At 37.3% G+C, this 72,089-nt stretch overlaps 2 protein-coding genes and 1 pseudogene across 3 annotated transcripts in view; 1 reads left to right on the forward strand and 2 right to left on the reverse strand.

Annotated features, from left to right (window-relative positions):
* Positions 1-4,791: 4,791 nt before the first annotated feature.
* On the reverse strand, positions 4,792-5,457 carry LOC149823394 (uncharacterized). Its single transcript, XM_090019950.1, has one exon. The coding sequence runs from the start codon at positions 5,455-5,457 to the stop codon at positions 4,792-4,794; it is 666 nt and encodes a 221-aa protein (XP_089876076.1).
* A 19,277-nt stretch (positions 5,458-24,734) lies between these two features.
* LOC149823395 (protein SUPPRESSOR OF K(+) TRANSPORT GROWTH DEFECT 1-like) lies at positions 24,735-37,321 on the reverse strand (annotated as a pseudogene).
* A 13,468-nt stretch (positions 37,322-50,789) lies between these two features.
* Positions 50,790-72,089, forward strand: part of LOC149823396 (Cation efflux family protein) — a 21,820-nt gene continuing 520 nt past the window's right edge. The window contains exons 1-8 of one of the 2 annotated variants that reach the window (XR_016434755.1): positions 50,790-51,330; positions 63,901-64,009; positions 64,762-64,801; positions 66,286-66,362; positions 66,486-66,574; positions 70,604-70,673; positions 70,767-70,800; positions 70,901-71,051. Coding sequence is in view for 1 of the 2 variants with exons in the window: in XM_090018807.1 (XP_089874933.1) it covers positions 50,859-51,330; positions 63,901-64,009; positions 64,762-64,801; positions 66,286-66,362; positions 66,486-66,574; positions 70,604-70,673; positions 70,762-70,800; positions 70,901-71,051 (1,047 nt within the window). In the remaining variant the exon portion in view is untranslated. Of the gene's footprint in view, positions 51,331-63,900; positions 64,010-64,761; positions 64,802-66,285; positions 66,363-66,485; positions 66,575-70,603; positions 70,674-70,761; positions 70,801-70,900; positions 71,052-72,089 lie in introns of both variants that reach the window. The other variant, XM_090018807.1, reaches the window with a different exon arrangement.

Consider the following 72,089-nt stretch of genomic DNA (forward strand, 5'->3'; position numbering starts at 1 on the left):
ACTAATGCATAAGCAATGAAAACCCCTTTCTAGCTATCCTCATGCAGTATTGTCTTTGCTATACAACTCACATCACCTCTCTCTTATCCTCCCAAACAGAGCCTAAAAGCAGGTGGAAAGGGTCCTAGGAGGTTCAAGAGAAACTACAAGGTAACCATTCACTGCAAAATGAAAACTTATACAAATAGAAGCACCAATGAGATTGACCTGTGCTCTGGTGTAAAATGAACGCATAATATAAGCATATGTAAGAGGAAGTTCTAAAACTATAAAGAGGTTTGATGTTTTAACCCCCTCAGTCCAGCAATAACTTGGAAACATTACCAAATCACTGTGAATGCAACTGTGAGAAAAACAAGATGAATAAACAAAGTGGAAATAGAATGTTAAAATCATAGAAGCATGATAAAGGATATTATGACATCAACTTATATTACGTATCACAAAACATTAATGCAGGAACAATACAGGACTGGAAGAAGCAAAAATTAGAAGATAAATAACGTTTGATTGGCTAATCCTTAAAAAAGAACAAGAAATAAACAAAGTTTTCATCATTGGACCAACGGGACTCTGCTTGTCTGGCAGGAGCAGTTAGTGCACGTCACGTTGTGTTGGGACGTTGCAAGTTCGAAAATCAATGGTATATGGGTCTGCCTAAACCCAACTTTTGCTGTTGAAAAAAAGTTTTAACATTGGGCAATAAATGAGAAATTTGTGAAAATGCAATCCTTACCATGTAATAGTTCACCTACATATCTTCATTGACGCTTTTTTTCTAGATTCACCTGCACACCCAAGCGAATGCGACACTTGGATACAGATTCCTTTTTGTGTCATGGGAAGTCGACTCCACTGATGTCCATTTCTATCCAAAAGTAGATTCGTATGTGACATAGCGCGACACCCAAGTTTTTTCAAAGTGCCGCAACACCGCATCTGCACTCCCATCCACACCTGCACCTATGTGACATAGCTTAGAGCTAACCATCAAGACTTTAGGCTCAGTGCATGAAAAGATAATCTAAGAAGGTAGGGTAATGGATACATTCAGCACATCAGAGCTTTCAACAAGGTAGATGAACTTGCACGTTGAGATATTTGCAACATTAAAAACTTATGATTCATCAGATGAGCCTTAAAACAGAAAAAAAGCTGATATAATAATGTGATTTGTGAAAAAAAACCTGATGCAATGGAGGGGGCCTTGGCCACTAGGCAGGTGGTTAGAATTCCATTCCCATGAGTGCAGGGGCGTAGCTAGGATTCATGTGTGTGTGTGTGTGTGTGGGGGGGGGGGGGGGGGGGGGGGCAAACAGGGGTGTAGCAAAAAAAAAATTGGTGTGATAGTCTGGGGTTCGGGGGTAGCACCCCCGTTTTTTTTTTTTGAGATAAAATGAAAAATGGCTACAATTATTAATAAAAATCTATTTCATATGGACAAATCAAACTATTTGCTGCAGTCAGGGCTGGGCTACAAAAATGGATAAAAATCTATTTCATATGGAATCGGGGCTGGGCTAGGATTGGGCTTTTAAAAAAAAATATTAGTTTTTTAACTGGGCCGGGATGCAGGACTGGGCTACAGCCCAGTTCTGCCCACCCCACCCCATCTCCGCCTATGAATGAGTGTTAGTCCCATGCATTAAGGCAAGAAATAAGCCTTTGCTCAGCCAAAGCTTGGTGACTCCTTGTGGGCAAGGAGTGTGCCACCGTAAGTACAACATACTTAGCTAGCACAACTAGGTTTCTGATGTTGAGGGTGGTTTCCTCGTCCTTCATGAAAAAAAAGAGATCCTGAGCCCTTCTATTTTCTTATCTACAAAATAGGTGAAAAACCCATGTCTCCACCTCCATTTTTCTCCATTTGGTAAAGCAGGCAAGTGATGGGGGGCGTGGGGTTGACAGGGTGGTGATATATCATATCTCTGATCAGGTCTTAAAGACAGGTAGTGTGTGTGGGCATAAACGTGCATAACGGTTTCTTAAGAAAATCACCTCCTTTTCATTTTACTCATTTTTTTGAAAGGCACCTATTCATTTTACTCGTGCACTATTGTCTTCTTCAGTCTTTCTAATCTCCAACATAAATATCAGATGGAGTGAGGATACAACTGAGCACATAAGCTTGTATGCATTGAACATGAGAAGTGCAATAGTTTTTCTTGAAAATAACCATAAGATTAAGGGCACATTTGGAAGAGAGAAAAACTCATAGAAAAAGAAAGTTTTGCTTTTGCCTATGAGAGTTTTTTATATGAGAAGTACTCCAAAAGAAAGTTTTTTGCTTGTTTGTGTAACATGAGAAATACAGAGTGAGAAAATGTAAAAAAATGAGAGAGAGGAAGAGGAGGGTGGTGGTGATTGTGAGATGTGGTGAGGTGTGGTGGGAAGTGTAAACATTTCTCTACCACTCCCTATGGAAGAATGTTTCCTATCAAAAAGTGTACTTTTTAGAAAAACTCTCTCAGCAAAAGTGTCTCTCGTTTGAAAGGGTCGGAAAATCTGTACGGGTGTTCCATTTTGCATCACTTTTCTTACATCTTTCTCTCTTCCAAACATGCCCTAAGACAACACTGCCTTATATCCAGATCGACACAGAAAAGAGTGGATAGAAACCAACATATCCCTGATGATTGAATGCATCAAACGAAGAAGCTGAACTCTAGAAGAGAGAAAGTTGAGTGGAAACATCGAAGGGAGCTTCAATAGCATGAAAGAGTAAAGATACAACACATATAGGGGTTGATTCCCCCCTTTCCAACTTCTTATCTGAAATAGGACAGAAAAAATCTTACTTTGACCTTTACAACTATATTATAATAAAGGACAAGAATACTGCTAAATAATAAAATGTACAAGACGGCATTATACAACTAAAATGATACACTCGCATTACACTTCTCAACAATCCCCCTCAAACTTGAGATGATGCAAGAAAAATCTTTCTAAGTTTGAAAATGAATGATCTAAAATGTGAAGAAAGAAGACTTTTGGTGAAATATGTTCTTTGGAGCCTACAAGCTCATGTTAAATAATTTTATCTTCATATGTTCTCCTTGTACAATGACAATCTATCTCAATATGCTTAGTCATCTCATGAAATTCTGGTTATTTTGTAATATAGATAATACTCATGTTGTCATAGTACAAGGAGGTTTTTCTACATACTAAAATCCTTAGCTTTCCTAGTAGTCATTTTGTTCAAATAATCTCAATTGTAACTTGAGCCATAGCTTTATACACTGCCTCAACTATGGACAATATTGTTTTTTTGTAGCTTTTTACTTTTTTTTTTAAATCAAATAGCTCTCAAGAAAAACACAAAATTCCGTAGTGGAGAGTCTATTTCGAATAGACCCTCCAAAGTTAGTATCACAAAATGCTCTAAGCTTTATAGAGGATGATCATGAAAAAAACATGCACAAACTGCACTGAATGTGTTGTGGACTACATTGTTTAGGTGTGATCTCCATAGTTTATCTAGGGGAGAAATATGTCACATGGACATAGACAGGTTGTTAAAAGTTGCATGGATAGATTTTGATGTGTAGAGAGTTCACCAATTAACTTCAAAATCAATGGACTATATTGCACCAAAATTTCATGATAAAAATAAAAAAAAACAAGCTTTACATCAAAACAATTAGATTGAAAACATGTTTCCTCGCAGAAAATATCACGTGAATACAAGGGTTGAGTAAGTAAATCCTACCTGCAACTATGAATTTATCATAAGTAGCACTATCAAGCAAACAATCGATATGACCATCAGCCCAAAAGAAAGATAATTTCAATTGGCATAATGACTTCCTCTAGGAATCTTTTCTTGTGACAAGAACTATTTATACCTGTCTTGTTTTGGTCTGCTCTTATTTAAGCTTCAACAGATCGTTATGACTTAAGCCCATTCATATAATTGTCATTGATTAAAAAGGAACAAGCATTTTTGAACAATTCAAGATTTCATAGTAGAACTACTACTGCGAGCTGCTTCTCCCAAAAAAAGAAGGAAAAAGAAATCAATGCCTACTAACACGATTGAATATTGATCAGAACACTGAATTGAACAATTGCAGTAAATTCAAAATGGTGAAAATGAACCATCCATCCACAAAAAATACAGCCATGTGGAAGCAAATAATCATTCACACACTTTACTCCGATTTGAGCAATCACAATATATCCAAAATGGTAAAAATGAGCCATCCATCCACCACAAACTACATCTATTTAGAAGAAAATAACCATTTACATATCCACACGGTTTCAGTGACAAGCAGAACCAGAGTAGAAACTAAATCTTTGATACACCATAAGAAAAATGAAACAGCAGCAATCATGTTTACTCCTCAAAGTGCTCAATTATACCCACAAAGAAAAGCAAACGTCAAAACATGAAAAAAACCAGAGAACCCTCAGTTTATAAATTATATTTCAAATGTAAAGGAATTGAGATTGGCAATCATGCATCAACATCCAAAAGCTAAAAATACTCATCATAGATAAATTGGGCTAAAACAACCATAACGTTTATTCAACTCCAAATTCTTCAATGGGGGCACATATAAATTTGACCATACATCGCGACAAAAGTATAGAAAAAGCGAAGTATAAACAAAAAAACAATAACAAAACTCCCCAACTCTGCATTTGAATGAATCTGCAACACCACCAATCCGAAGCCAAAACTCTCAAACCCAGAAGATGGGTACCCCAAAATTCGACTCAATCAGCATGTATGGTCCCAAAAAAACCTTCTCCCCAACTACCCACATACCCAAAACCCCTTTACCTTCGCCAGCCGTTGGCATTCATGTTCCTCCTCACGATCCTACCATTGAAAGATTCGCCATTTTCGATCAATTCGCGAAGACCCGAGCTCCCGAACGTGCCATCCTTCTCCTCAAAAGCATCATCCATAGAAGCATCAAACTTGGCAGCAGGGGACATTCTCTCGAAGTAGTTCCCGTAGGTATACTCCGGCGAGTACCCGTTTTCGTCGTCGTAGAGGAGGATGTGGCCGTGCCACTCCCAGACGCGGTACTCATGGCGGGGCTCCTCATGGAAGCCGATGCAGAGATGGGTGTCCCTGATGCACACGGCTTGGCCGGAATTGGGCTTTAGGGAGTCGGCATTACCTGTGCGGATGATGCGGAGGAGCTCCCTCTCCAGTTTGGCCTCCTCTCTGGCCAGTTTGGACCGGTAATCTGCGTGCTCTTCCTCCCCATGATCAACATCTTCAGCATCGTCGTTCTCTTTGTCTTGGTCGGGAGGGGAAAGGAAGAGGTCCTCGAGAGGTTGAGAGAGGAAGGAGTTGGTGTTGAGGTAGGAAGGGTAGCGCTGGAGCCTCTCCATGAGGCTCGTCATCAGCTGGCTGTCCAAGGAGGTGGTGGTGGTGGTGGTGGTGTTGGAGGGTTGACTCTTTGAAGAGGTAGTGGTGTCTTGGGGACTCATCACTGCCTCTTTTTTGTTGTTCACAGGTATTATGAGAGGGAGGGGACGATTCGTTATTTAGGGCTGTGGTTTGGCATAATTTTTTTTTCCTTCCGCTCTTTGTCAATGCCACACGACCTGAAACTGCCATTTTTTAATAAATATAAAAAATACTTAAAAATTATTTTAATAACTTTAACACTTGTTACACATAATATTTTTAGTTATTTTTGCCGGATCTAGAAGAGTTAGTATCGGCCGATTCACATGAATCGTTGGCCAAAGGATGTGGCCGGTACCGATACTGACAACATTGCGGCAAGGTCGAAGCTGGGTGTACGTACTCTTGAATTATTTAAAAAAGCATATAAAATTTACAGTTTTAATAATTTATTATTATTATTATTATTATTTTATAACAGATTATTCTTTTAGTAAAAAAATGAATTTTGAATCATGTGATTGTAACACGTAAATATGTTTTTGGAGTGTTTCAACTTTCAAATATTTATGGTCATAGTTTATCAAAACTTATTACCTCAAAAAATCATGTATTTGCATTGAATAAGCACCATTCAAAACATGACTAGGGAAGGCAGTGGGCCGTGGATGGAGGATATGAAACAGGGGGTTGGAGGCCAGGATGGAGGTTGAAATCAAAACCCGTGCGAGAAAGAAGGTGATGATGAACTTATGTTTCCCCCCACCCCTCCCTGTTCCATCCTCGATTCTCAAGGAAAATGGGGTCCCGCCTCGCCCTCTTCGAACCGGGGATGGAGGACATGAAACTGGAATGGAGGTTAAAATCAAAACCCGTGTGGGGATGAACTTACGCTTCCCCCACCGCCCCCTCCCCCATCCCCGATCCTCGTTAGTAAACCTTCCTCACCTTCTTTAGGGATGACAGTGGATCGAGGGAAAATGGAGCCCCGTCATGCCTCGTCCCATTTGGAGTGAAGATGGAGGACAAAAAAACAGGGATGGAAGTGAGGATGAAGGTTAAAATCAAAACCCATGCAGGGATGGAGGGCAGAATTTTCAGAGGGGGCATGGGTGGAGACCTTGTTCCCTGCGCCCACCACAGTCCACTGCCATCCCTAAACATGACAGGTATAAATCTTTTTGAACACATCTATATGATTATATGATTAGACATGTGACTTTTAGCTCAATAGTTTTGTATCTTCGTCAACATCAGAATGTTTACCCTTTTAGTATGCAGTTTAGATTGACTAGGTACAATTTACTGCAAGTGTGATTTTTAACTCAATAGTTTTATACTTTCAATAAAAACAAAATATTTTCTCTTGAAAAGGTAAATAATCACTACTAATAAAGGTAGTTATTGAGTAGAAATTACTTTTTTATTTCTCTTGATTATATTGTAAACCAGACCTACAAACAAATGGTTTGTTGAATAGAAAATTAGTTTTGAATCATGTCATTGTGATGTAGACCAAAATTGTAAATAACCAACTTTGTTAGAACCTTTTTACCCTTTGCATGCGTGAAACTCATAAAGTTCACATGATATATCGCTCCGCTCATTGGGTATTGCAAACTCCTACTTAAAAGCATATTTTTTTTTTGCAGATCTCAAGAAGCATACAAAAAAATTATGTTATTTATGTGGTATTCTATGTTAATCTTAAAATCATAAATACCTTAATAAAATTACATATTTTATTATAAAGTCATAAAAAAATGTAAACTTTTTTTTTCTTTAACCCTCACTTAAATGTATGTTCGCATATATTTTTTTGTGATTTTCATAAAACATGCAAAAACAAGTTTTGTGAATCTCCTTATGATCGTAAATTCACAACTACCTTAGTAAAATAAGGTATATCTGGTACCTATAAAAAGTGATTTTCATGAAAAAAAATAGTTATTTTGTGTTGCAAACATAAGTAATCTCAGGATGTTACATGTTTGTGTCTCTTCGCACAATTAGATATGCAGATTTTTGTACGAGCATAGTATAAAAACAACAATCGGGTTTCACAGAAATTAAGGTTTTTGTGGTCCCAATCAGTGAAAATTTATGACCATTTTTCAAGGGCCAAGCATTGGCGAAAAATCATCGACAATCCTCCATGGTTGTCTGGACGGCTCCAGGTTGCTTGGATCTGATGAGTTGTGGAGCCTGATTCACTGTTTTTGCCCCTGCGGGAAGGGGGGTCCGGGGGCTCCCCCCGGCACGGGTCCCCGATTTTCTTGGGACCCGATTTTCAGTGGATCCAACCCGATTTGGTTAGGGTTAGGGTTGTCGCCCTTGTTTATATTCTCGCTTTTCTTTCCCGAACTTGTAACTGTCTGTTAAGAGTAATAAAATTTCTCTCTGGGCGGCCGTGGTTTTTTACTCTCTCTCGGATTTGAGAGGTTTTTCCACGTAAATCTGTGTTCTTCTTGTGTTTTGTTTGATCATTCTTGTTCTTTGTTTCCTTTTGATTGTCTCTTGCTCGTGGTTTCTCCTAACAGGATCCACATGGCAACCACATAACCTCAGCAGTGCGTTTAAAGAAAAACATAGCATCCTGGGTTTTACATACAGGTTCTAAGTGAACATCTTTCACCTGAAAAGGGAGCAGAAGGAATATCTAGTATAATAAGATAATGGAGGAAATGAGAAATAAGCAAATCCAATCCTAGCAACAATGAAGAAGTGTAAAAACCCAGTCAGGTTCCCCAAGGGGGTTTGGCATAGTAGGGTGGGGCCTTGGCTGCTAGAAGGGCAGTCAGGTTCGATTCTCATGCGCCCCCTTTGTATTGAGATACAAATCCAAGTCCACAATCTAACATAAGGAGAGGCGTATTAAGGATGACAAAAGCCAACTACAGAGATAAAGCAAGTTGTTATCCATTAAGCAGAAAGGCAAGATGTTGCTGTTAAAACGGAAAGTTAAAATGAAGATAATAATAAAAGCAGCAAATCAAGAAAGTTCTCATCCAATATCTCGCTCAACGAGAAAGAAACTAATGCCATCATTTTAGCTGCTGCAAAACTGAAAAATCTCTAACGTCTTGCACTATTTTGTATATATATCCTTCATGGACCTGCTTTGAAAAATGAGAGAAAAACCATTGTGCTTTTTGTTAGTGGAGGTAGGTGAAAACCGAACCACGTTAACTTATTTGTGTTCTTTTCTTCCTTTTCTTTATGGTATAGAGCATCCCACGGTGCATATCTGTTTTTTCTTTATGGCTGCATCAAACAATCTTTTGGTATCTTCCTCATCTTATCTATACCGTCTACTCTTAACAGCACAACTTCATATTATTGAAAGCCAAGATCTTGAGGAATTTCTCAATAGAGGAACTATCATGCCTGAGCCATATTGTAATGGTTCAGTGGACAATGACGTTAATTCGAAGGTGCATAATCCTGCACATCTTGCTTGAAAAAGATCAGATCAACTGTTAAAGGGGTGAATAACAAGAACAATTTCAAAAAGTGTACTTGGATTAGTCGTTGGGCCGGAGACATCTGCAGAAGTTTGGACGGATCTTGTCAATGCCTTTGCGCAAGACTCTCAGGAATGGGAGTTTTATCTCAGGCAGCAAATGACAATCAAGAAAGGTACCGATTCTTTAACTGACTACATTAGTAAGTTTAAGTCAGTGTGTGCCTTGCTGCCATCAGGAAGCCTGTCAAAGAAAAAGCAAAAGTCTTCTGGCTACTTCATGGCCTAAGTCAAGGTTATGAATCTTTTGTTACTTCCATGTCAAAGCCTCCGGTGTCAAGTTATGATAAGATAATTTCATTGCTTCAAAGTCATGAAGCACAGAATAATCTCAACAATTGTTTCTCTTATAACCAGCTGCAAATGGCATTTTATGGTCAGCAATTTCAAGGCAAAAAGGGGGAAATTAGTGTCTTGATAACAAAGTAACAACAATGCTTTCAAAAGGAATTGGCCAAACAAACAAGACCAATATCGAGTCAGTGCATCCGGAAGAAATCAGAATCAAGATAAAAATAAATTTAAGGGTGTCGTTTGCCAGATCTATAACAAGAGGAATCACGACGCTGTCAATTGCTTCAACCACTTTAATCATTCTTTTCAGTTTGACGATATTCCTCAAGCATTAGCTGCCATCAAAATTTCTGGTAGTCAGGACTGAATGGTTTTCTGATATCGAGACTGCGGCTACAACCCACAAGACTAGCAATGCATGTAAGCTCTCTAATATAAAAGAATATTCTGGTAATGATTGCCTTATGGTAGGCAATGAAGATAGGCTAAACATTTCCCATATTGGAAACACCAAGATTAATTCAGAACACTCTTCACTCTTGAAAAAGTATTTTATGTGTTACATTCATTAAGAAGGATTTGATATCTGTAAGTCAACTAACCAACGATCTGCCCTATAATTTTCATTTTTCTGCTTCTGGTTGTGTTATAAAGGACAGGATGATGGGCAGAGTTGTAGCGAAAGGGAGTAAGAGAGGAGGCTTCTACAGACACACAGATTAGTAATATTCGTCATTTGAAAACAAATAATCTCATTGATGTCGTTGATTCAAGCAATAAAGATTTTTTTTGCACTAGTTGTCAATTGGGAAAAGCATGCAAGTTACCTTTCATGGATTCTAAAATTAGTAGTACTGAGCCTTTTATGAAAGTTCAGGCAGACTTATGGAGACCCGCTCCTATTATTTCAAGAGAAAAGTATAGATTTTGTGTTGTTTTTGTTGACGACTATACTCAATTCTCTTGGTTTTATCCTTTGAGAAAGAAATCTGATTTCTTTGAGGTTTTCAAGCATTTTCAAACTTTAGTTCATTGTTAGTTTGAGAAGAAAATAAAAATCTTTCAATCTGATGGAAGAGGGGAATATATTCACAATAATTTCATTAAATATCTTGATGATCTGGGAATTCGTCATCAAACCTCTTGTCCTAAAACTCCTGAACAAAATGAAGTCACTGAAAAGAAGCATAGAGTTGTGACTGAACTCGGGCTTAACATGATGTTCCCTGCAAATATTCCAATTTTTTTTTGGGTCGAAGTCTTTTCTTCAGCCATTTTCTTAATCAATTGCTTGCCATCATCATCTTTGGACAAAGCCTCTCCATATTTCAAAATTTTTGGCAGACATCCCGATTACGACAGTCTTTGTGTTTTTGAAAGTCGTTGCTTCCTTACCATTGAGGATACAACAAAGAAAAATTGTATATTCCTAGGATACAGTAATTCCTTCTGGGCGTATCTATTATTCAAGACACGTCGTGTTTGATGAAGGCAACTTCCCATATGTTCAACCAGCAGATTTATACAATGCTGATAATGTTGAGAGCGAGCCTACTACTTTTCAAGATTGGAAAGACATTGACTCTCTTAACCAAAGTTGTGGAGTTTTTACATGTGAAGATGATCAACACAAGGAGCATAACAACCAAGAGTTTTTAGATGATCAACCACATACCATTATCTCTAATATTCAGACCAGTTCCCAGCCTGATGAATCTGCTGATCAACGTTCTTCGGATAACCATCCAGATCTCAGTTCCACTGATGTTCAGATCAATGATGAACCCACAGTTCTGAAAAGAACTCGTTATTGGGTCTTGGACCCAAGTCGGGTCTGCGCAGAACCAGACCCGACTTCTGTACCGGATCAGATTAAGATCCAAACATAGAATATGTTGTAATTCTATTTTGTATTAGAGGGTATTTTTGTACCCTAAAATTTTGTATTAGTTAAATACTCATAACCTAATACAATGAAACACGCTGAACCTTTTGACGTGTTCTTTTCTGCAGCCTCTTCTTCCTATATCGTGTTTCTTCCTTCTTGCATAGGTGAACATGGAGATCATCATTTTTAACATGGTATCCGAGTAGTGTTAAAGCTGGGCCTGGGATTGTTTTCTAGAAGGAATGTCCAAGGAGATGATCTGAGTTTTTTTTTTCAAGTCAAGAAAATATCTGCGTCTTCAACCCCGATTTCTGCGTCCTCCTCTTTTCTTTTCTCTTTTCAGTTCTAGTAAGGACGTCAATATCTCCTCCTTCTCTTCCCTTCTTCAGATTTGATTCTCTTATCTCTAAAAGCTCAGAATCAGTTAATTGTTTAAAAAAAAAAGGGATGTCGCCTATCTAAACTCTTTTTCTTAACCAAAATGGGGATTCTCGTTTTTGGGTTTCTCGACGTGAAGAGACGTCGATCAATTCTCTGCAATCGATCTGAATATAATACTCGCTCAAACTAATGTTTGTGATATTTCAGTTTGCATAATCTTTTATCTCAAAATATGAATTCATATTCCTGTTTCACGCCTTCTTTTTTATTTAATCTGGATTCATTTTATGTTGATATTCAGTCTTCTACTGTCGATCTGAATATTCTACTCTCTGAAATTAATATTTGTGTTGTTTCGGTCTGCAATATCTTCTATTTCGAAGTATTCAGATTCCTTTTTCACATTTCCTCTTAATCTGGAACTAATTCTATGTTGATATTCAGTTTTGATCAGTTTTCTTTCTGATCGAACCCGAATATTATATATCTGCCATATTATCCAAAAAAAAAAGGACAGAACATTTGAGTGACTGATTTCTTTGTGAGTTAAAGTTTGGTCCAGAAAATTTCTTTCTTCCTTACATTTCACAATCCTTCATCTTTCCCACAGTCACGCATTTCCTCTAATTTTCTTAGCCAATTGGTTTCTGAAAAGCTGAATAATTCAAACTTCTTGACCTCAAAAAGGCAAATTGTTCCTTTTATAAGGAGTCAGAATCTCTTTGGTCATCTGGATGGATCAATCCCACCCCTTCAGAGTTCACTTCGCAGGAAAAGAAGAACGATAAAGGGGCGCAATCTATTATTTTTCTCAAAAATCCAGATTATGTTGCTTGGGTGAAAAGAGATCAAGCATTAGTAGCATACATCATCTCAACACTCTTGCAAAAAGTTTTTGTAGCCATTTTCGATGATTGTTCAGCCAAAGAGCTATGGGACAAGCTAGTTCAGACATATTCGCAGATCTCTGAAGCGAGAATTTCAAATGATGAAGAAAGATTCGATGTCTATTATGGAGTACTTGAATAAAATGAAAGGCATCACAGATCAGTTGGATATTCTGGGATGTCTCGTCCGTGATAAAGACAAGGTACAACAAACCTTGAGTGGATTGGGGCCAGACTATCATATTTTGGTAACATCCTTGTTGTGTCTACCAGAGCTTCTAAAATTTGAAGATCTTTGTGCGAAGCTACTGCAATATGAAATGACCCTACAAGGATTTTCTGAGGACACCCATGTGCATTCAAAAACTCAAGATGTGTCGGCCACGAGGCTGACTTATGGTTGAGGTAGATGAGGAAATTCTTTTTGAGGAAGGGAAGGACAAGGGAGAAATGTTTTTGGGGGTCGTGGACTACTTTCAATGCCTAATATATAGAGGGACAAAGGACCATTCCTACTTGCTTCCTATGCAATAAAAAAGGGCATATTAAAGCAAATTGTTGGTTCAACCCTCAAAATAAGGAAAACCCCCCACAAACAGAGGCTAAGAGGGATGGAGAAGTAAAGAAGTTGTTGTTGGCAGCCTTGACAGGCTTGAATATGAAACAAAATGATAAAGGCATTTGGTACGTCGACTCCGAAGCAGCGACCCACGTCTCGAGTGATGTGGGTAAGCTCTTGAATCTTACTCCTTATGTTGGTAAGAATAGCATAGTCATAGGAGATAGTTTTCATCACTCCATCTCACATATTGGAAATGCCATTATACCCATGTCCAAGTCTCCTCTTAATCTTTCAAATGTTATTCATGCTCCTAATATTCAGAAAAACATTGTTTCTGTCTCAAAACTTGTTGATGATGTTAATGACTCAGTTGAATTTACTCCCTCTTTTGTTTATGTCAAGGATCTTCGCACGAGGGAGACATTTTCTGAGGGAAAGAGACGAGGCAACATGTACATCTTTCAAGTTTGAGATGGCTTGTTTATGGAAAAAATACATTGTTTTAAAACTTGAAGAAATCGGATTTCAAAAAAAAATGTAAATTAAAATATACAAAATATATTTCTTACTATATAACTAGCTGATACGAGTTGAACCAAGCTGAGCTGAGTATCTATTGTTTATATTCAGCCTACCGAGCCTATTTTATGAGTTTGAACGAGCTCTTTACAAGTCGAGCTACGAGCGACTCAGTTTGTTTCCCAGACCTACTTGTTGCTCAACTCACTGAGCCAATTTTACAAGTTCAAATGAGATGTTATATGAGCTAAACCAAGATGGGAGTCGATCAGCCAGGAGATCCATTAGAGCAACAATTTTTTATCAATGTCAAAGGTCTGGACCCTAAAGATGCTTTAGCTCGCATGACAGGGCATAAGTCTTGACCACTGATTGAGGAAAATGAAAATGAATATGTGAACCTGATCGAGATCTACCAACAGTATGGGGTATTCGCAGAAGTTAATGTAAAAGTATCTCCAACAAGATACTAAGATCAAGACCTTAATATTCTTGATAATAAACCCGGCACAAATGCACAATAAGAACACTTGTGCAAAAAAGCACAACTCACAAAAACTCACAAATGCACAAAGGCATAAAAATAATGGAATCACTTTATTGAGCACTTGGGCTTTGACTCAAAGCCATGAAGAAATACAAAGGGAAGAACCCCTATTTATAACAACACAAAGGGGGCCTTGGAGGGGCTCCACTCATAGACGTTGGAGCCCCTCCAACGGTCACAAATGTGACCGTTGGAGGGGGGTCCAACGTCTATGTTAGTGGGCCCCCCAAGGTACCTTTTGGTACTTTACATAAAAGAAATAAAAAAACAAAAAGAAAGAAAATAAAAATAAATTTACAATCACATTCATAAAGTGAATGTGCGTAAAAGAGAGGAAAAGACTAAACTACCCCTACGGCTAACACAAATAGAAATATATATTTTATATATATAATAAGTAGATACATATAAATATATATTAATATATGTATATGTATTACCTTATATATATAATATATATTACATTATATGATTATGTACATAATTTAACAGTCAGCTCATTATCCAGAACAACTTGAGAAAGAATTCAGTATGCGATGGTCGTATGCACTGAAGGGCTCGCTTTCTTCTCAAATATACATATGTGTATGGCAAGCAGTTGAAGCTACTTGGCCCATTTTCCTGTACCTACTACTATCTAGAGTGATGCGTCAGACAATTTTCTCAAAGACAGAAGCACGTAGAAGCTCGGCTACTATCAGGAGTTATGCCAGAGTTCGACCTTGCATCAACGCAGTGGTCCGGAACATACCATTCTGCCAGATATGGCTGGGATTCTTTCGTATAATTAGTTCAAATGAATTGGATTTTATTTGAATCCAAACATAGATCTGACATATAATAAATTGATGAGAACTTGATCGCAATTCGGAAACAATCTAAACATATCGGTATATGATCTGAATACATATGCAGATTGTCAGATTTGGTTTGGACGTCTGATGAAACCAATATATTTGCAACCCCAACAGAGACATGAGCTCCAGATCCATAACATGATGCAGTCCACTTACGTTTCAGAATAACAATTTTTTGGGCCCAATTTATGCATTAGAGAGACGTCTTAAGCCCAAGAAGGCTCCCCTAATTTGATAGAAGCTACTTGTTATCGTCACCAAGCTGAAGGGACGTCACAAGTTCAAAACCCAAGGATGCATGTTTCTTGCGGCAAAGTTGAACCCGGCTGCACTCTTTGGTGTGCCCCAAAAAGGAAAGAAAAAAGGACATGTATGACAGTATGAGTCGTTCCCATCTAGCCTGTATTGGATCCTGTATGGTCAGGGTTTCGTAACAAAGGAATGGGTTGGATTAACTAACAGGCTCAGACCCATGAGGTCCAGATATCATACAGAGCTGGTTATGGTTTATGAAATTTCATGCCAAACCTAGTCCGGCCTTAGTTCCGATTAAGATTCACCAATTTTCAATGTAAAAAACATAAAAAAACATCATTTACTAGGTATATTGGACCAGGTCTGATTTACATAACCCTTATCCGACCCAGAGATTGGTTTTTCTTAATGAAGATCAAGTTGAACCAGGTACCAGCACCTCTTAGTCAGATCGGAGACCAATTTTGAGGGAAGTCTGACCTATTGACACCCCCAAGCTCCCATTAAGATTCCTATTTTTTTGATGTAAAAATATAAAGAATATTATTTTACCAGGCATGGACAAGGTCTGGTTTGTGTGATCTTTTTCCGAAGTAGATCTGGTCGGACCCATTTCTGAACCCGGTGCCAGCACTTTCTAGTCAGATTTGGACCCACCCAATTCTGGTGGAGGTCCGACCATTGGCACCCCTAAGATTACTGGGCATTTGCATGCAGGGAAGAGGCACCTTTTCTTTAAGTGTGAATCAATCTGAGATGACAATGATCCAGCCTGTTTGGCCTGGGGTTATGACTTGCTTGCAGTCCTGCACCAGGCTTAGGTCCGATGACCCACGATTGATCGGTGACCCATCAACCATCCTGACAGCTTGGTCAAAAAATGGATACCAGTCAGACTGACCCAGCTTGGTTGGCTGGCTGGCTTGAGCCTTGTTTCTTCTATCAAAATGTAAAAACACAGGCAGCCCACAGCCTGGGTGCGTGACTGCCTGAATACGTAAAAAAAAAAAAAAGAACAGTTTTTCTGTAAGGCCCGGGGAGCTAATCCCTTGCATGCAATTCACATGACAGCATTTCATGGACCCCGCAACTACAGAAGGCAGGCCCCACTCAAAATGCTGTCTTTTGATAAACTATGTCACAAGTAGGGGTGGGCAACGTGCTGGCCCGGCAGAGCCCGCCACAGGCCTAGCTTTTAACCCAGCCCGGCTTGGCTCAACTCATGTATGTATATAAATATAAATATAAATATATAATAATATAACATAAAATATTATATATATAACATCACATTATATATAAAATAATAGGCCCAGCCCAATTAGTCTCACGGGCCCAAGATAGAAGGTGATTAAGTGACTTAATGAACAAATATTTGTGCAATATTTCCTCTTTTCTTTCTTTCTTCCTTTTCTTCTTCTTCTTGCTTTCCTTTTCTTCTTCTTTTTTATCTTTTCCTTTCCCATTCACATAGACCTCTCCAGCCCTCTCCTTCTTCCTCTTTCCCTATTCTTCCTTCTCTTTCCTTTCTTCTCTTCCTTTTCTTTCCTTCTTTCTTTCCCTCCTTTCTTTTCTTTCCCTTCTCCATTGTCCAGCCACTATATGGCTTCTTCACTTACCTATTCCCAGAGGATTTTCACGCTCAACCCATAAGCTCTCTCTCACTCTCTCTCTCTCTCATTAATCTCATGTTTTTATTAAAACTTAGGATTTGATTTTTATCAAACCCTAAGTTCAATACAAACAATAACATCTCTCGGCTGCCTTGAATTCACGCCCAGCCTTTTGGGCTTCCCTCTTCTCACCCCTAACTCCCTATCTCTTTTTCTCTATCTCTCACTTGCACTCCCATTCACGTTAGACCCTTGGCAGCACACCCTTACCTGCAGCAACTTCAACATCTCCACCTTCAGCCCACGGTTCAACCTCCTTGGCAGCTCCAGTCGGCACCTCCTTCACCACGGTTCCAGCCACAACAGCAAGTGTTATAACCCTTCAACCTTCCCTATTGGTGGCAGCAAGCCCAGCCATTGCAAGAGAAGACATAGCCTCCACTTTGCTGCAGTTTCGCCACAACCTTCCAGCCACCTTCAAACGCTGCCACCTCCTTTATTGTCAGCCCCCTCTTTGGCCGATTTGAGCGAAAGCTTTTCAAGGTAAGACCCTTCTCACGTTTTCTCCTCTTTTCCCTAGGAATCTACCATGTGAATCCAGTTTAAGACTGGATTCACATGGCTGGAAATAGTATTTTTCTAAAAAAAAAAATCCAATGAATAGTCATGATCAAGGCTAAATAAGGAAGATCCATCCAACAAATGGATCGGATCCCCTTCAATAGATGTTGGACATCAGAAGATCCACCCGGACCCGACATCCGCTTGACACGTGGGTAAGCTATAAAAAATTGTCCATAGATTTTCAACTGTTCCTAACGTCCATAAATAAAAAGGATGAGCCTCTCACATTTTATCAAGCTGCAAGTTCTAGAAGATGGATTGAAGCGATGAATGAAGAAATAAAAGTCTTACATGAGTGTGGTACATGGAAAGTTGTGCCTAGACCACTATAAGCACAATTTCTCTCGGTCTTTTCTCGACCACTCATTATTCATCTACAGTGAACGAGATATCATTATCATAGGGAACTGTAAAGATCACATTGAGAAAGTAAAGAAGTTATTAAATCAGAGATTCAAAATGAAAGATCTGGGAGATCTTTGATATTTTCTTGGGGTGGAAGTTGATAAGAAGTGTGATGCACTTGCTCTTACTCAACACAAATACATGATGAATATTCTTAGTAGGGCAGGCACGAAAGATTGTAAGCCATTGGCAACTCCAAGTATCATCCATCAGAAACTGAGTTCTAAAGAAGGGGATTTATATGGGGATCCCACTAGGTATCGTAGCATAGTTGGAATGCTGCAATACCTGACCTTTACTAGACCCGACATAGTGTATTCGGTCAATCAGGTATCCGAATTTATATATGACCCTCATACACCGCACATGGAGGCAGTTAAGCGAATACTACGGTATCTAAAGGATACGGTTGGTGATTGGCTGGTGTATAGGAAAAGTAAAAATCGAGGTGACCATGAAATCATTATTTACGCTCATGTTGATTGGGCGGGTAACTCCGCCTGTGTAGTTATACACTGCCGGTCCCAAGCCCGGATAAAGGAGGAGGGTTGCGGTAGGCCTGTGACAGCCAGCATAAAAACTTTGTCATATCCTATGAAAATGAACCAATATGAGAATTTCGTTGGGGCGTTCCCTACTGAGCGACGCGCTGTACTCTCTAGGCCCGGAGGCAGTGATAAATGTGCAAGGGTTGCTAGGTCGTCGCCCAGAAGCGACGCGTCACACCGGCGCCCGGGTGTGGTGTCAAATAGGCAAGGGTTCCCTCACTTTGTTGGACGGGTGGGGGTAAAGAAGTTAGTCCAAGACCATAAAATTAGGTTAGCCACTTGGAACATAGGGTCTTTAACTGGTAAGTTGGTAGAGTTAGTAGATGTTATGTGTAGGAGAAAGATTGATATTTTATGTCTTCAAGAGACCAAATGGGTAGGTGAGAAAGCTAAGGTGATAGAACCTTGGGGATATAAGATTTGGTATACAGGAATAAATAGGAATAGGAATGGAGTAGGGATTGTTATGAGTCGTCAGTTTATAGATAATGTAGTTGAGGTCTGTAGGAAGGGTGATAGAATTTTACTTATTAAATTAGTATTAGGTACGGATATTATTAATATTATTAGTGTTTATGCACCTCAAGTAGGTTTACATGATTCCATTAAGCATCAATTTTGGGAAGATTTAGATGGAGTAGTACAAGAGACATCTTATGGAGAAAAGCTTTTCATCGGCGGTGACCTTAATGGACATGTAGGCATTAGTAGGGATGGATTTGAGAATATCCATGGAGGCTATGGTATAGGAGAAAGAAATGAAAGTGGAGAAAGGATTTTAGATTTTTGTTTGTCCTATGATATGATCTTAGCAAACACTTGGTTTAGGAAGAGGGAGTCTCACCTAGTAACATTTAAAAGTGGGGTTAATACGAGTCAGATAGATTTTTTTCCTACTTAGAAAGAGAGATAGGGGTTGTTGCATCGATTGTAAGGTTATACCAGGAGAAAGTGTAGCTACACAACATAGAGTCTTAATTTTAGATCTTAGAATTAGACAATGCCACAAAAGGGATAGACATATGATAGATCCTAGAATTAAGTGGTGGGCACTGAAAGGAGCTAAACAAGGAATGTTTGTAGAGCAGGTAGTTAAGGAAGTTGATTGGTGTCTCGAGGAGGATTCAGAATCAATGTGGAATAAGATAGCGGGTGGTATGAGAAAAGTAGCTAAGGAGGTATTGGGTGAGTCTAAAGGCGGTGCACCACTAGGTAAGGATACATCATGGTGGAACGAGGATGTCAAATTAGCTATTAAGGTTAAAAGAGAGTGTTATAGAAATCTAAGTAAGAGTCGTGATAATGAGAATTTGGAGAAGTATATGATAGCAAAGAAGGAAGCTAAAAAAGTTGTTCGAAACGCGAGGGCTAAGGTATATAAGGAGGTTTATGACAAGTTGGATACCAAAGAAGGCGAGAAGAATATTTATAGGCTTGCAAAGATGAGAGATAGGAAATCGAAGGATTTGGGTATGGTTAGATGTATCAAAGATGAAACGCAAAGGGTTTTAGTCAAAGATGAGGAGATTAAGGAGAGATGGAAAGATTATTTTGATAAGCTATTTAATGATAGTCATGCTCAAGATCTTGGAGACTTCTCCATTCCTTTTCATGAGATAAATCGTGACTTCATGCGCAAGATTCAAAAGAAAGAAATTGCAGAGGCTTTGAAGAAAATGAAATCAAGAAGGGCAGTTGGCCCAGATGGTATACCTATCGAGGCTTGGAAATGCTTGGGAGAGAAAGGTTTAGAATGGTTGACAAATCTTTTTAACTTGATTTGGCGAACAAATAAGATGCCTAATGAGTGGAGGAAGAGTACTTTGGTGCCTTTATATAAGAATAAGGGTGATATACAAGATTGCACAAACTATCGTGGTATAAAACTCATGAGTCATACTATGAAACTTTGGGAGAGGGTGATTGAGTCTAGGTTGAGGAAGGTTGTCATGATATCGGAGAATCAATTTGGTTTTATGCCTGGAAGATCAACTATGGAAGCTATACATCTTCTTAGACAACTTATTGAAAGATATAGAGAGAGGAACAAAGATTTGCATATGGTTTTTATTGATTTAGAGAAGGCATACGATAGAGTACCTAGGGACGTTCTCTGGTGGACAATGATGAAGAAAGGTGTTTCTCTCAAGTACATTAGTATAATTAAAGATATGTATGAAGGAGTAGTAACCAATGTCCGCACTTGTGGAGGGGTGACAACCAATTTCCCGATAACGGTTGGGTTACATCAAGGATCTGCTTTAAGCCCTTTCCTATTTGCTATAGTGATGGATGAGCTTACGAGATCAATTCAAGAAAATGTACCGTGGTGTATGTTGTTTGCTGATGATATTGTTTTGATTGATGAGTCTAGAGCTGGGGTTAATGCTAAGTTAGAATTATGGAGACAGACATTGGAAGCTAGAGGTTTTAAGTTGAGTAAGAGTAAGACTGAATATATGGAATGTCGGTTTAGTAAGCAACGAAGTAGTGATGGGAGTGTAGTGAAGCTTGGTGAGCAAGATATACCGGTGAATGATTATTTCAAATATTTGGGATCCATCATTCAAAAGTATGGAGAAATTGATGGAGATGTAAATCATAGGATAAAGGTTGGGTGGATGAAATGGAAAAGTGCTACTGGAGTGCTGTGCGATCGTAGAATGCCATTGCGGTTGAAGGGAAAGTTTTATAGGACGACTATTAGACCCGCTTTACTATATGGTACGGAATGTTGGGCTGCCAAGAGACATCATATTCAAAAAATGAGTGTAGCTGAGATGCGGATGCTTAGATGGATGTGTGAAAATACAATAAAAGATAAGATTCGGAACGAAGAGATACGTAAGAAGGTAGGTGTTGCACCCATTGAAAATAAGATGCGAGAGAATCGTTTACGGTGGTTTGGACATATTCGGCGAAGGCCTAATGATGCTCCAGTTAGAAGGTTGGAGAAATGGGAAAATATATTAGTTAAAAGAGGTCGGGGTAGGCCTAGGAAGACTTGGATGGAGATGATAGGAAAGGATATGAATGCTTTGAACCTCACCGAGGACATGGCGTTGGATAGAAATGATTGGAGGAAAAGGATTCATGTGGAAGACCCAAAATGAATTTCTTTTTTGGTTCATATCGCTGACCCCAATTGTTTTGGGATGAAGGCGTAGTTGTTGTTGTTGTTTTGTTGTTGTTGATTGGGCGGGTGACCCAGATGAATGGCGGTCTGGTTATTGTGGTTTCATTGGATTGAACATGGTCTCTTAGAGTAGTAAAAAGCAAAAGACGATTGCTAGGTAGAGTACAGAGGTTGAATACAAGTCGATGGTTGTTGCCACTGCTGAGGCTATATGGATAAGACATCTCCTAACAGAGATGGGAGAACTGATTACCCGATCACTTCTATTGTGTGATAATCAAAGTGCCATCAATGTCCTTTAATTTTATCTATCATAGTCGAGCAAAGCATATTGAGATAGATCAACATTTTGTCAGGAAAAAGGTCGAAGAAAAGGAGATTGAGCCTATGTTTGTGCGAACTGAAGAGCAAGTTGCAAATATTTTCACCAAAGCGTTGAGAAAGGACAGATTCTGAATGTTGAAAGGTAAGTTGTTCATGGTCTAGGACCATGCACAACTTGAGGGAGGCTGAAAAGAAGTCTACTGGGTCTTGGACCAAAGTCGGGTCTGCGCAGAACCAGACCCGACTTTTATACCGGATCGGATTAAGATCCAAGTATAGAATATGTTGCAATTCTATTTTGTATTAGAGGGTATTTTTGTACCCTAAAATTCTGTATTAGTTAAATACTCATAACCTAATACAATGAAACATGTTGAACCTTTTGACGTGTTCTTTTCTGCAGCCTCTTCTTCCTATATTGTGTTTCTTCCTTCTTGCACAGGTGAACGTGGAGATCATCATTTTTAACAAGTTCAAGATCAGACTAATGCAACAAATCCTAATATAGATGTCATTGGTCATGATGATACCAATGCAGCTCGTGGAAGCATATCTACATCAACAAGTTCTCAAGTCCATGATAATTCATCACAAAATGATTTGCTTGACGAGCATGCTTCTAATGGAGAAATTTTTTTCTTGAAGATCTTGAAAATTGTGGTTTCATTCACGAGCACAATCTTGAAAATCATGAGCACAATGATGATGATGTTTTACAAACCTCCTCTGCTTCTCAAAATCAGAGAGAAACTCGTGCAACGCATGAGATTTTTAAACCAAACCCCAAGAATGCTATGCTACACATCCGCGCACTGATAACATTCCTAAAGAGCCATGGACAATTAAAGCTACTCTTGCCCACCCTGGCTGGAAAAGAGCCATGGAGGAAAATATGGCTGCTTTACATGCTAATTATACATGTGATTTGGTACCAAGAACGACATACATGCATGTCATTGGGTCTAAATGAGTCTACAAGGTTAAACTTAAGCTTAATGGGTTCTTAGATTGTCTAAAGGCTCGTTTGATTGCTCGGGGTTTCACTCAAGTTGAAGGCATCAATTTTTATGAAACTTTATCTCCCGTTATTCGCCCAGGAAGTATCTGATCTGTTCTTACTGATGCTATAATCAAGCGTTGGGAAATTAGACAACTTGACATAAAAAATGCCTTTCTTCATGGTCTTCTAAATATATAATTTTTCATGAAACAACCCCTTGGTTTTGAAAACCAAACCAAACAGGATCATGTGTGTAAGCTTCAGAGGGCTCTCTATGGGTTAAAAGTTAAAACAAGCCTCTCATGCTTGATTTAAACGATTAAGTGATTTTCTTATGAATTATGGTTTTATTTGTAGCACTGTCGATCCCTCTATGTTTGTGCAACATTATAATAAGGATGTTATCATTCTTCTTATTTATGTCGATGATATGATCGCAGCAGCTCTTCATTGATGCTTGAGTTCATCACTCACCTTAGTAGTGAATTTCTTGTTAAGACCTACTTCCTTGAAATCAAAGTAGAATATAAACCTTATGGAATGTTTTTATGCCAAACAAGATATTCCTAGGATTTACTTGACAAGGCACATATGCTTGATTGCAAACCGTCTCTGACTCCTATGAGCCAAAAACCTGAGCAAGGATGCAATGATATTAACGATTTTGAAGATCCTACCTTCTACCGAAGTCTTGTTGAGGCTCTTCAGTATACTCTGATTAGACTTAAAATTTCCTTCAGTGTTAATTTTGTCAGTCAATTTATGCATAAACCTACCAAAGTCCATTTTTCTGCTATCAAAAGGATTATTCGTTATATCAAAGGCACCCTTGATTTTGATATTCATTTTCTGCATCAAAGCACATTAGATTTATATGCTTTTTCTGATTCAGATTGGGCTGGATGCCCCGCAACATGAAGATCCACTATTAGTTTTTATACCTTTCTTGGCACTAATTGTCTCTCATGGAGTGCTAAGAAACAATATAGTGTGGCTAAATCTAGCACTCAGGCTGAATACCATTCAATGGCACAGCTGCTAAACTCACCTGGCTCACTTTTGTTTTGAAGGATAATGAAACACCTTTGCATCTTCTGCCAATTTTACATTGTGATAATATTAGTGCTATATCCTTGACATGAAATCCTGTTTTTCATAATTGCTAGAAACACATCGAGATTGATTACCATTATGTTAGGTTGAAAGTGTCTCGACAAGCATTATCAACCAAGTGTTCCTTTTCAAGACAAGCTTGAAGATCTTTTTACAAAGCCCTTACCTAAAGCTCATTTCTTGGCTCTTCAGGACAAACTTGGCCTCTGCCCTTGGCTCAGTTTGAGGGGAAATATTGAGATACAGATCCAAGTCCACGATCCAACATAAGGAGACATGCGTATTGAGGATGACAAAAACGCAAGTAACTAAAGGGATAAAGCAAGTTATTATCCATTCAGCAGAAAGGCAAGATGTTGCTGTTAAAACGGAAAGAAAAAACAAAGATAATAATAGAAGTAGAAAATCAAGCATCCAAAATCTTGCTCAACGAGAAAGAATCTAATGCCATCATTTTAGCTGCTACAAAACAGAAAAATATCTAATGTCTTGCACTATTTTGCATATATATCCTTCATGGATCTGCTTTGAAAAATGAGAGAGAAAAACCTTACTTTCTGTGCACAAGCCAATGTGTAGCATAGGCCCTAGAGGCAGGGGTCCTAGCCTCGAATTTTATGCTGACAGCATGATGACAGTAGGTATGGCAGGCTGAGCCAGCATGACCAGGTCTTCGTGTCGGGTGCGGTTTCTTCAGGTTATAAATAAAAAAAACCCAGTCAGTTCTTGAATCAAACTATACCAAAATACTGAATCTGAGTGAACAATTTAGGTGAGTTTTCCTGACTCCTGCATCAGGTTCAGGTCTTCAATACAATGCTTAAATGGCAAAAAATACAGACAGGGACCCCTAAAAGGATTTAGCAAGGGCTTCCACATACTCAAACTGAGATATCTGATCCTGAAAATTCTTCAGTCTTATGTGCCATTTTTTTCAAAATCACTTTCAGTTAAATTGTGAGGTGTATCTCCCATATGAACGCAGAATCCATGGAAAACATCATACCATTGTGTGGTCCATCGCTAATTGTTATACAAATCTGCCAGTCAGAGAAGCAAGAACCTCTAAGAAAATAAAACAACAGGGCAATCAATGATAAATGCTAAAGATGATAAATTCATCACTCACAAGTATGGTAAAAAATGAAAAGCCTTCGTAATGAAGACAACCATGAAATCTAGATGACATTGTTCCTTGATTGACATTCTCCTCATATTGAGGTTGCTATATTTCACAACAGACCAGGGATGAAAGCTAAATATACCTTGAACATGTGTTGCCTGGATCTCAAATCAGGAAGTGGGATGTAAATTCGCTTGTCAAATCGTCGTCGAATAGCCTGTTGTGCTAATATATTAGTGAAGCGCAGATTCTAGGTTAAACATCTGAAAACTAAATGAATCCAGTGTCAGAAAAATATTACTATTAGAATATGGATATGCCATTCATCCATTCTTGACCTGATCCAAAGCATATGGAGTATTTGTAGCAGCAAGAACAAGAACTTTCTGGCAATACAAAGAAAAACTTAGACCACAGGATAACTTAATGGAGAAATATGCATATAAAAGACTAAGTCAAACAGTCGAATCCTAAATCAGAGTAGTGAGTGAAGTTATTGGTGATCCAGACTAGAACTCAAAAGTCAGGTTCCATAACATAGAGCCAGTTCTGAAACATCAAGGGTGACTCTAAAATTACAAAAAGGTGAAGGAAACTTCAAGGAGCAATTTTTCATGTTTTAAGTAGCAAATACTTGACATGGCTTAATTTTCAAGCTCACAGCTGGGCAACAGAATAATTTTCCAACACAATGGACATGCTCTTTGGAGGCACATACACCAGTAAATCAACTGCTAAGAAGCACATGGAGAAACTTCAAACATATAGGCCCCGGTGTAATGAATGATAGTACATATCTTCAAAACACACACACACACAAACAAAACAGGTTTGTTATCACTACTTCTTGCTTGCAAAAGAAATGAAGACTTAAAATGGGAAATGAACATATTTTCAGAAACATAAAACTAAAAAAATAAAACTGATAAAGACTATTTTTTGAAGTCAAAAGTGACAAAAACTTAAGCTAATGATATGAACAAAGTTATTGCATAAATACAAATATTTTCTGCTTCAATTGTTTAACTATCAGTCTAACATCTTGCAAATCTGGCATATTCATATAATCCTAGAGACCTGAAGTGGCAGATCATATAAGCTGATATTGTAGGTTACAAATGATAAAACAGGATTTTGTATTGCATTTCATGATTAGAAGTTCCGAGTTCTGGATATAACAAAGCCCAAATTCCACCAAAGAACTTTTCGAGTTTGAAACATTCACCTTGATTAAACAGTAGAGCAACATAGGCTTAGAGTTACTGATAACACATTCAACCTTATGAAAATGACTAAAATACCCTTAAAAGAATGAAACTTTTGGAAATGCATGGCTACTTTTTGGGCATTACAAGTCATTTGAACTTGAAGGAATTGAAAAGTCAAAACCTTTTCCAAAAAAGTAATTTTATGAATCCATCAAATTTACCTTTTTTACCTCAAATATTTTAAAAAATGCTATTTTTAAGAGTATTTTAGTCATTTTTATATGGTTAAATTCATCTAATGTTAAACACAACTAGTTTAATGTTAAATTAACCTTATATATATACATGCTAAATGGGCACAGGGCAAATGATACATGCTATTGGATTTTCAGAGATTTTTTGAAAGTCTGACCGTACATATGTGATCTATATGCTTGTTATTATAGCGATCATTTCTTGGAGCATTTGATTCTGATGCATGGATAAGTTTTTATAAAGATTCAAAAATCAATGGCCTACAATTTTCATAAATTTTTGAGGCTCCAAATACCATTTTTCCATAAAAAATGCACGATCCAAGTATCGATTTCTAGTAAAGCAAACATGTTGAACACATCTGTATGGTCAAAATTTTGAAAAAACACTGGAAATCCAATAAAATGATTCAATTAGCATAGATGTATTACCCTATATACATATATCAAAAAGCATATTTTCTGCTGTGTGCAATGCAAGTTCAGATTGCAAGATTGAAATATTCTAGAAACTCTAGTCTACAACCTGATAGAGGATGGGACAGCTCAAATTGGTGCCTCTAACTATTAGAGTCTAATCTAATTGTTTTAGTTTATCTCTTCTTTTGTAATTTAATTCATGGTAAAGGTTTTGTTCAAACATAAGTTCCAGAACTATAAACTCTCTTTTCATGCAATAAACCCCATTCCCCCCTCAAGGTGTTTTACCTTTGGGCATGGCACGGTTAAGTGCAAACCAAATTTTAGCTAAAATTTTATATAATTTTACGACATGGCGAAACTTGGATTCCTAATTGACATAAAGGTAGTTTTCAGAAACTTTTGGCAATAGAATATCCCAAAAGATTTTCAGAAAATTATTTTCTCTTGGTAAAATATGAGGAAAATCACGGTAAAGCTTTAGAAATTAGAGAAAGAAAAAACAAATTTGATTTTCCTATCAAGTTTTCTAAGAAGGATTATCAGGATGATATAATGATACTATTATCAATATCACGATAAACCAGAGTTGTCAGTCGAAGAAGCGGGAGCGGGAAGCGAGGCACTTCTAAAATTTTAGGAAGCAGGAAGCATGGGACAACTTAGAAGCGAACCAGAAAGCGTCTCGGAAGCGACTTAGGAAGCGACCTAGGAAGCGAAGAAGGAGACAACCTTGGATTCGAGTTGGAAGCGAAAGGAAAGCGAATAAAAATCGAAAGCGAAGCGAAAATGTAATTATATATTTTTATTTTATCAAAAAATAAGATTTATGTCATCATTGACAAAATAAAACATGTATCTAAGACAATAAATAATATAAGTTGCAATTATCAAACAAATGCATCATATTGCAACTTTCAAGCATTTAAAAAATAATATATCAAGATAATATCATAATTCACATTCTTGTTGAACCATTTAACAAATGCATGCAAGCACTAAATAATGCATTAAGAAAACCAATAAATTTGATTAAAAAGCATATTTTTTTCAACGAAAGAATCAAATGACTTGATCGTTGTAAATCTTGTGATCTCTGCAACATAAAAAATGAGAAATCAATAAACTCAAATATTACATAGAGATATGGTTAAATTTTTAAGCTATAAAGTTCTACACGGTAAACTATAAGCTATAAAGTTCGAAACTGTAAATTGTAAACTTAAAATTAACATAATCTACTACTTCACTCTATCATGCAAGCTTCAAAATAAAAAGTACATATCAAACCAACAAAATATTACAAGACTATGATAAAAAAAAGTACTACTCCAACTACATCATCAAAAGATTAATTAAAAATTAAAGAGTTCATTTCATTATCAACAATCAACAATCTGTCATCTTTCTCTTCCCCTTCAAGTCAACAATAGATCGAGAACTTTCTGCATCATCATGTCCTTCTTGTCCTCCACAACCATGCCTTTTGTTTCTTCCTTCATTTCCTATAATGAATATGTTAAAAAATAAAAATGTTCAAAAATCTTAATTTAAAATATAAAAAATGCATATATAGAAGAAAGTAAAAATAAAAAACACAAGATCAACATACCTTGCCTAAGTCTCCTGCAAAAGAAACGATCAATCCGGCCTTGAGCAACTGATGGGCGCTCTTGTATATCTGCAATAGTTCTACTAGCTCTGTTGGATTGATTTGTATGAGCTTCAACCTCACTTGTACGTATGATTATTGGAGACAATGAAGCTCTTGCTTGTGCATCTTTGGGTTTTGATTTGGAAATAATGCTTGATTGTTGTGCACTATCATCTAAATTTCTCCAACGCATGTCTTCTAATCTCAACGTATTTTCTTCTATAATAGGAAGTTCTGGATTGATATCCCATTTTCGACTAGGTCCTTCTTTGTAGCGATTATTGCACCTTTTTATAACAAGAATATAAAATATGAATGTTAATAAATAATCAATGATAGAAAAAGAAAAAAAATACCAAAGCAAAAGTACAACACTTTAATTATACCTGTCAATCAATCGAAGATTGGAATGAATATACAACAAGGTATTAGCACGATCTTCATTGAGCCTATTTGTTTTAACATTGTGAATATAACTATAGGTGTTCCACACTCTTTCTGCAGAAGATGTGTTAATAGGTTGAGATAAAACCTTAATGGCTAATGCTCTCAACTCAGGTGTATCGCCACCATAAAAACGCCACCAATTAAGCACCGTCATTGTAGGATTCAATGCATCTATTCTTGCTGCATTTCGGCTAAATCTTTCACTTCTCGATGCAAAAGCCATAAGTTGTGACCTATAAAGTGTAAAGAGCTCTTCATTTCCAGCAGATATGACTTCAAGCGCGAGCATTGCACCATCTAAGATATCATTATCCTTTTCTACAAAAAAAAAATGTTAACTATAACAAGAAAATGCAAATAAAATAATAAAATAATTAAAACACTAAACTTTAAAGTTTATTAAATATATGGAATAAAATTTTTACCAGGAGAAACTCGTTTGACCCCTCCTACTGCTGGGATCTTGAGATACTCTGACTCGTAATATTTTGGAGTAAGCATGTGGGCTAGACTATGGAGAGGCACATTCATTCTATCCCATCTATTTGAGACAATTTTATGAATTTTTTCATACAAATCTGGTTGTCCTTTTAGATTATCTTTGATTTCCCCCAACATGTTGTCCATGCCTTCGTATACTTCACCGATTATAGGGCCTTCCTGATCACAAAATTTAATCATCTTATATATGGGTTTTGTAATCAATAATGTTAAACGAACAAAATCCCAATATTTTTCATCAAGAACAGTTGTTTCTATTGTAACAGCTCTTTTTTTCATAGTCTCATCAATGCATGATTGCTTCCACTCGCTCCATCTATCTGAAATGACTGTGAACCTCAAGCTCTCCCTCATATCAAGCAAACGCTTCAAAGTAGTATAATGTGAAGCAAACCTTGTTTTTGCAATCTTTATTAGCTCTAATTTTTCATTGCTTCTAAATATTGTTAGTGCTTTTGAATGATTTATGATATATTTCACAATTTCTTTACTCTGTAAATATGTTTCTCCCAACCAATGAAACTCATGTGCCAAATCCTTAAAGATCAAATTAAGTGTGTGCACAACACAAGGTGACCAAAAAATATACTTATACGTTTGTTTTAATTCTTCACCTGCTAACTTGAAATTTGTTGCATTATCTGAAATCACTTGCACTACATTAGAAGGCCCCACAAGTTTAAATCCCGTCTTAAAAAACTCGACAATATTTGCAGATGATTGTTGCACATTAGAAAAATCGCTTGCATATAAGAACATCGAGCCAAAACAATTTGATGCAAGTATATTTATCAAGTGTTTGTTCATGATATTTGTCCAACCGTTTGAGACAATGGAAACTCCAAACTCCTCAAACTTTTCTCGAAATTCATTTAACTCTCTGTAAACACACTCTTTCTCACTGTCAAGCAATGTTGTTCGCGCTTTTTCATATGATGGGGGTTTATATCTAGGCACTTTACTAACTGCAGATATCATCTCTTTCCAATATGGTGATCGAAGCACATTGAAAGGTATACCATTTGCACACAAAAATCTGATAATTTTATGATCTACATCATCTCTTTCTACCTTTTTAAAGGTATCACGAATATCAACTGTGTTTCGGCTTCCACTAAAAGATGTGGTCATACTAATAAGCTTCGGTTTATCAATTCTTGATCTTCTCAACTCAAATGCACTTGATGAAACATTCACTCGTCGAACTTGCCTCTTAATTTTTCTTGCCAATTCTGCATTTTTTGCAACTACAGGACAAAAGGCAATCCCAACACTTTGTCCCTTTGAAGCTCCCATGAGATGTGCAAAAACTCGAGTATATGACCCATGATAAATATTTTTGCAGTGCCTGCACATAAAAACCTGAGTTCCACCTTGCTTTTTTTGCCCACTCTTCTTTTGTTTCAATACATGGCGCCATAGCACTGTCATTTTATGCATGTTAGGTGGTTCATCATCTTGATCATCTTCGGAATAGTAGTCATCCAAGTCATATTCTTCTTCATCTTCCTCATTAAAACAATTTTCTTTTCTGTCCTCAATCTGATATGGACAATCAGAAGACCCCTTGCCTTTTCTTGCATTGTCATTCCCAACACTACTAGACGATTCATGCTCCAAATTGCAAAAAGAATCATCATCGTCATCATAATTGTCGTGATCGTAGTTTGTGATGGTCATTAACGAAGCAAAGAACAGGCAAATATACCTGCATCATAAAAGTATAGGAATCAGCCTAAAACACTTTAAATAAGCATCATGCAAGAAGGTGAAAGATCTATCATCTATGATTCTATACAGACAAAGTTAAAAAAAAGAAAGGAAGTTCTTTCAAAAGTTTGCATTTATGAAAATGTTAAAAGAAAGACAATATAACAATGAAGAAAGACAAAATTCATATTGGCCAACTGTTTCTAGCAATAATGATATTTATTTAAAATTTTAAACAACTAGCCGCAACATACTATTTGCCCCCACTCTTCTGATAAAGTAACACACTGCACCCAAAACAGAACGTGTCTGCATGCACACCATGTGGTCAGCGGGGTCCTGTGTCAAGCTGAAGGCAGAGGATCGAATCCCTCTGTGGCATGGGGCGGCTGTTGTTCTGGTAGCCTAACCCCAGCTTGCCTTTTAAGAAAAACTAAACATAACAGTGATTGCCTCTCTCAAATCACTAAACTAAAAAAATAATTGCTCATCAAAAAATGAAACAATTCCAAAATTTCTGGTATTATTAAACATAATAGTAATTGTGTTCACATCATATGCAGCGTCATCTTTAATAGTAATTGATGGGCATGCAGCAACCTGCCTAACAGCCATCCATCTCGAGAAATGGTGAGATGGATGGTCAGCAGTTGTGGAGCACCGCTGCATAAAAATGAACTCATGGTAATTTTCTCTTGGAAACACTAAAATTAAAAAAAAAAAGTCACTAGTATCAGTAAACATAATAATGTGATTTTCTCTTGAAAATCTCCAAACACACACATGATTTTTTAAAGTTATTGGTACCTTCAGCGACTCGCCAAATTAAATGGCATTAAAGATGTCTGCGGTTAGGGCTGGTAAACAAGCTGAACAAGACGAGCATGAAGTGTTCAAGCTTGGCTCATTCTTGTGGTGAGCCAAGCTGTGTTTGAGCTCATAATCAATCTGAATTAAACAAGCCAAGTTTGAGCAGGCTTGTTTACAGAAAAAATGCATTGTTTTAGAGCTGAAAAAAATACATGTAAAATATATTTCTTGCTGCCTCATGAGCTTATACGACTCGAGTAGAGCCGAGTACACATTGTTCATATTCAACTTGCTAAGCCTATTTTACGAGTTTGAACGAGCTCTTTCCGAGCAGAACATGAGCTGAGCCCTATCTGTGAGCCTAAGAGACACGTTCTGTTTTGGGAGCCCGAGTAACTTGGTAAGTTACCTTGCTATCTATCGAATATGCACCCAACACACACACACACAGGCTACACATTCATTCACACAAAACACATACACAATGCATGCACAGTGAGCACACTTACGCACAGGATTCTGCATCTCGTGGGCGAGATGGAGAGAAGAGATGGAGGGAAAAGGGATACACGTACCTGAATATCCTCATCGCCGGTCGGTGGAGGTTGCCGGACGTCGGAAAAGGTTGCCGGAAGTTCTGAAAGTCGCCGGTAGGTGGCCAAAATCCTGAGAGAGAGAGAGAGAGGAAGAGACTTGGAAGAGGCGTGAAAAAAACCCTAAAGCCTTCTTTTGAGTTTTTGTTTTCACGAGTTTTTTAAAATTTTCATTTTGCAATTAATAAAAAAAACTCTTTAAAAAAAAGGCAAAATAGTAAAATAGGTTACGCGTACCCTTTAAAGGGGGTACGCGTATCCTTTTAAAGGGGTACATGTACCCCTTTAAAGTGGTACGCGCTTCCTGATATAAGTGTCTGATTCCCCGTTCGAAAGCATAGCGTTTCGTGCTTCCGAAGCACTCGGGGAAGCACGCTTCCCCTAAGGCCTAGGTGCCTCGGGTAACTCTGCAATAAACTCCTTCAAATCACAAAAAACTTCTTCAAATGAACAAACTGATAAGCTTAAAAGAAGCACAAACTATTGTGCATTATTTTCAAGACTTCTTATTTGCAAAAATCAGTAAAAAAAAAACAATGCATTAATTTCAAACTATTAAATAATTAGGTGTCGAGGTAGCCATGGAACTAAAGATACAGTTCTACCAACGGCCAAGTATTTTACAACATAAAGATCAAGGATGTTAAAGGCAAAAAGGTGGAAAACTGTAATAAACATTGCAATTTATGTATGATATTGTTCTTCTAAAGGCAACAGCCAATCACCAAGCTAAAAGAAATTACAGTGTCACAATATAATAAAAACATCAGCTTTCCTATATCACTACCTATTGGCGTTCAAGTGAAACCATAACTGGAATGTAAAAGCATAAACATACATACCCGCTATGGATGAGACGAGCATTGGTGCAGGTGCACGGCGTTCTCCTCAGCCTATCAATGCCCACGATGAGCCCAGGCCGTCAAGTCGACGGTGAGCTAGACCTTGAACCCAATGAGAAAAGAGAACACCTTGGTTGCTCTCATCAAGCAACCCTGCCTCAATTTTCAGGAGAGGAAAGTGGGGGGTTACATACATGAATGGCATTCATGTATGTGAACCCTTCACATGCCATATTGAATGTGAACACCTTCCCCATCAATTCACACTAATGCCCCACTAATAACTTCATTAGTGTCAAATCTGGTCACACATAGGGTTGGACCCGATCTAAAATGCCCAACACTGCCAGAATCTGTACAAGAAGTTCTGTTTTGATCCTTGGAGAGGCTTCACTATCATTACCTTCTCCTTGCTGACCACATAAAGAGTCTATCTCATCAGTAAAGATTATGAAGGGTGCACTTTCACGTGCCATCTGAAAAATATTTGAAACAAGCCTCTCACTTTCACCCATCCACTTGGAGACAAGGTCTGATGAAGAGATACTACATGAAAAAATACATCATTCTTTAGTTCCATTGCAAAACCAATAGCATAAATACCAATGTGACTGACTACCAATGCTATTTCACTAGTAAAATTACAGAAATCCAAAATTTCCCTAGTCAATCAGATCCTTCAAATCACATACTTGTGCTCATGGAAACACAATATCATACACCAAAATGAAACAAAAACTCTGCACATATTGGAAAAGCAAACACTCTAATGGAACTTTAACATTGCTTTATCAGCATGTGTAATATAGAAGCTTAATTTTACTAAGAAAAGAACAGAGCAAATGTTTGGCTTCCATAGCCCTTTACTCAGTAACAACTTGCTATCATAAAGTGCAAGGAAGACTAAAGTGTAAACTGCCTGAAAAATGTAGAATCTGTCTCTGTTGCAACAGCTTTAGCCAAACAGGATTTTCCAGTTCCAGGTGGACCATACAAAAGGAAAGCTCTCCGTAGCTTTAGCTTACCTAAAACAACATCAAAGTAATGGAATTCACATGGAGAGCATGAAAAAGTATGAAGGGATGAAAGGTTTTCTGACATATTCATAATCAAATACAACTATCAATTCAGCACTTGAGATACAAATAGATGACTACATAATTACTTCAGAACAGTAGCTTGAAATTGTTCTATCAATGCGACTGAATCATATCACAAAGATCTTGTTACTACATGCCACTTTGATGGAATGCAAGGCATCCAACAATAAAAGATTTATGAATCATATCGCAAAGATCATCTTGTTATTAAATGTCACCTTTATGCAATGCAAGGTATCCAACAATAAAAGATTATACATTGAACATAACCTTCCTATCCATAAATGTCACAATTAAAATGAAAAATTACTCCAATATACTACAACGCACACACACACAAGCAGCACTTAGATAACATGCAGAGACAAGTATATTTGGTTAGTTTCAGTTCAACATCAGGCCCGTTACTTTTCCAACGATGGGCTAAAAGAGTAACTATATATGGATGAATCCAAATGCAGCACAGAGGTCATAATTTCCACTACTACCTGGATCCAATTAACTTGAACTTTTCCCCTACAAATATATGATTTTAAACTAGTTAACAACCGATGACAGAATTTGGGAAAACCAATCCATAGGCATGAATTACCAAACCAAAACTAACTATTTTACAATTTTTTTAAAAGGAATTAAATAGCGTAACAGGATTTTGTTCAATCTTAACCATATTGATTGTAACGACCCAAACTGAGGCCTCTCGAGCCCGGGTTCGTGGACGTTAGTTCCCATACAAAAATTACCAAAATAACCTCAAAATCATGTCATAATTTTTTTTTTTCATATAAGGCATCAACAACAATAATTACCATAACAAATAAAAGTATCTAAATTATATACGCAAGGTTGTTGGGTTTGGGTATGACCCAGACCGAGTTAGAATAAGTAGGCTAATAGTACAGACCGAGTCAAGCAAGAAAAGAAATCAGACAAACTCGGTCTGAACAAATCGAGTACGGTCCATGTTTTTCAGCAAACCGAGTTGGGTCTATTTTTTGGCAGCCTGATTCAGCCCAAACTGAGTCAGGCCAGCTTTTGGAACGACTGACTTAGTCCAAACCGAGTTGGGTCTAACAGACTGACTCGGTCTATACTAGGTCGGCCATGTTTTTCGAAAAAACTAATAATAAATAAATAAAATAAAAACAATAAAGAATTTATATATATATATATATGGGAATATATATATAAGCGAATAAGAGTGTGTATATGGAACGAGGCAAAAATCTAGACGGTAAAGACATTGATTTTTTCAATACTAGGTGGATCTGGGTTTGGATCCAAATTAGATCCAAACTCAGATCAGATCTCGTGTACATACAGTGGATTAAAAAAAAATAGATCCAGATGGGTTTAGTTTAAACTCAAGTCATTTCCATCGTTGACGCCACACTTGTACCAAACCTATTATGAACAAGGTTTGGATTGGTCGTACAGGATCCAGGATCCAATCAGGTTTATGTTTGAAAAACTTAAATGATTTGCATTAAAAATAAGTTTGGATATGAATCCAGAACTCAATCAACAGATCCAGTTAAACTAAATCTAAGCTATAGTGAATGTAAATTAGGTGTAGTGTAAATACAAAATGAATTTGAGAAAAATTACATGAACCCAAAGATGGTCGAAGAGTAAAAATAAAATTTTACCTTTTATATGCTCGATTAATAGATTAGGCATAACTTTTCACCCTGATATCAGATTCAAGTGATTTTTTGATCCTTGGATTTTTTTTTATAGTAGGATCCATTAGCAGAAGATATGATGACAAACTCTGAGAAAATAAAATCATAGTTTGGCATGAAAGCCTAAGAATATTTTCATAATTTTTCACAAATATGAGATTCTAAATGATGATACGAGATTTTTTGTTTATTTCAAATAAGAATTTGCGATAAGACTAAGGTTATTTCTTAAAATTTAGAATTTAAATGTTTCAGGTAAATGGACATTTATAAATTCCTCCTTAGTTAAATAAAATACATATTGGTTAGTTTAGGCATCACGTAATGTAATTCTACATGTTATAATTATGGTAGTGATATCTTGTTTTGAATAGAACAATTGAGTAGCATGCTTAGGAATTCATAACTTTGATGTTCAACATGATGCTTAAATATGTAGATACATGTAAAATGTTCTATGACTTATGACATGATTTAGATTATAAATGTATCCAGTGTGAAAATAATCATGACATTGATGCATGTAAGATGTTAAATGTTGATGTATGACTTTGAGATATGAGACTAGAGTTTCAGAGTTTGAAGATAGGACTTGTCCTAAGAATATCATGCTTATGCCTTGAAAGAAGCATTGTAAGTATCATGACGTAATGAGTTGAAAGTAGTTAGTGAACATATATTGGTTTACATGCGACATGTGTTTACATGTTAAAAGTAGTTAGTGGACATATATTGGTTATTGTATAAAGTACTAGCATCAAGAAATGAAAGCTGAAAGAATAATGTGCATAGGATAACAATACATGGTATAGTAATGAACTCTACCATAAGAGACATGGTCTAGGGCATTGCTTGGGGTATACGTACCTCATTCATACATCATGATTTGTTCATAAATTCTTAGATGACCCTTAGGGATTAAAAACATTGCCCACTAAACACATGTATGATGTAACGTAAACCACAAACATTGAGGGCAAGTATAGCTCCTCGGACACCTTGGGGGTAGGTATAGCTCCTTGTGCACCTTGGGGGCAGGTATAGCCTCTTGAGTTCTTCGTCTAGTTACCGATGAGCATTTTGTGGCTCTCGACGAGCAGCTGCAGCGATTGTGAGTTCATAGTCTCGGTCGGTTTGGACTATGTTGTTGTGAGTGATTCATATGACTGCTAAACACCGTAGACTCTAAGTTGTCTAAATGGGTTGTTACACCCAAGAAAGTTATTTTTGAAATAGCCGATTAGAGTAAAATGTGAATATCTACTTTGAGAATGATGATAGAAAAACAGTAAAAAGGGTAAAATCTATAAATAACATATGTGCTTAGTTAGCAAATTAAACTAAGATTATGAGCTTAGAGCTCGCTACAGTTGTAACGGTCATGCCTAATTTGTAAATAAGAATGTAGTGAGTTGTAGATTGACCTGCTCTCTTGATTACAACTATAGGTTCAGGGGTTGCTGCCAACCAAAGGAATTGACTGTGGACTTAGACTCAACTACTACCAGACTGCTCAACACTTGTAGTATTATTCACCTTGCATTTTCCTTTTCGACTCGGTCTGCTACTATGTGCCATCCTTAAGGGTGGGTGCTCACTACGGGCCTAGGTAACACGATGTGATTTCGACAAAGTCTCTGCAAGGCTAGTGCTTAGGGAAACTTGGGTCCGATAGAGTTGACCAAATAGGCTAAGGATCTGGATCTAAAATTAATTGTGATAGAGTATAAACACCTAAGCTAAGATAGGTTATTAATGCAACAAGGTTTCTTCTAGATGGTTAGAATGGGAGTGGGGATCCCTATTTATAGATTCTCACATGTTCTTTGGATATAATACTATTGGGTTTGAATTTGACTATCTACTGCACAACAACCAACATCTAATTGGTCAAATGGTTTGAATGTCTGAAACTACAGGTTAAGTTACTTGTTTAGAGGTTAAGCAACCTAAAACTGACTAAGTTTAATGAATTTAGCATAAGAGTTATAGCAAAGAGAGTAGGTTCATTGAATGTGGACCCGAATAACATTTTATTTGGTTTTGGATCAAGTAAAACAATCTGGACAACAATTGGAATTGGATCGGGTCCCATGATCCGTATGACAATTGGATTTAGATCAAGTCCAAAAATCTAAATGACAATTGAATCTGGATCATGTCCAAATATTTTGATGACAATTGAGTCAGGATTGGGTCCGAAAATTGAAATGATAATTGGTTTTGAATCATGTCCAAAGTTCTGAATGATAATTGGATCTTGATTAAGTCTAAAGATTTGAATGACAATTGAATCTAGACCATATCCAAAGATTCAAAGGACAATTGGATATGGATAGGATTCAAAGAAAAATTGGTCCAAGATCGGGTCCAAAGACCATTAAGGTCGAATCTGAATATGAATCAAACCCGTTTTGATAGTAAAATTGTTTCAGTCATAACTTTCTATTCGGATGCCTGTTTAACACGAATTCTGGCTCATTGAAAATCTTATGAACTCTTATTTAATGTCAAATCTTGAAAACATCATTTTTAGGCAAAAGATGCACTTGAAATGGATCCAACCATTTAAAAGATGAAACATTGGCATTTTGGGGAAACAATCCTTTGGCCAAAATCACAAGAATATGACTGATCAAAATTGGGTAACTACAATATCCAAAAAAAAAATGAGTTTCCAACCAATGATTTGTTGGTCTCGACACAAGGTCAAATTCATGACTCCTATGGGTTTCTTCACATTGAAGACATTTCAAGTGTGTATGTGAGGATATTTCATCACTCATCAAGAGTACCAAGTATTTTAGGAAGGAAGGAACCTGACTTGGTGGATCTCAAAACAAAAACATTTAAAACATATAAAAAAATTATTTAGAATTTCAAGTAGCCTAAATGATTTTCTAGAAAAATCCTTTTAAAGGTTAGGTGTTTAGAGTCTTTCGAACCAAAACTCAGTCTTAATTGAATTTTGACCCATTAAAATAACATATGTAAACCATTTTTATCAAAAAACCAAAGGCTTTTGGCTTTCAAACAAGAGTAAAATCAAGTCATTCCAACATCAGAGGTTAAAGAAATAACCAAAACAAGTTACTTGTTTTGCAAAAACCTTATTTTTTGAAAACAGGGTCCACTTTGACTATATTTTTTACCCATAAAATAATCAAATTTGACTTTTTACTTAAAAGATACATCAAATAGAAGGTTGCTCCCTACGAACCCAATGGGGTGGATGGGGGGATATAAATACTAGGGGTGTCAATGGGTCAGGTTTGGTTCGGACCCAGGTGGTACCAGATTTGGACATGATTTTTGGGTATGGAATCGGGTCCGGACTTGAGTCTAATTGGGTCCACTATAAGAAAAACTATACCCGGACTTGCTAAGAACTACATGAAGCAGACCCGGACCATACCTGGTAAAACCATATTTTTATCATTTTTACATTGAAAATTTGTGGGTCTTAATCAGAATTCGGGTCGGGTATGGTATAAAATTTCATAAACTATATTTGGGTCCATGTATCAATTTGACTTTTGGGTCCAGACTCAGGTCTTAATCGAGTCTTATTCTTTATCACCATACCCATACCCTATAGAGTTTGGTTCGGGTCGGGTCCAGGTAAACCAGGCCCATTGACACCCCTAATAAATACCCTCCATTCCACTCCATAGCCCCCCATCCTTAACTCATTTTTTAGTTGCATTTTAAGCCCTTCCTTGGCTCTTCTTTTTGGGCATATTTTGGGTTTTTTTTTTGGCTTAGAGAGAGCTTTTCTCCTCATTCAAATTCGATAGTGGCATCCTTCAGCCTTTTGTTCCTTTACTTTAGAGAGAATCTCTAAAAATTTCTATACCCCTTAGCTACCCCCTAGCTAGTTCCTAGGCTAGTTTTGTATGTTTTCTTAGGGAAGCTTGATTTTAACCTAGTTTATTTAGAATCTTCTCAGGCATGATACCTGCTTTTCTTGGGATTCTCCTACTTAGTTTCTTTGTCAAGCATGGGAAACCTTCATCAGTACTCTCTTAAGCTAGGAATTCAAGGGCAACAACTAACAAACATCATATATCATTCTCCACCATTATCTTATTTAGTAGGTCAAATGAGCAATTCAAAGTTTTATATACTATATATATAGTAAAATTTGACCAAAACTTATCTCCTTATCTCAGAAGAGCTTGAGGATGATTTAAAAAGCAAAATGGATGCATTCAATGAGTTCTGCACATATATGAACTCATACCCTCGCTCAGTCCCATATCTTCCATATGCGAAAGATTCTACGCGGTGCTGATCTTCTCTCATTTACACGAGACATCACACTACCTCCTACTCCTACAGAAAATCTATTGGAGGGAACCAAAGGCATTGACAATGATTAATCGTTTGATATTTCAGTACATAGGATCATCCTTCAGGAGTTCTGATGGATAGGTTCTTCTACTAACCCTCAACCCTATTCATTCGTTGGAACCCGACTGTAATCCTCTTCAGATAATAAGAACCATATTCAAGAAGCCAATGCCAAAAGCGCTTTTTAAAGCCAAAAAACACTGGAAAATTCATTCAGACGGCGTTAGAATAATTTGAATGTGTAACTTATCTAATTGGGTAAGAATTCTCCTTTGAATAGTAGTAGGATCCTGCCCTAATTAGGAAAGAAAAATAATAACCTAATTAGGAAACGGGGTACCACTAAGTATAAATAAGGGTTCAATGTATTAAACCAAACATAGTGAGAGTTTTAGAGGTTAATAAAAACAAAGAGGGTCTCAATACCCTAATTTCAATTTTTTCCAAATTTCCTGGGAATATTTTTTATTTTTATTTTCTAGCTTTTTCTTTTTGTGATCTAGTTCGAGCAGATTAGAGGAAGAGATTTATCCTCTCATAGTTTCAGATCAAATTTGTAGTAGGACTTTGGGTCCAATGGGATTGATAAGTTTTAAAAGTGGTTTGGGTTCAAGACTAATTTAGTTTGGGTTGAGGGTTTAGTAGGTTATTTGGGATTAAATGAATAACATTTAGCAGCTTTTGGGTTGGTTTTAAGGATTGTCAAAGAAGTAGGCCAGTTAAGATGAATCTATGTGGATTTTGGAAAGTATTTGGATTTAACTAGATCAATTTGGAAGGATTATGGGTCGACTTCGGGTTTGGTCTAGGGCATGAAATATTAAGTGGGGTTAGTTTTAATAGAACCACATAAGGACTTAAGGTTAAATTGGTTAGGATTATAGCATTTTGAAGTGGCCATGGATCCAAAATAGGATTGTCAATGCCCTAGCTCAACTGGAGTTGCTGGACCAGGCGAGGGAGAAGCTTTCCTGACCTTTCCCATTCAAATTTCAGTCAGTGGTTCTTGCCTACGAGCGGGCCGGTTGGTTCTCAGAGATGGATAGTGGATCGAAGGGTGGAGAAATTGGGGCACTCTAAGATGGTCGGATAGATCAAGGATAGATCAAGAACCTTTTTTTTCAGTTTTTTTTTTATTTAAAAGGGCAAAATGGAAAAGCTTTCTCCTCATTTTCTAACTCTTAAAAAGTTGAACACGTGGCGAGAGGTTATATGCCATGGCATATAGCCGCTCCCCGGAACCGAATTCATTGCGGGGGTGCCACCCACCCATGTTAGAAGAAGGGAAACAAGGGTGTGAGTTAGGGTTTGAAACCCACCTCATCACTTCCCTCGACCATGGGGAGCAGTCGTCATGGTTGTTGACTGGCAGCACATGGTACCGCTGGTCAGAGGAGGTTGGCGAACACTCACCATGCCAGCACCTCACGGCTATCGCCGAGGAGAGAAAAAGAAGAAGAAGAAGAAGAAAAAGAGGGACAATGAGATGGGAGAGAGTTGGGTGGAGCAAGGGGGCCGTCAAGGGCTCCCATTGGTTGGTGAGCCTCCTACCAACCAAAGTCATCTCACAGAGGGTTGCTAGACAGAACTTGGCCAATGGTAGTGGTTCTATTGATCAAGCAGAACCCAAACTAGTTTTTTTTTTTTTGGGATTTATAACCTGACGAAACCACCCCCGATGTTGGCTTAGCCTGCCATACCTATGGTTGTTGTGCCGACAACATGAAACTCCAAGGCTAGGACCCCTGCCCCCGAGGCCTATGCTACGCATTAGCTTGCGTATAAGGGTGATGCCTATAAGAATCAAATCTTGACTACTCCTCTAGCAGCCAAGGCCCCACCCCACTATGCCAACCTCCTTTGGGGCACCCAATCTAGGGGTTAATTGGGGCAAACAGTGACTTGAGAACCACCTTGTGGCTACTTGGGACCCACTTTGACCTCAAACTTCCTGCAACTTCGATTGGCTATAACGTTTCTAGTCACCTATGAACCTGCACAAACTGGGATCTGAGGATGCATCAAGAATTTTGTGAGTTTGAAGGATGTAGGTGGTTTCTCTTCTCTAGTTAGCTATTCACCTTATTAACCTTCGAGGTGGTATCCCATGTGGTAAGCGGGGTATTGTGCCAAGCTGAAGGCCCAAGTTCGAATCACTCTGCCACATGGGGCTTAAGAGATATCTGGTAGGGGTCTGCCTAACCCCATATTGCCTATTAAAAAAAGAAGCTATTCACCTGATTAAAACCTCGTTAAAGATCATGTTTTGGGTGTAAACCTGGTTTTAACATGAAAACCAGGTTTGATGCTTGTTTGGAAGACCTCAAACCTGGATTGTATGAAAACCAAGTTTGGCAAAACCTCATTGAAACCGTGTTTTGAAAAAACTAGGTTTATCCGGTTCTTTTAGATGGACAAAACCCAGTTTTTCGGGTTTTCATCTCCTACTCCCCTCTCATATCCTTTTCACATGCAAAAGGCAACACACACACCGGCCATGTCCAACCGAAAATGGTTAGGCTAGTAGTACCCTTGCCAAGCGGTACCAACCAGCCATTTTTTAGCTGACTGCCCAAAAATGTTATTTTTTTTTGCTTTCTAATCTATCTGACCATTTTCCAACCAACTACTGGCTGAAAAGTGGCCGAGATGTTGCCGCCTGGTAAGGACGACACCATCTTGGCTAATTTTCGGTTGGTAGTTGGCCAAACAATGGTTAAACTTTTTAATTTATTATATATATATATTTTCTTTGGACATTTTTCTGACCAGCTACTAACTGAAAATTGGCTGGTAGCTAGCCAAAAAATTCTTTTTATTTTTTTCAATTTTTAATTTTATTTTTTTTGTCTCTGGCTAGTCACCTATAAAAAATGGCCAGACTAGTGCTGTTTTGACACCATTTCGGTCATTTCTTAATCAGTGGTTGGTCAAAAAATGGTTGACGAATTATTATTTTTTATTTTGTTTTCAAAATTATGCACTTTTTTATTTATTTTTTGGGCTCTCCAACCATTTTCAGCCAGCCACCAGTTGAAAATGGCCAGGCTAGTGCGGTCCAATAAGGATGATACCATCCCAGTCATTTTTTGTCGATAAATGGCTGATCATTTTTCTTTATATATATATATATATATATATATATATATATATATATATATATATATATATATATATTTTTTTTTTTTTTGTTTTTCCTCTTCAGCCATTTCCCAACCAACCACAGGCCATAAAATGGTTGGGTTGGTGCCACCTCACAAGGATAGTACCACCTCAACCACATCCTGGCCGGTGGTTGGCCAGAAAGTATCTCACAATCTTTTTTTATTTTTCTTGAAGGCTCTTTGGCTATTTTTTGGCCAGCTAGAAATGGCCAAGATGGTGTCACTAGCATTGAACAACACCATTTTGACAGATGATTGGTCCAAAAGTGGCCAACTTTATTTCTTATTATTTTTTTAGTTTTAAATGATCAAAAACCTGGATTTCAGGGTTTTTTTCGTCACTCAAATAGGTTTAAAACTTGCTTTTTGGGAAACCAGGTTTGCCAAAAACTAAGTTTCAAAATAAAACCTGGTTTTCTCAAAATCATTTTTTTCCCTTATCAACCAAACGGGACCTTGATGAGCTTATATGAGCTTTACCACGCCTCTTGCTGCACCTAAATTAGTTTGAATGCACTTTTTATGAACCAATCTGTCAGCTGAGGAATGAGCTTTCTCTTTTAGTTTTTCAGCTTACTAATTATGTCTTGAAAAGCATACTATCATATATGCAACTTTTTTTAATTTATAACCGGAAGAAAGTGCACTCGGCACGAAGACTTGGTCACGTTGGCTCAGACTATCATACCTACGGTCCTTGTGCTAGTTGCATAAAACTTTGAGTCTAAGATCTTCGCCCCGAGGCCTATGATAGGTATTGGCTTGTGCAGAGGGGTGACTCCCATGGGAATCAAACCTTGATTGCTCGTCTAGCAGCCAAAGCCCCACCTCAATATGCCAACCCCCCTTAGGTCATCATATATGCAACTTGACATGTCAAGAATTTTCAGTCATTTAGTTACATACAATTTGCTAACATCTTTTTCTCATCATGCTTATTTATTTATTTTTTTAAATCCCAAATTAATTTTCTTCCACTAATTGGAGCTTAAATTGTTTCAATTTCCCCTGCTTTCCCAATTTCATTGTGTGGGCAAAACTTGAGTAAAAGAATATTTTTTTGCAAGTTTTTTCACAAAATGCCTTGTAGGTAGAGTTTGAATCCATGTTAACGAGGAAGCCTCATTAACGAGGGGTTTCATAAATCTAGTGGGAAAAAATTTCTGAGTTCTTACGGTCTCTAGGATTCGTGGGACAAAATATGCCACCCAGGTAGAATATACCACAATCATCCACTACTTGAGAATACCTTAAAGAGATCATATAAATGATCTATAGTACACCTATTTTGGAGGGAGAATTAGGTGCAATGTGATTTCACACTTTTTGTGTGCTGCTACACCTAATCACCCACCATCTTTGGGATACAGTCAAAGGTAGAGCCACGTTGTGGGGAGGGTGGGCATGTGCCCACCCTAATCTGCAAACTACGTGGGCAGTGCCCACCTTGACGCGGGTCAGAGTGGGCACTTGTTCCCAACCCAAAGGGGGTCGATGGCCCCCACCCTTCTCTCTCTCTCTCTCTCTCTCTTCGTGACCCCACTGTGCAGCTGTGCAGGCCCTTGCCCTGCAGCCCTCCCCATGACCTCACATCGCAGTTGTGTGGCCCATAGGCCCCCCATTGGGTAAGAACACTGATATGCTCATTGGGGAGGAATTTTGTCATGTAGATCAAACAATCTATGATTTTTCGGTTGAGGAGTCGAAGGCACCCATTGGAAAAGTGTTGATGGCCTTCTTTTTTAGTCCTTTGTTAGAAGTGGGGTCAGCACCGCCACGGTGGAGGAAGCATCAGTGCCAGACACGTCATGCCATGAACTCTAAGTCGATGAGGCAAATGAGTGTGTAGAGGAGGGCAGTGAGGATGGCCGCTTTGATTCCACCATGCCGCCCACCCATGCCATGACTCCTTCAGATGTCGCGAATATTGGATGAAGTATCCCTACCAATGCTTGATTTTGGTTAGAATATTAGAGATTTTTTTTCAATTAGCTTAAAATATATTTTTTAGTACTTTGGGAGTTGATTTGGGTTTTTCCAAATGAGTAATTAGAGTTTTAGGGTTCTTTTGTGTTATTTTCTTTTTTTATATGATTAAGCATGATTCCATTATTTAATTGGTTATCAAACCATTAAATCTTTGCTTTTTTGTTAGAATTTATGTTTTTTTGGTTTGACAAATGACATAAATACTTATTTTGGAGCTTTATTTTTCAAATTAGCATATTTATGAATGATGTTTGATAGGATTTAGGGTTTTGTTGCGGTGTTTTTAGAATGACATAAATGGTTAGTTTATGGTTATCAGGTTCTTTGTGTGTGTTTTCTAATTACTAGTAAGCATGAATCGATAAATATTTTGTGAATTGATTTTGGTTAGAATATTAAAGTTTTTTTAATTAACATAAATGCATAATTTTTATGTTTGTTGAATTTATGGTTTTCCTGCACTTTTTTTCTTCTAATTATCATTAATCATAAATCCATGAATACTTGAAATTTTTATGTCGGTTAGAATATTAAGAGTTTTTTTATCAATTAGCATAAATGCATAATTATGATGTTTATAAAAATTAAGGTTTTGATTTGATTTTTCTATAATAACATAAATGTTTAGTTATAGTTTTAGATTTTTTTTTTATTTTTTAAATTACTATTATGCATGAATCTATGAATATTGCATGATTTGATTTTGGTTAGAATATTAAGGTTTTTTTATCAATTAATATAAATGCTCAATCTATAATGTTTGTAAGAATTAGGATTTTGATTTGGTTTATTATAATGACATAATTGTTTAGTTGTGATTTTAAGGGTTTTCTTTTTGTGTTTTTTTCTAATTACCATTATAAGTGAATCCATAAATATTGCTTAATTTGATTTGAGTTAGAATAATTTATAAAACTTGTAGGATTAGAGATTTGATTTGGATTTTTTTTTAAATTTCAAAAATTAGTATAGTGTATTAATAATTATTTTTTCTTGTTTACTTTGCATTTGCGCCCACCCTGTATTAATAATTATTTTTTCTTGTTTACTTTGCATTTGTGCCCACCCAAGTTTAGAATCATGGCTCTGCTCTTGCTTTTAGGGGGTTATGTAATTTTTTTTAGTAATTGACTTTGGTTAAACTTAGAATTGTAGTTTTTTTTTTGTTTTAATTAGCATAAATAAGAATTTTAGTTTTTTTTCAATTAGCATGTATTTGTTTTTTTTTTTTAGTTAGCATGTATTTTAGGTTATTAAATATGTTTTGACGGTCCTCTTTGTTTTGAGTGGCTTGTACTTTTTTAATTATTTATAAAATATTTATGTTGTCCTTTATAGGTTTTTGAAAGATTAACTAATTAATTAACTATTTATTTGTAAGATGTTTGTGTTCCTTCATCACATCTTCCTAAATGCATTTCAAGATTGAAACTCAAGCTCACTCACACTTCATTATTCATGGAAATTACTTTCTTTGGTCTTTATATCAAACAAAGTTAAATTTTTAAGTGTACAAACATGTTATTATGGTACTATGCAATTTTTAAATCTTTTTTTTATTACAAAAAATATGTTCCTTAGTTTTAACGAAGGTTCTTAATTATGAATATGACACTTTACCATTTCTCATATATTTTTTTCACTTGCTAGTATAGTTTATTGTCATAGAAATTAAATTTTCTACATCGAGAAGGATATATTTGACATCGTTAGCAATGAATCAATTATGAATGAATTTCAAAATATGAAAAATTGATGAGGCCAATTGTAGAAGGTATTCATTAGAGTAACTACTTGATCATTTTTAAAAATGTCAGAATATTTTAGTTTTTTTATTAGTTTTATTATCTTTTGTTCATTGGGTTGGTGCTTTCATTTATTAAATTTATCATAAAAATAAATTGGTAAAAGATATAAAAATTACTAAATATGTTTTATGTTTGTTTTATTTTTATTTTGAGTAGATTATTATTTTTTTAATTTTTTATAAAACATTTAAGATGTCCTTTGTAGATTTTTTGAAAGGTTAACCAATTAAATTGTTATTTATTTGCATAAAGTTTGTGTTTCTTTGTCACGTCTTGTTGAATCTATTTTAAGATCAAAGCTTGAGCTTAATCATACTACGTTATTTATGGAAGTTACTTTCTTTGAATGAATGAGTTGGCATTTGAATAATATAAGTTTGTGTTTAAACTTTGAGTAATTGAAGAAATTTATGAGTAGAGAAAAAAATTATAATTTTGAATGAACTGATGAACATGTTATAAAGTTACATGTTTGAATATTTGATGGACAAGTTAAAATGTGTTTGAATGTTGGAAGTAATACTCAAGTTAGAATGAGTTCTATATATGTTGTTTAGACTGCTTACCTGAACTACGTTATCTAATATATAGTTGAAGGCACTAATTTAGTTATTTGGTGCGTTGATTTTTTGTTAATAAATGACTAGATAGAGTTGATCAATTCATCGAGTTGACTTGTTCGAGTTACAAGTCACTAGTGGATGAGTCAATTCCTAAGTCATTATGCATTTGTCCACCGTGGCTTAAATTCCTGTATGTCGGTTGTATCACCCAATATCAGATAGTAGGCGATTAGGTCCAGCAGCACACTTAAAGTGTGCAATAACATTGCACGTGATCTCAATTCCCTACTTTGGCCTTTGAGAAGGATAATAAGGTGGAGTTGGGTTAAAACTAGCTTAAATTATTGTAAAATGATTAACAATTTGTTTTTTTATTATTTATTTTCTTTTCAATATGGAGCGATCATCACAGGTCAGACTTGACCTAATTATAAAATGGTGGGTTTTTGTTCCAAGCGTTCTCATATTCCAATCTGATATGCAATCAAAACCAAATCCATTTAGTCAGATTCTAACATTAGCAACTGGGTTTAGGTTTTATATGTTGTCTTGCATCTGAATTTGATTCTAAATTTGAATCTCATATATAATCCGAATCTGGTTTTATATAAGATATTTTGAATTAAGGTTTACCTTTTCCAATTCGATTCAAAATCCAACTAAACTATATATTGGATAAGATTGGATTCTATAATGCCTAGATCTGAATCAAGGCCGACGACCTCTTTGAGATTTGAGGGCACCACCTAGGAACTTCTATTTTGGAGGGGCCTCCAAATTTTGGACTGTTTGTAATAAAAGCTTCACATCAGAACAAAAATAATCTAAAGAATACTCATTTATCTCATTAAAAATATTCATATTATTTCCTGTTGTTATAATTAATATATGTGATTATTTCATAATCATATAATAAAAAACTAAGAAAATTCTTGACAGGTAATAATTTAATATATCATGACAAACTTTTTTTTTTTTACTTTATGTGCCCTAGCTTGCATATCAGAACAAAAATAAAAGCTTCATTACTCACTTCTTGCTTCCTTCTTCACATGAACCTAAATGACTTTCACTTCTTGCCTTTGCTTCCTACATAAATTCTTGATTCTGCTTTCCTTTTGATAACCTTGGTAATAAACTATTGAAATATAGCGTTCTTTGATATCAACGTTGTGTTTTCCTTCAAGTGGCGTGGCCATGTATTTTTGTCTTGGCAGCGGGGTATTGTGTCTATTTGTAACATTTACAACTGTTTAAGATTATGGTTTAGGTATGAAAGGTGTCTCTTGAGTCGACCCTAATCTAAACTGAATCTGACCTGTCTACATCTCTATGCCTAGAGAAACATGCCTCATCATCTCGCCTCACACTGTTTGGACCAGGGATGGAGGACATGAAACGGAGATGAAGGTTTGAATCAAAACCCGTACAAAGATGAAGGCAGGGACCGAAGAGAAACGGCCTTGCCTCACCCTGTTTGAACCTTTCTTCAGCCCTGTCCCCGATTCCCATTAATAAAATAACTAAAATGCCTTTAAAAATGATAGTGGACCGAAGAGAAACGGCCTTGCCTCACCCTGTTTGAACCGGAGATGGAGGACATGAAACATGAATGGAGGCAGAGATGAAGGGAGGCAGATCAGGTCATGCTGAACATGAGCGCTTTTGCTCATGCTGACATCGTGACCGTCTGTTTACATTTTGGATGAATGCCACGTGGTTTTCTAATTACTATTTTTCCAGATTTTACAAGTTCATTGTTGAAATCCCTGTTAATCCAATTTTATCAGAATTAGAGGTCTGATAATCCTTTATGTCCTCCCAATCCGTAGGTCTAATACAGAATTTGTCAAAAGAGGAACTGTTCCTCTGTGTGTCAGGGTCATCCTTCTACAATTTCATCTATTTTGGCTTCTGTTTACTATTTTTTCCTGAATATTTGTGAAAACCTGTTAGTATGCACTAAGTTCTAGAGTCACTGGATTACGATCCAACTTGCCGGAGCTCTAAAACTCCGAACATAGGTCAAATCTTAAATTTGTAAAATGAAAAAATATTTGCTTAACTGTCCCCTGTCACCTCATAAAATTTGAAGAATTTCTATGGTAGGTTAGTACTTTAAATTCAATTTTTATTAGAGCAAATCTAGGGTTTTAGGCAAAAAATATGTAATTTAAGGTTTTTATTTGAATTTTTATATTAAAAAATACAAAAAACATTAATTTTCGGATTTCATTTTGTTTTTAGGATTAGTATAGGTGTCCATGCTAAATTTGAGCCAATTTCAAGCTTATTTGTCTTTTATGGTAGTTAATTTTTCAAATTAAAAGCGAAATTCAGGCAAAAATCAAGCAAAATTCAACATTTTGGATGAATGCCACGTGGTTTTGTTGACTTTTGAGCTTTTTAAAATGCAAATCCGACTGCCACGATGTCAGCATGAGAAAAAACGCTCATGTTAAGCATGACCTGATCTGCTTCCGAGACGAAGGACAGAATTGTGAGACGGAGTATGGGTGAAGACCTTCCGGTCCGCTGCCAGAGTCCAGAGTTGTCCCATCTTGGCCCGGTTTGGCTTGGGCTACTGGGCCCGCTTAACATGGTGCGCCACCCTATTTTTAAACGTGGCATCACATAACAGTGCCGCCTTCATTTGTGGCTAGCAACAAAGGTCTGACCTTCTTCCGATTAGTAAAACGAAGGTGGGGAGGTCTCTCTCTCTCTCTCTGAGGATTAGGGCGGCTCCTTCAAAGCTAAGGTTTTCCTGATCGCTCCCTCGAGATGAAGATGGGGAGTAGTTCGTCGGAGTCAGGGGAGGCGATCGAGAGACTTTCCTCCTTCAATTTCGGATCCTTCAATCACGGAGAGTTTCAGAATCCCCATGGAGGAGGAGGAGGAGGAGGAGGAGGAGGAGGAGGAGATGCGACTGCTGATCGAAGGATCGCCTTCTCCCGCCACCCCTCCTTCCGACAATCCGATGATCCTCTACGGAAGGCTCTGCTCTCGAGGAGCTTCTCCGGCGTGATCAGGAATCCGAATGGTGACCTAGGCTTGGAGTTCCCGACGGAGAGCAGTTCCGGTAAGGAGGATCGAGCATTCTCGTCTGGAGCATCGATTATTTCAGTCCTGGGGGATTTTTTTGCCATGATCCGGTCGGGAAACCGGCCAATGAAGCGGCTAGCGCTAATGATCTTGTTGAACGTCGCTTACTCCACCACTGAATTGCTTGTCGGGCTCTTCACTAGCCGTGTAGGTGAGCCTGAATTTCTCACGAAACATGTCAAAATTAGAAAGGAATCTTATCATTCTTTGCAGAGAGTCCTTACATTATGATTTCACCGATAAAATTTGGTTTACTACACGTTTGAGTTCCCGATTATTGTCCTGTTGATTCTTCCGGGAGGATTAGTTTGACAGAATTTGCTTTTTTATGCTCTATTACTGTCTGACACGGTTTCCATGTGCTTTTCTTTCTTCTGGTATGTATTTCCCACCTTTTTTTGCTTGGAATTCTGGCATTGGTTACTTTGTCTTCACCTATTTTGTACAAATTTTGGTATTTAATGTTTTGTTAGTATTAGAATATTGTAAAACTGACTGGTTATGCTCACAGTGCACACTATCTATCACGGGAGATTCATATATATAATCTGGAGAAGTTGCCATAGCTGATGGCAGTGGTATATCCCCCTGTGTGGATTATTTGGATCAATAGCCGTTTTTGTGCTTGCCTACATATGTTACCGTGACACTTTGGATAACTTTGTCTTGCTCAATTCGGAGTATACAAAAGGCAGCTGACCACAACAATGCATTTCAACCTAACTCAAGGATTCCTAATCACCATAGGGTTTCTTCCTAGTGTTGTTAATTGTAGATGTTAGAATTAATGGCTATGTGGATGAGTGACATGCCTCAAGAAATGAAGCAATATGCATGCAAAATAACTTGGCCTGACTACCTGATTCCGAATGCCAACATTAATATTGGATGTTAATTCCCTGTTACATTTAACTAAAATATTTTTTCTTCACTTAAATTGGATATGTTGAGGGACAATATAATTGATGCATTAATACTGTAATAGTGTGTATTCTGAAGACAATCAAACATTTCTTTCCAGTTGTCTTATTATCCATTGTATGATAAGTCATGGTTTCTTCTCAACGGCATCGTGGTACATTACTTTCATAAATGACTATTTGATGAAGCGTAAGACAGCAATATAGGGGCAGTGCAAGGCCTCATTTATTTCCATACCTCAAAAATGGTGGTATGGGGGAGTCCTGTCCATTTCCATGGCTATTGTGTTTCCCAGGATCTTTACCAATATCAGTCTTTTAGAATGACATGCTTCAATGAAAATGTCTTTGTTGGTCCAGTAAATTTTTATTCTTTGAATGTGTAAGTGTGAGGACGAGTCTTCAGGAGATATGCTCTGTGCATGTAGTCTTTGGTGAACTGACTACCCTTGTATAACAGGAAAATTTGATTTTTTTTATGTGCAATAGAATGCCTTAAAGCTACTTTCATAGCTCAATCGATCATTGGCAGGATGCTACATTATTAACAAACACAGGTATAGTGCATTGCATTTGCATGGCATGTTGAAGCAAACAATTGAAAAGAGATCTCCAAGCTTCTTATTGATGTTTTGTGTTTGCTTTTGTTTCATGGTTATCACTAGTATTACCAATCTCATAAATTGTGCCTTGTCCAATATACCTTCATAGTTCCCTTATTATTGTTATTATTCTTTTTGTATTCAAGTGGCTTTGCGTTATTATTTTTTTTTAATTTCTTTGTCTCTACTGTTTAGTTATACACTGCCGGTCCCAAGCCCGGATAAAGGAGGAAGGTTGCGGTAGGCCAGTGACAACCAACATAAAAACTTAGTCACACCCTATGAATATGAGCCAATATGAGAATTTCGTTGGGGCGTTCCCTACTGAGCGACACATTGTACTCTATAGGCCCGGAGGCAGTGATAAATGGGCAAGGGTTGCTAGGTCGTCGCCCAGAAGCGACGCGTCACACCGGCGCCCGGGTGTGGTGTCAAATAGGCAAGGGTTCCCTCACTTTGTTGGACGGGTGGGGGTAAAGAAGATAGTTCAAGACCATAAAATTAGGTTAGCCACTTGGAACATAGGGTCTTTAACTGGTAAGTTGGTAGAGTTAGTAGATGTTATGCGTAGGAGAAAGATGGATATTTTATGTCTACAAGAGACCAAATGGGTAGGTGAGAAAGCAAAAGTGATAGAACCTTGGGGATATAAGATTTGATATACAGGAATAAATAGGAATAGGAATGAAGTAGGGATTGTTATTAGTCGTGAGTTTATAGATAATGTAGTTGAGGTCCGTAGGAAGGGTGATAGGATTTTACTTATTAAATTAGTATTAGGTACGGATATTATTAATATTATTAGTGTTTATTCACCTCAAGTAGGTTTAGATGATTCCATTAAGCGTTAATTTTGGGAAGATTTAGATAGTGTAGTACAAGGGATATCTTATGGAGAAAAGATTTTCATCGACGGTGACCTTAATGGACATGTAGGCATTAGTAGGGATGGATTTGAGAGTATCCATGGAAGCTATGGTATAGGAGAAAGAAACGAAAGTGGAGAAAGGATTTTAGATTTTGGTTTGTCCTATGATATGATCTTAGCAAACACTTGGTTTAGGAAGAGGAGTCTCACCTAGTAACATTTAAAAGTGGGGTTAATACGAGTCAAATAGATTTTTTCCTACTTAGAAAGAGAGATAAGGGTTGTTGTATCGATTGTAAGGTTATACCAGAAGAAAATGTCGCTACACAACATAGAGTCTTAATTTTAGATCTTAGAATTAGAAAATGCCGCAAAAGGGATAGACATAGGATAGATCCTATATTTAAGTGGTGGGCACTGAAAGGAGCTAAACAAGGAATGTTTGTAGAGCAGGTAGTTAAGGAAGCTGATTGGTGTCTCGAAGAGGATTCAGAATCAATGTGGAATAAGATAGCAGGTGACATGAGAAAGGTGACTAAGGAGGTATTGGGTGAGTCTAAAGGCGGTGCACCGCTAGGTAAGGATACATCATGGTGGAACGAGGATGTCAAATTAGCTATTAAGGTTAAAAGAGAGTGTTATAGAAATCTAAGAGTCATGATAATGAGAATTTGGAGAAGTATAGGATAACAAAGAAGGAAGCTAAAAAAGTAGTTCGAAACGTGATGGATGAGGTATATAAGGAGGTTTATGACAAGTTGGATACCAAAGAGGGCGAGAAGAATATTTATAGGCTTGCAAAGATGAGAGATGGAAAATCGAGGGATCTGGGTATGGTTAGATGTATTAAAGATGAAACACAAAGGGTTTTAGTCAAAGATGAGGAGATTAAGGGGAGATGAAAAAATTATTTTGATAAGCTATTTAATGGAAGTCATGCTCAGGATCTTGGAGACTTCTCCATTCCTTTTCATGAGATGAATCGTGATTTCATGCGCAAGATTCAAAAGAAAGAAATTGCAGAGGCTTTGAAGAAAATGAAATTAAGAAGGGCAGTTGGCCCAGATGGTATACCTATCTATCGAGACTTGAAAATGCTTGGGTGAGAAAATTTTAGAATGGTTGAAAAATCTTTTTAACAAGATTTGACGGACAAATAAGATGCCTAATGAGTGGAGGAAGAGTATTTTGGTGCCTCTATATAAGAATAAGGGTGATATACAAGATTGCACAAACTATCGTGGTATAAAACTCATGAGTCATACTATGAAACTTTGGGAGAGGGTGATTGAGTATAGGTTGAGGAAGGTTGTCATGATATCGGAGAATCAATTTGGTTTTATGCCTGAAAGATCAACTATAGAAGCTATACATTTTCTTAGACAACTTGTTGAGATATATATAGAGAGGAACAAAGATTTGCATATGGTTTTTATTGATTTGGAGAAGGTATACGATAGAGTACCTAATGATGTTCTCTGGTGGACAATGATGAAGAAAGATGTTTCTCTCAAGTACATTAGTATAATTAAAGATATGTACGAAGGAGTAGTAACCAATGTCCGCACTTGTGGAGGGGTGACAACCAATTTTCCTATAACGGTTGGGTTACATCAAGGATCTGCATTAAGCCCTTTCCTATTTGCTATAGTGATTGATGAACTTACGAGATCAATTCAAGCAAATGTGCCGTGGTGTATGTTGTTTGCTGATGATATTGTTTTGATTGATGAGTCTAGAGCTGGGGTTAATGCTAAGTTAGAATTATGGAGACAGTCATTGGAAGCAAGAGGTTTTAAGTTGAGTAAGAGTAAGACAAAATATATGGAATGTCAGTTTAGTAAGCAACGAAGTAGTGATGAGAGTGTAGTGAAGCTTGGTGAGCAAGAAATACCAGTGGATGACTGTTTCAAATATTTGAGATCTATCATTCAAAAGTATGGAGAAATTGATGGAGATGTAAATCATAGGATAAAGGTTGGGTGAATGAAATGGAAAAGTGCAACTGGAGTGTTGTGCGATCGTAGAATGCCATTGCGGGTGAAGGGAAAGTTTTATAGGACGACAATTAGGCCCGCTTTACTATATGGTATAGAATGTTGGGCTGCCAAGAGACATCATATTAAAAAAATGAGTGTAGCTGATATGCGTATGCTTAGATGGATGTGTGGAAACAATAAAAGATAAGATTCGAAACAAGGAGATACGTAAGAAGGTAGGCGTTGCATCCATTGAAAATAAGATGAGAGAGAATCGTTTACGATGGTTTGGACATATTCGGCGAAGGCCTAATGATACTCTAGTTAGAAGGATGGAGAAATGAGAAAATATATTAGTTAAAAGAGGTCGGTGTAGGCCTAAGAAGACTTGGATGGAGATGATAGGAAAGGATATGAATGCTTTGAACCTCATCGAGGACATGGCATTGGATAAAAATGATTGGAGGAGAAGGATTCATGTGGAAGACCCAGAATGATTTTTTTTTTGGTTCATATCGCCGACCCCAATTGTTTTGGGATGAAGGCGTAGTTGTTGTTGTTGTGTCTCTACCTCTTTCAAGCATTTCCCTGATATACGATATAACCATCTTCCATTGTTTTACTATCATTTGGTACCAGCTAGATAATGTTCTTTAGTCCAAATGATCATTCTCTTGCAAATTCAAATATTAGAACATGGACATTTCTGCTTCCTTATAGTAATTCCATTCATGGTTCTTCTTAATTTTCCTAGATCTGGACTTCCGTTACTTTCTTCTCCTTTTTCTAAGAGTTTGGAAATTTGTGGATTAATCAGGTAGTCCTCTGCGTTCTACATCAATATCATAAAATATAGGATTCCCAACTTTGTCAGTGGATTTTCTTAGGTCACTTGAGGATTCGATAGTGCCTGTTTTTACAAGATTATTGAACGGAGAATCGTGACTTTTGGTGGAGCATCAGATTTTCTACTGATTTTTCATTATTCTCCCTATTGTTAGTTCTATTTGGGGCAGATTATGTAATCTGTTGAGTCTCATCCGTGTGGCTGTTTTTGGTTCCCTAAAGCCTTTAGTTTAGGGCCTTTTTTATATTAGAAGGCTGTTAGAAGTATTTTGGGTGGCTTATCTGGAGTATTGAGGTGGATTTGATCGAGATTTAAGAGGCTTCTTACAGGTGGTAATTCCTTTTCTGTTATAAAGTGGTTATCAGGCCTATGTTTCTTTCTTTCAATCTCGTTTTGGGGTTGCTACCATTTCAGTTTGATATCAGAAGTGCGCTGACTGATTCGGTGTGTTTTTGTTAATTTGGGTCGTTCTTTTTGCGCTGGTATTTCTATTTCAGCAGACTTGATTAGTTTACCAGACTTTGGTTGTGTGCTTGGTTTGTTAAGTATATTTGCTGTGACTGTGTGCTGTACAGCCTTTCTATTGAAGTTTGGGGTGTCTTTCATGGATAAGGAGGTTTTTCAGTTGATTCCTGTTAAGTTGGATGGGTCCAACTACACTTATTGGGCTGAATATATGAAGACAGTTATTAAGGGTTTCAGTTATGGAGGGTGTTTGAATGAAACAAAAAGGAAGCCGAAAGATTATAATGAGGATTATGCAATTACCTTAGTGGGATAAAGAAAACTCAAAAGTGAAATCATGGATTTTGGGATCAGTAGAGCAAAATATTGCTCTAAACACAGTGACGTATGAGGATGCCATGAACAATTCAACTGGGCTCGTAGATATCAATTGGATCAAGATTTAAAGGCCTTAGGGGAGGATTTTATTAAAGTCTTTTCACCAAGTTTCAACAGTTGTATGATAGTCTTATGACTATGTTGGCTAATGTGAAGTTCACTAAGTGTAAAGGATGTGTGGAATGTAAGAGACTTAAAGCAGAAGCAAAAGATTAACAAGTGATTGATCTTCTGATGGCCTTGTGAACAGAGTTTGATAGCATATAAAGTGGTATCCATCACTCCACATTACCCACTCTAGTGCAAACACTTGCTAAGCTCAATGTTGAGGAGACTAAGAATAAGTCCAAGTAATTGGCTCATTGATGAGACAATACTTGTTGTGACCAGACAGTCAAGTAGTAGAGGAGGTACATTTGGGGGTCACAGGGGTGACATGTCGCTCCATTCAATGTCATTATTGCAAGGAAATGGGCCACATGATGAACACTTGTCTTGTTTTGAAGAAGAAGATGTAATGAGATATGCGGAAAAACAAAGAGTGCGATAAGCACTTACAACATCCACCAATGGACAAACAAAAGGGATAACACCCAAATCCACAAAGAGACAACACAACATAAAAATATAAATGTCTCTTATTGAAAGGAGAGAGAGCTCTCAAGAGTGAAAAATACAAGAGGGGTTCACCCCTATATATACACAAAAAAAGGAGAGGAGGGATGACCTTATGGCCTTAAAAGAAGAGCCACATAAGGGGCTCCCCATGGAGTCGTTGGGAGCCCCCAACGGTCACAAATGTGACCGTTGGGGCCCCCATCGACTCCATGGTGGGGCCCCTTATGTGAGTAAAAAAACAAAAAATAAAAAAAGGAAAAAAATAAGGTGCAAAAATAAATACAAAAGAAAAGGGAAGATAACAAGTACCCCTATCAGGTACTTGTGAAATGACTAAAATACCCCTATTGGGTATATTGGGTATTTTAGACAATATATATATATATATAGATTACATGTATTTTAACACCCTCTCTCAGACTTTACGGGGATATAACCGAAAGCTTGTTAAGGAGAAACAAAAAACGACGAGCGGCAAGGGGTTTAGTGAAGAAGTTCGCCAACTGGTACTCGGATGTGACGTAAGGTAGTGTTATGGTTCCTCTTAGGTATTCATCACGTACGTAATGACAGTCCATCTCGATGTGCTTAGTACGCTCATGGAAGGTGTGATTGCTTGCAATATAAATTGCGCTTTTGTTGTCACAACACATCTTCGAAGGAGTAGAGATGACAATGCCCATATCACTGAGGAGACTTCTTAGCCATACAAGTTCCATGGTTGTAGTAGCCATAGCACGATATTCCGCTTCCGTTGAGGACAAATATACTTTGTGTTGTTTCTTGCATCTCCAAGAAATCATAGTCACCTAAGAAAACACAAAAACCCGTAGTTGAGACTCTGTCATTGGAATTTCCTCCCCAATCAGCATCAGTATAAGCAATTAAATCAAGTGATGAAAAGGAGGAAAGAAAAACTCCCTTAGTTATGGTGTTTTTGATGTATCTGACGATCCTTAAGACTGCACTCATGTGCACGGTTGTAGGTGCATGTTGAAACTGACTGACAGAGTGAACGACATGAGCTATGTCTGGCCGAGTGATGGATAAGTAGGTTAGAGACCCAACAAGTTGACGGCAGAGAGTAGGATCCTCGAGAGGTGTTCCATCTTCCAATCTTAACTTTACATTGATGACTTCAAGGGTTTCTGTCTTCTTATCATCGGAGATACCAGATTTGGAACAAATGTCAACAACAAGTTTCATCTGAGAGAAAATGTACCCTCGAGGAGAGTACGCCACTTCAATTCCTAAAAAATATCTTAAGAAACCAAGGTCATACATGTCAAAATTTTCTTTTAAAACTTTCTTAATATCATTAATTCCTTGCTCATCACTTCCAATGATGATCATATCATCAACATAAAGTAGCAGAATAACTACTGAAGACCCTGCACTTTTCACAAACAAAGCAGTGTCAGTATAACATGAACGGAAATTCAAACTTGTCATTACATTACTAAATCTATCATGCCAAGCCTTTGGGGCTTGTTTCAAACCATATAATGCCTTTTTAAGTTTGAGAATTTTATTTTTACCAATACATACTCCTGGTGGAGGATCCATGTAAACCTCTTCATTTAATTCACCATTTAGGAATGCATTCTTAACATCTAGTTGATAGATAGGCTATTTTTTAACTGACGCAACGACGATAAGAGTCCTAACACTAGTCATCCTAGCGACGGGTGCGAAAGTTTCTTCATAGTCTATACGTATTCTTGAGTGTATCCTTTTGCTACTAATTTGGCTTTATAGTGTTCTAATGAACCATCACTTTTAGTTTTAATTTTGAAGACCCATCTACATCCAATCGATCTCTTTCCAGTGGGTAATGAAGTTATTTCCCAAGTTTTTGCCTTTTCAAGGGCACTAAGCTCTAAGTTCATGGCTTCAACCCATTGGGGAATGTTCTTGGCTTCATTATAATGTGAAGGTTCATGAAATGAGTGTAACGCAATTAGACACGCTCTATACTTTGGAGTTAGAGACTCATAGGAAACAAACCTATTAGGAGGATTGGAGATTCGGCCAGATCTCCTTAAAGAGGTTTCTTCTATGTTGGACCCTTGAGAGTATTTTTCTAAGGCGCTCATTTGAGCTTGTTGACCACGCCTAACATAGGTTTGGATTGGTCTATCACTTTCATTTTCAACATTGTTAAGAGGAATATCCTCTAGGTCATTCAACGACTCATTAGAGATTTCCTATTCTTGAGGAGTCTCATCTTCTTGGGAGAGAAGATCAAATAAGAAAGAATATTCACTTTCGTCAATATCTTTAGTTTTCATAAAACCATTTTCATTTTTCAAAAAGGTTACATCTTTGGATACATAGAGTTTGTTATTTTTCAAGTCAAAACATCTAAAACCCTTTTGATTTTCTCTATATCCCAGGAAAACACATTTAATAGCTTTAGGAGATAATTTGTCTCTTTTATGTGTAAGGACAAAACATTTACACCCAAAAATTCTTAATCTATTGAAATAAGGTGTTCTTTCAAATAGTTTTTCATATGAAGATGTATTTTGTAAGGATGAAGATATCATTTTATTTATCAAGTAAGTTGAGGTTAAGGCGACTTCGGCCCAAAAACTCTTTGGAATTTCCTTGGAAATAAGGAGTGTCCTAGTGGTTTCCATGATGTGTCTATGCTTTCTTTCGGCTAAACCATTTTGTTGAGGAGTCCTAGAACACGATCTTTGATGACAAATTCTATTTATTTCTAAGTAATTTTGAAATTCATTTGATAGATATTCTCCACCTGAATCGGATCTAAGAGTAGAGATATTACTTGAAAATTGATTTTTGACTATCATATGAAATTTCTTTAAGTGGAAGAGACATCTTAGATGGAGTAGTACAAGAGACATCTTATGGAGATGGAGTAGTACAAGAGACATCTTATGGAGAAAAGCTTTTCATCGGCGGTGACCTTAATGGACATGTAGGCATTAGTAGGGATGGATTTGAGAATATCCATGGAGGCTATGGTATAGGAGAAAGAAATGAAAGTGGAGAAAGGATTTTAGATTTTTGTTTGTCCTATGATATGATCTTAGCAAACACTTCTAGGCCAGTCCTGATATTTTTTCATTTGATTCTAAGCAGACAACTTAAGTTAAAGATTTTTATGCTTCTCCTTTTCCTCCTTTGCCTTCACCTTCCCCTTCCCCTCAGGTACGTAGCAATTCTTGTGTTTTTGTCTCACCAACTTGTTTTGTATCCTATGAATCCTTTTTTCCAAAACATCGTGCATATTTAGCATTAATTCATTCATATGTTGAGCCTAACTCCTATGCAAAAGTTGCTTCCAAGGAAGAATAACAACGAATAATGGCTAAAGAGCTCAATGCTTTGGAGATAATGCAAACATAGGACCTAGTAAAGTTTCTTGCCGGAGAGAATGTGGTAGGTTGTAAATGGATTTATAAGATAAAAACTAAGGCATATGGCTCCATGAAAGATATAAAACCAGATTAGTTGCTAAAGGGTATAGTCAGCAGTTTGTAATTGATTATGCTGAGACTTTCGCTCTAATTGCCCACATGACTACCATAAGGACTCTTCTAGCTGATGCTGCCATAAGGCAGTGGAATATGTGATAGTTACATGTAAAAAATGTCTTCTTAAATGGGGACTTGGATAAAGAAGTATGTGTGAAACTTCCACAAGGGTATTCAGATCTTGAAGGCAAAGTTTGCAAATTAAAAAGAACATTGTATAACCTCAAACAAGCTCCACGAGCATGGTTTGAGAAATTTTGTTCAGTTGTGAAAGCATTGGGATTTGAGCAAATCTATCATGATCCAACTCTATTTGTCTCATCCTTAGATCAAGGGAAGTGCATACTTCTTCTGTACAAGGATGACATGATCATCAGGGATGAAAATCTTTTGAAAATTGAGGATACAAAGAGGAAGCTAGCTAGTATTTTAAAATGAAAGACTTGGGATACTTGGAGTATTTTCTCAGGCTTGAAGTGTCATACTCAAAAAGAAGATTATACTTGTCCCAACATAAGTATGCTACTGGCTTTGTAGTAAAAGCTAGATTGGCAAACGACTCCAAACATGCAGAGTCCCCAATGGAGCCAAATATGAGGTTAAGGTCTACTGATGGAGAAGAGTTGGATGTTCCAATTATTTTTAGGTAGTTAGTTGCAGAGTTACCAGAAACACCTAGGTAAGTGGGGAAGCGCGAAACATTGCACTTCCGAAATGCGCGGGGAAGCGCGCTTCACTTTTATGGGAAACACGTTTCCCTTTTTTGGGAAGCACGCTTCCCATCACGCTTCTCCCATTTTTTCCATTTTTTTTTGTATTTTTTTGTATTTTTTTCTCTTTTTTCACTTCCCCCTCGCTTCCTAGGTCGCTTCCGGTTTGCTTCCATTTCGCTTCTGAGACGATTCCTGATTCGCTCCTAAGTCGTCCACGCTTCCCGCTTCTTAAAATTTTGAAAGTGCCTCGCTTCCGCTTCCCGTATCGCTTCTCGCTCCCGCTTCCTGAACTGTCCACCATGGTTAGTTAAGACTTAAGAGTTTGATATACTTAACTATTTCTAGACTAGATATTGCCTATGAAGTTCATGCAGTGAGTCAATTCATGAGAGGATCATTCGCTATGCGAGGGATACTATGCACTTTGGTGTATTCTTTTCCTCATTGTCTTCCATGGAGCTTAAAGCATATTGTGATGATGATTTTGGAAGATCTACACATGATAGACTATAAACCATTGGATTTTGCATTTTTCTTGAAAGCTATTTGATATCATGGGAGAGAAAAACGCAACAGAGGGTTGCACTTTCCAATATGGAAGCAGAATATAGTGCTATGACTCGAGTCACAACAGAAATAATCTAGATTAGATGGTTGTTGAAAGAATTTGGAATACTTGTGGATGGAAGAACCTCTTTATATTGTGATAATATGAGTGCCATTTATATAGCTAATAATCCTGAATTTCATGAGCGAATAAAGCATATAGATATCGATTGTCACTTTACAAGAAGAGCATATAAAGATGAAACTATCTCACTAGAGCACATGTGCTCCGAAGAACAAATTGCAGATATATTTACAAAGAATCTTGCTCCCTCTCATTTCAAGACATTTCTCTCCAAACTTGGGATGATTCCTCTTACATCATCTCAGGTTTGAGGAGTGTCGAGAAATGTGGAACCGTGTATTACTAAGTAATTGTGCTGCCTCTTTTGTCCATTACAATATTTATAAGGGTCATTTATGTACATGTAAGGTTTTTGTTGTAGCAGTCAAAGAGTTAAATAGTCTCTTGTGTCCAAGTTTGATTATGTAGTTATAAATAAGGGTCAACCCTATATAGTGTTTTAACCATAGTCACAAATTTGGTGATATTTTCAAAATTTCACAATATTATCACTGTATTTTCAGCAAATGATATTATAGGTAAAATATCATGAATATTTTGAAAATATCACCAATTTGATAATATCACGATATTATCACGAGAATATCATGATATTATCAATTATTGTTACTGTTTTTATTTTTTTTCTATATCTTAAATGTGCTTTCTTCTTTATTTTGCATTTTTTTACTTATTTCTTTCATTACATATGTATTTTATTATCTAAACATGATATTTTCTTACTTATTTTTGTTATTTATATATATCTTTTATTTTTTTAAGCCCCAAGATTTTACCGAGATTTTTCCAAGTTTTATCACCAAACCTATAATATCGCGAGAAATGGCCGATACCGATATTTGTGACTGGTTTTAACCTATTCTTTCTTCGTAATGAAGTTTTCTCCTTACCCCTTCATTGTGTTCTTTCTTGCTCCCACTGAGTTTGCTTCGATACGAGAAGTAGCTGATAATCAAACTTATTGTCTGCCCCCATCCTGTCAGACGCTGTGTCCCATCACATGTCAAATACAATCGATGGTTTTTGGCCTTCTCATGGTTATATGTTATTTTTCATGATCTTATCTATTTCTTTTAACTATATTCATGTGTGCATCTCTTTTTTATTGCTTATAATGCTATTTCTTTCTTGCAGGTCTTGTTTCAGATGCTTTTCATCTCACTTTTGGCGGTAGTCTTTTAACGTTTTCCTTGTTTTCCATGGCTGCTGCAAGAAAAAAGGCTAATAACAGTTATACCTATGGGTAAGATTTGAACCTCATGTGCTGTTTTTTTCATTTTAAAGGTGGAATTGAAATAGTTGGTCTGTGAGCTCATGGTTGATTTCATAAGCATACCATAATATGAGGAGGAAACTATTTTTTCTATATTATGTGCCATGTCAATATAGTAGTTATTATATTGTGTGATGTATTTTTTATTATGTGCCATGTCAGTATGGTAGCTATTGGTTTGTGTGATTAAGCTAGGAAAATGCTTTAAGGCAGTTTGCATGTAGAAAAGGAGTTTCATTTGTTCTAAATCATTCTTCTGTATGGTGGATTTATTACCTTCCATCATCAACTGAGGGTCCTCTGGCTCCTAGGACTTGGAAAATTTATAATGTGTTGCAATTTTAGACTTATATAATGTTCATAAGTCCGTTTAATGGAAGCTCAGTCATATTTTAACTAGTGATTAAAATTCAATTTTTTGTTTATCAGCTTAAAGGAAAGCAAGGAAAATGTGAATGGGAAAATAACATGGAAATAACAAGAAGAAAATGCTGTAAATTGCAGAACTTGAAGTATGTTAAAATAAGTTTATTAATTAGAACCATATGCTTTTTCTTTTGGTTTTGGGTAGAATACTTGCAAGTTGAGAAATGTGTTATAGATGGAAATTTCAACAGAATTTTTGGTTAATGTGATTGAAATTAAAAGATCAACATGTGGTTAACAGATAATCTGAAATTTCTTTGTAACAATCTGCTGGGTAAATCTCTTTGGCTTTTCAGGTACAAAAGGCTAGAAGTTCTGTCTGCTTTTACCAATGCCGTAAGTGCTTCCCATGATATCCTCTTTTCTTGTAATTATGCTGATCATTTTTTCATTTCTTATTTATAAATTGATGCAATACACCGACTGTTCTTTCCACGTCAGTCATTAACTATGGTACTTCAATCAGTATCCAGTGGGAATATGTTATCCTGTGCCTTGTCTGATATGCTTCTTTTGACCTTACTATGTCTATAAGTTGAAGATTAGACCTGAGATGGACCCAAATGGGTCTAGACCCATATCTGGAATTGAGGTGCTGGTACAGGGTTCTAGTCAGAGGGGAACCTGGCCTAGCTCAGACATGATACAATCACGGTCTGGGTACAAATAGCAATAAATGGACCACCTATGTTATTTTTTATATGTAAAATATTGGATCTTAAACAGATATCATGTTGGATCTCTTGTCTGGTTTATAAACTTTGAAATCAGACGTAGATTCATCCACTACTTGGGTCTTGTGGGTCCCTCTGATGAGCTGTCCAACCCCTTGCATTAAATCAGGTCCTATTGGATCTGGTCCAGGTCATTATGGGGTTATGCTCAGCCTGTTGACAGTCCTACTGGCGACTAACAGCCATTTGTTCTGCTTACTTGCAAGTACCGACTTCATCTAAAACTTCCTCGGATACTTGCATTACTTTATTTTTTAATATGTCAGTATTTTTAGGCTTAAGCCCCAAGGGCTCCACACACCTGGGTAGGTGGATCACTTAAAGCATCCAAGTTGAAGGATGTCACACGTTCGATATGTGAGATGTGTGCCCTTTCCAGCAAGGACAAAGCTGGACGTACTGGGGGGGGGGGGAGCAGTGGACCTCAGGGGTTTTATCGGTGTGATCTGTACTTGGGCCAGATTGGTTCACATCCATCCTGGTTGTGGACAGTCAAATCTGTGTTTCCCTTTGGCTTGGCAGCTATGTTACACAGATACTCCATTTTGTCTTCCGTTCCATATCCCCTTATGTGTTTGCCATATTGAAAATTTCATAAAAATGGCCTTATCCCTGTATCTACAACTGTATCCTGTGACATAGCTTTGGAAAAAAGAAAAACATTTGTTCGCTTACTTTTGACCTACCTGAATCCATTCTGTCATGTGACCGGACGGATGTTGCCCTTGGGAAAATTGAAAATATTGGTGAGTGGTGTCCCTTTTGGATTCTTTTTTAGGCCAGGCCAAGGGAAAACTCCCTCATCACTGGCCACACATTTGGAAGCCTCCAGTTGGTAAAACCCTTGAGGGGACTCCCCTGCCTACTGGTGATTACACTCAGCTTCGGCCTTGTGGTAGGGCATGTTCCCTGTGGGTTTCGAACTCGTGACATCCTGTCAAGTTGGTGGCTTTCACAAATCACCCCTACCAGATGAGTAGAGCCCTTGTGGTTATTCTTACAAATTGTTTTCCAATTTGATACATTAATTTTAGATGCTTGTCCTTTTTCTATTATGAACGATATGATTGTTGCATTTGTAGACAGCTATTCCTATTGTTTATGTCATTTTCCCTTGCCGTGGAAGCACTTCATGCATTTATACAAGATGAATCAGAACACAAGTAAGTTGTGGATTCATTTTTTGTCCTTCTTTCAATAGCCATCTAATAAGTTATTTATTTTTCACATTAGATAGGATCATAGGAATATCCTTTGAGCCTTCTTATGAATTTCTTTTTTTCCAGGCATTACTTGATTTTATCAGCAGTGACAAATCTATTGGTCAACATATTGGGTGTGTGGTTCTTTAGAAGTTATGCACGTGTCAATATTGGTAATTTCTGTACTGAGCTTATCAGATTATTTCTTTTGTTATTGGTCTTCATTGATGAATGACGGTTCAAATTTCCACTAAATGGGGTGTCTCGATAACCATAAGTCTGATGAATATGAAAAATCTATACTGAAAAATCTATGTTCTTTACAAAGCGGAATAGTTGCATGTTTTAAATTGATCTAGTTTCATCCTTAATTTGTCAGTAAGTCTATATCATTCTTCTAATAGACTCTCTTTCCTATAGTGATAGTATATTGATATGGTTTCAATCAGGGTTGTAAGTATCGTATAGTATCGTAAAAAATCATAATTTTTAATAAAAAAGTTCAAAAAATTAAAAAAATCATGAAAAAAACTAGCAAAAATTCTAAAAAAAATCATAACACATGAAACAATGATGAATTAAACTCACATATTAAGCATATATGCAGTGTTATTAAAAGCGCGCCTCAAGGCGCAAAAAGCGCGCCTCGCCTCAAGGCGAGGGCCTTTGTGCCTTGAGGCGCAAGCATAAAGCGCAAATGCCCCAAGACGATGCGTCTACGCCTCAGATTTTTAATAACAGTGCCCGATAAATCAAGAATTCCGGCAAGTTTGATCGCCTACCCAAAGTCGGTGATCTTCGACAAGTCTGCGACGAGATACATTGTTATGTAAGAGTATCAGACTGCTGATGGGAAGACTACCCATTTGTATATAAATGGCAATCGTTTAGAGGATCCAGTGCAGGAACAATGGGGAGGAGGAGAGCCAGTCCACGGTTGTCATCTCCGGCTGCCGCGACGATGTCGGCGATTCTGTCGGCCGTGGAGGCGGCGTCGCCGAAGGCGAGCGACGAGAGGAGGGAGGTGGCAATTGCTGCACCTGTTGCTGTTTTCAAGCTGGTGGAGCTGGTTAAGGACTTGGAGAGGCTTTGGAGGGAGAGAGTTAGCCGGCGACGACAATGGGGCTGGGAACCTAAGCTCTACTCGGGCCAGTTCAGACCGGCAACTGCAGCTGGGCTCGTCCAGAAGACCTTTCGGAGAGGGAGGTATGGTGGAAGGGCGGAGAAGGCACCCGAGTTCGGGGGCCTCTGGCCAGCCCCCTTCTGCCTGATCGGTGGCATCAACAGGTTTGCTGCTGCTGGCGCCGCCGGGGGGGGGGGGGAGGGGACAGAGAAGAAAACAAAAGATGAAAAGGAAAAGATGGGGACTCACCGGAGTCCGACGGGTGGCGATGCACGAAGGAGAGGCGGTGAGGAAGAACCCCGGTAAGGGGTTTTCTAGAAAAAAATTGGGGGGTCCGGTGGGTGCTGGATCCGGGTTGGGTTAAAGAACCCCAAGTTTGAGAGAGAGAGAGAGAGAGAGAGAGAGAGAGAGAGAGAGAGAGAGAGAGAGAGAGAGAGAGAGAGATTTCTGGTATTACTGACAAGATATATGACCAAAATTGTTTAATTTACATCCTTAACATACTCATCGCTCGTTAGGTAGCTCCCCAAGGCCAAGGAATCAGACCCCGTGCCAATTCACGTTATACATTTCTAGTTAAAGGAGGGCCTTAAATAACATAGGCAATCAAAGCTTTCCCTGTGCCACAGGATTTGCTCATGAGACCTATGTCCAAAATTTCTTCACCTTAGCCTCTGCCAGTTTGCTCCCTAAGGTGTGAAAATGTCTCATTTGATCATGTCATGTTACATAAGTTGAAGCCAAGGGTTTTACATGTAGATATGGAAACATATCGGATTTGCTCCATATCCAATTTAAGTGTATATTTGGTAGAAAGTTTTGATCCAGTTCTAAAGAGAATCTGATAATGTAAGTTCAAATCTGATCTACATATATTCATATCTCCATGTCTGGTAATAATTTGTCAGATTGGATTATGGATCCAACTTTGCACCATATCCATTTGAACCCCTAGAATCATTGGTCAAGCACTTGTGGATCGGACTTGAGCAGCACTCAACTTGGAATGACTATTAACCAGATCCAACTACCGATTGGAACATACATATCTGGGGCCTTGGGGAGCCCAATGTTGTTGGTCGATATGTATTGTATCTGCAGAAAATCGCTATGCATCACCCTGAATCAGCTATTTTTAATAAATATAAAAAATATGAAAATTCAAAATTTTCATATTTTAAATATTATTTTAATAGTTTTAACACATGTCATGTTCTGTTTGACGCATAATATTTTTTATTATCTTTTGGCTGATACAAAATGACTCCCGAGATTTTGCCGTTTTTAACTTTTGTCACTATGCATTGGGGGAGCCAAAATGGATACTGGCTTCTATTTTTGGGGTTCTTTAAAGGAATGAAGTGCTGGTACAGGAAAGATGCATCATGTTTTTCATGCATATTATTTAGTCACCAGTGAAATTATTGATTTTACGATGGTTGTTGCTTTATCAATAAAGCAATTTTTATTTATTTATAATTTTAAATATTTTTTATAGTTTTTTTTTTAATTTAAAAAAAAAATTGAGGCTTACGCTTTACGCCTCGCCTCAGATTTTGGTGGAGCGCCTCGCTACGCCTCAACGCTTTTCATAGCACTGCATATATGTCTCTACGAGCTGTATAAGACATCATCAAACATCAACTATCTCACAAGAAAAATGCAAAACATTAAATATCTTTCAATTAAGAACATGCCACAAGACATACTTTCATATTAAATAAACAAAAATCGCAATAGTTGCACTTTATTTTTAATCGGTTTTCACTCATTACTTGAGTGCCCTATTATCATGTCGGATCATCTGATGTCATTTTTGTTGGCATAATGTGAAGCCTGTTTTCTACCTTGATATAAATCTCTAATTTTCGCGGATTCAACTTCGCGGTAAGTTGGTGGGGGTGGCAGAGAGCGCCCGAGGCAGAATTTTTTTGGAGGGTAGCTTTGTAGTTTTATTCATAATATTTTTTTACCTTAACCCATTTTCTTGAGTGGAAAATAGTGAAGATGTACTTTTACTTTAACAAACTGTAAAAGCCCTCTCCCTTGCACACGGATCGGCCCCCAAATCACTCTTATAAGTCCTAGGGTGCGTGGATACCTCGTTAATGACTTTTACATAAATGAGGGAGTCGGCCTTCAAGAAGTCCTTAAAACCCAAAACTGAAAAATTACAATTCGGCCATTTTTTAAGTGCGTCGACCCTGTATTGTATGATACACCCCGTATCGTATGATACAAATCTGTATCGTATCGATATTCCTCATAGTGACGATATGTATCATATGATACAGTATGATACATACAACTTTGGTTTCAATCATTATAAAAAAGGGAATTACATATAGGCATTTAAAAATTTTCAGATATCTTTTCAACAAATTTTTCATATGACTGCCTATCACTTCACTCTATTTGACTTTTTAAAATGACACCACTAGACTTGATAAATTATGCTGTATTCCACAAGTTTGTGGTTTTCCTATTTTGCTACTTTCATTGTTTAGGTATATAAAAAGTTAAACTGGATGCAAAATCCTTTTGTTGCAACTTGTTCAATCTATGAAAGTTTGAAGACACTAAACCTCATGTTGGCAGTATTCTGCATCATTGGCAGTTTATTTAAACCGTATGCCTTGTTGTTTTTATACCTGGTTTTGACTGGATATGTTGCCAAAGCATAATATGTGAAACCTGATGTATGCTATTTCAGCACCTATGTCACATGGGTGCGGGTACAGGTGTGGGGGTGCGGCACTTTCAAAAAACTTGGGTGCAGGGGTGCGGCAAATATATATATATATATATATATATATATATATATATATATAAAGTCCAAAAGTTGGACATAAATGACCCTGGGTGTGTTGACTGCATCCAGGGTCAGGTTGACCGCATCAGGTGCGGGTGCGGCACCTAGTTGAAGAGTTCCTGTGACATAGTTCAGCACTCTTCTGAAGTCTCATATCCAATATATAATCCTCTCTGTTGTGACATTTGTGTCAGTATTTTCTCTGATTATATATGTGATTTTGTGCTCTGATATACAAATTTTTACTGAGATTTCTACTGTTTTCAGTCTACAGGAGACCTGAGGATATGAACTACCACTCTGTCTGCTTACATGTCCTTGCAGATTCTATCCGAAGGTGAGGATGTAAAATGCTTTCCCTGTTAAAGCATGTGTCTTTCAGTTTACTTACGTCTCTAACTATGTTTATCATTTGTTAAATTCAGTGCAGGCCTGATCCTTGCATCCTGGTTTTTGGCACTCGGGTATTTTCCAGATGAACTTACAGGATATTCAACTGGCAATTTGGGCTGCATGAAGGATATCTAATCACTTCTAATTTTTGAAAATGTTTTCTGTTGGCAGAGTAAAGAATGCTGAGGTTTTGTGCCTTGGGCTGGTTTCAGTTGCAGTTTTCATGGTCACAATACCACTTTTTAAAGCGTCTGGTGGCATTTTACTGCAAATGGCACCATGTAGCATACCGCCATCTGCTTTCAGTAAATGCTGGAGACAGGTTGATAGCCTCAACTTTTGTTTTTTGGCTTTTTCACTTTTTATTATTTGTTTTAATCTTTGCCACCCTCATGATGCATTTACTGTAGCTTATATACTATGATTAACAACAGCATGTTGCTCTCACAAACCATCAACTAAGAGCACTGATAGAGCCTCAAATGTGGCCCGAACAGCATGTTATTGCAATTTTATGCTGATTGGTGTTTGAAATTCTCGAACTGCACCATGGTTTTAAATTTGCTTAGTCCCTAATTTCCTAGATCTCCAGGGTACATGTGTTGTTGGTATGGGAACTACCGCCAGTTAGGAGTGAAAATGAGTTGGATCTGATCTGCGTTTAGATTCAACTTGGACCTCCACTCAGTACCTCAAGAGTTGGGTCTGGTCTGGCATCAGCCGTGTTCCAGCACTCTGATCCAAGCTCTCTACTTTCCATTCACTAAAGCTAGTCCCTTGTTTCCTAGGTGGTTGAGTCTACTAGTTTTTCCTGTTACCTGGGTATGGGTACAGATAAGGAGGGTACAACATAGCAGTTTCAAAAAATGTGGGTATGGGGACACAGCTATATATATATATACATATATATAATCACATAAATACAAAATAAATTCAAAATAAACTTAATATATATGCTATATCTAAAATATATATTATATACTGAAAATATAATTATAAATTATAAATTAAATACAAACTTGTATGTATGGAGGGTAAAATGGCGTCTCCGGGTGTCTACATCGGGGTACACGTGTCAATGCGGGTACGGAGGGAAAATTGGAGTGTCCGAGTACCATAGAGTTTTTCACTTGGTTTTTGTCTTCATAAGAGTGCTGCTGTGGTGTTGCCCAGTTGGTTAAGGAAAGGTGTCAGGATGTTCGGAGACCCTGGACTTAATGAGTTCAACTCTTCCTGGGTTCAAACCTGCAACAGGTTACAGAGCAGCATTGGGCTGGTTTACTCTCTGGGGTCTTCCACTATAGACTGGGGCCAACTAGGGCTCAATCATGGTGGGTTCCTCGTCACAAGGAAAGAAAAA

The sequence above is a fragment of the Nuphar pumila genome, chromosome 10, assembly GCF_984573655.1.
Source record: "Nuphar pumila chromosome 10, dmNupPumi1.hap1.1, whole genome shotgun sequence".
NCBI classification, from domain to species: Eukaryota; Viridiplantae; Streptophyta; class Magnoliopsida; order Nymphaeales; family Nymphaeaceae; genus Nuphar; species Nuphar pumila.

What these genes read in the sequence shown, in the direction of transcription:
- LOC149823394 (XM_090019950.1), bottom strand. Translation starts at nt 5,457, where the DNA reads ATGAGTCCCCAAGACACCACTACCTCTTCAAAGAGTCAACCCTCCAAC.